The sequence below is a fragment of the Mus musculus genome, chromosome 10, assembly GCF_000001635.26.
Source record: "Mus musculus strain C57BL/6J chromosome 10, GRCm38.p6 C57BL/6J".
Taxonomy (NCBI): Eukaryota; Metazoa; Chordata; class Mammalia; order Rodentia; family Muridae; genus Mus; species Mus musculus.
The window spans coordinates 30,202,074-30,274,162 of NC_000076.6; positions in this window are offsets into that span (position 1 = coordinate 30,202,074).

Sequence of the window (72,089 nt, forward strand, 5' to 3'; positions counted from 1 at the left end):
ACGTTGCAGACCCCTTCAGGTCCTTGGGTGCATTCTCTAGCTCCTCCATTGGGGGTCCTGTGTCCCATCTTATAGATGACTGTGAGCATCCACTTCTGTAATTGCCAGGCACTGGCACAGCCTCACAGGAGACAGCTATATCAGGGTCATGTCAGCAAAATCTTGCAGGCATATGCAATGGTGTCTGGGTTTAGTGGCTGATTATGGGATGGATCCCCAGGTGGGGTAGTCTCTGGATGGTCCATCGTTTCGTCTTAGCTCCAAATTTTGTCTCTGTAACTCCTTCCATGGGTATTTTGTTCCCTATTCTAAGGAGGTATTAAGTATCCACACGTTGGTCTTCCTTCTTGATTTTCTTGTATTTTGCAGATTGCATCTTGGGTATTCTAAGTTTCTGGGCTAATATCCACTTATCAGTGAGTGCATATCAAGTGACTTCTTTTGTGATTGGGTTACCTCACTCAGGATGACATCCTCCAAATACATCCATTTGCCCAAGAATTTCATAATTTCATTGTTTTTAATAGCTGAGTAGTACTCCATTGTGAAAATGTACCACATTTTCTGTACCCATTGCTCTGTTGAGGGACATCTGGGCTCTTTCCAGCTTCTGGCTATTATAAATAAGGCTGCTATGAACATAGTGGAGCATGTGTCCTTATTACAAGTTGGAACATCTTCTGGGTATATGCCCAGGAGAGGTACTGCTGGATCCTCTGGTAGTACTATGTCCAATTTTTTGAGGAACTGCCAGACTGATTTCCAGAGTGGTTGTACAAGCTTGCAATCCCACCAACAATGGAGGAGTGTTCCTCTTTCTCCACATCCTTGCCAGCATCTGCTGTCACCTGAACTTTTGATCTTAGACATTCTGACTGGAGTGAGGTGGAATATCAAGGTTGTTTTGATTTGCATTTCCCTGATGGTTAAAAATGTTGAACATTCTATTTCATGTGCTTCTCAACCCTTTGGTTTTCCTCACTTGAAAATTCTTTGTTTAGCTCTGTACCCCATTTTTTAATTGGGTAATTTGAATTTCTGGAGTCCAGCTTCTTGAGCTCTTTGTATATATTGGATATTAGTCCCCTGTCAGATTTAGGATAGGTAAAAATCCTTTCCCAATCTGTTGGTGGCCTTTTTGTCTTATTGACGGTGTCTTTTTTGCCTTTCAGAAACTTTGCAATTTCATGAGGTCCCATTTGTCAATTCTTGGTCTTACAGCACAAGCCATTGGTATTCTGTTTAGGAATGTTTCCTCAGTGCCCATACCTTTGAGGCATTTTCCCACTTTCTCCTCTATAAATTCCAGTGTCTCTGGTTTTATGTGGAGTTCTTTGATCCACTTAGACTTGAAATTTGTACGAGGAGATAAGAATTGGATCAATTCACATTCTTCTACATGATAACCACCAGTTGTGCCAGCACCATTTGTTGAAAATGCTGTCATTTTCCACTGGATGGATTTAGCTACCTTGTCAAAGATCAAGTGACATTGTGGGTTCATTTCTGGGTCTTCAATTCTATTCCATTGATCTACCTGTCTCTTGATGTATCAGTACTATGCAGTTTTTATCACAATTGCTTTGTACTATAGCTTAAGGTCAAGCATGGTGTTTCCAACAGAGGTTCTTCTATTGTTGAGAATAGTTTTTTGCTATCCTAGGTTTTTATTACTCCAGATGAATTTGCAAATTGCCCTTTCTAACTCAGTAAAGAATTGAGTTGGAATTTTGATGGGGATTGCATTGATATAGCCATTTTTACTATATTAATCCTGCCAATCTATGAGAGTGGGAGATCTTTCCATCTTCTGAGTCTTCTTCAATTTCTTTCTTCAGAGACTTGAAGTTCTTTTTTTTTTTCTTGTAAAAAACAACATTTAATTGGGGCTGACTTACAGGTTCAGAGGTTCAGTCCATTATCATCAAGGTGGGAGCATGGCAGTATCCAGGCAGGCATGGCACAGGAGGAGCTGAGAGTTCTATGTCTTCATCCAAAGGCTGCTAGTGGAAGACTGACTTCCAGGCAACTAGGGTGAGGATCTTATACCCACACCCACAATGACACACCCATTCCAACCAGGTCACACCTATTTCAACAAGGCCACACCTTCAGATGGTGCCACTCCCTGGTCCAAGGATATACAAACCATCACAATCCACTCCCTGGTCCCCATAGACTTGTTCAAAAACATGAGTCTATGGGGGCCATACTTCAACATAGCATAATGCAAAATGCATTTAGTCCAACTTTCAAAGTCCTCATAGTCTATAGCAGTCACAACAATGTTAAAAGTCAAAAGTTCAAGGTTTCTTCTGAGATTCATTCAACTTAATTAACTGTAATCCCCAAAGCAAGGCAGGAAACCAGCTGGGCAAACTCCAAACTCTGCATCTCCATGGCTGATGGTAAAGCAGTCTTCATATCTCCACTCCTTTTTCATCTTTGTTGACTGCAACAAACTGCTTTCTCCTGGGCTGGTTCCACTCCCTGTTAGCAGCTTTCCTTAGCATGTATCCCATGGCTCTGGCATCTTTAACATCTTTGAGTCTCCAAGGCAATTTCAGTGTTACAGCTTCTCCTTTCAGTGTCTGGGATTCCACTTGATCTTTTGGATTCCTCCTAAGGGTTGGCATCACTTTCCCATCTCTATCCTCTGTAGCACTCTATGCTCAGGTTGATCCACTCCACTACGGCTGCTGTTCTTGGTGATCATCCCATGGTACTGACATCTCCAATACACTGGGGTGTTCCACTCCAACTAGGCTTCACCAATAGCCTCTCGTAGGCTCTCTTCAGGGTGCCAAGCCTCAAATCCTTTGCCTGGCCTCTCACAGTGCTAAGCCTCAGTTTCTCTCCATGTTCCCTTCATTCCTTCACAAGCCGTACCACCTGAGTGACTCTTATACATTACCAAGTCCAGCTGCAGCATGAGGTACAACCTTGGGTATCTCTGGAACACAGCTTCTTTGTGCTCCCAGAAAACAATTTCCAGAAGATTTCACCTCAGTGATGCTGGTCTCTTCTTAATCACTGCTAATTCCTTAGCTCCAGCTAACCAGCATCAATTTTCCCAGTAGTTCCTTCCATTCTTAACTCTAGAGCCAGAGCCACATGGCTGAAGCTGCTGAGTTCTGCTGCTTACAGGAACTAGAACATGATTTTCTTGTCCTATTACATTATCACTAGCTTTATGTTTTCTAAATCCTTCACTGCCTAAGCTTGGCTATCCTGGTTCTTGCTCTGTAGATTGACCTTGAATGCAGAGATCAGCATGCCTGTCTCATGGGATTAAAGGTGTGTACCACCATGCCTGGATCTAATTAAGCGGGGTAGAATCTTGCCCCAAGGTCCCTCTCCCTTAATCTGTTATCTCCTAGAACACAAGATTTTGCTCCATTTCACTTCCTGGTACTCCTTTAATACTCGAACCATATATTTTATATTTTTCCTTTCTAAGCTTGCTATGCTTGTTCAAACTTCTCTTCACAAGACTTAACCAGAGAACAAAGTCTCTGCTGGGCTTTTTTGAAACTTCCATTGTCAATGCAATTAATCTGAGTCTCTTCACCTTAGTCTCAGGCAGACTTTTCAGGCAAGGACAAAAAGTAGCCACATTCTTCACCAAAATACCACAAAAACAGTCTTTATGCCACATTCTGAAATTTTTCTCCTTTGAAATCTCTTGGGCCAGGTCAACACAGTTCAAATTACTCCCAGCAACAAAGACTTCCATATTCCTACTAGGATGACCCATTAAGCCCCATTTAAAGCATTCCACTGCTTTCCAAATCCAAAGTCCCAAAATCCACATTCTTTCAAATAAAAGCATGGTCAGGCCTATCACAGCAATACCCCACTCCCAGTACCAATTTCTGTCTTAGTTAGGGTTTTACTGCTGTGAACAGACACCATGACCAAGGCAAGTCTTATAAAAAACAACATTTAATTGGGGCTGGCTTACAGCTTCAGAGGTTCAGTCCATTATCATCAAGGTGGGAGCATGGCAGTATCCAGGCAGGCATGGCGTAGGAGGAGCTGAGAGTTCTATGTCTTCATCCAAAGGCTGCTAGTGGAAGACTCAAGACGAAGTTCTTATCATACAGATCTTTCACTTCCTTAGTTAGAGTCACACCAAGTTATTTTATATTATTTTTGACTATTGTGAAGGGTGTTGTTTTCCTAATTTCTTTCTCAGCCTGATAATCCTGTGTGTAGAGAAAAGCAAATGATTTGTTTGAGTTAACTATATATCCAGCTACTGCACTGAAGTTGTTTATCAAGTTTAGGAGTTCTCTGGTGGAATTTTTGGGGTCACTTATATATACTATCATATCATCTGCAAATAGTAATATTTTGACTTCTTCCTTTACAATTTGAATTTCTTTGATCTCCTTTTGTTGTCTAATTGCTCTGGCCAGGACTTCAAGTACTATATTGAATAGGTAGGGAGAAAGTGGGCAGCCTTGTCTAGTCCCTTATTTTAGTGGGATTGCTTTGAGTTTCTCTCCATTTAGTTTGATGTTGGCTACCGGTTTACTGTATATTGCTTTTATTATGTTTAGTTATAGGTCTTGAATTCCTGATCTTTCCAAGACTTTTATCATGAAGGTGTGTTGGATTTTGTCAAATGCTTTCTCAGCATCTAATGAGATGACCATGTGGTTTTTCTCTTTGAGTTTGTTTATATACTGGATTACGTTGATGGATTTCCGTATATTAAACCATCCCTGAATCCCTGGGATGAAGCCTACTTGGTCATGATGAATGATCGTTTTGATGTATTCTTGGATTCGGTTAGCAAGGATTTTATTGAGTATTTTTCATTGATATTCATAAAGCAAATTGGTCCGAAGTACTCTTCCTTTGTTGGATCTTTGTGTGGTTTAGATATCAGGGTAATTATGGCTTCATAGAATGAATTGTGTAGAGTACCTGCTGTTTCTATTTTGTAGAATAGTTTGAAGAGAATTGGAATTAGGTCTTCTTTGAAAGTGTGATAGAGCTCTGCATTAAACCCATCTGGTCCTCGGGTTTTTTTTTGGTTGGGCGACTATTGATGACGGCTTCTACTCCTTTAGATAAAATGGGACTGTTTAGATCATTAATCTGATCCTGATTTAACTTTGGTACCTGGTATCTGTCTAGGAAGTTGTACATTTCATTCAGATTTTCTAGTTTTGTTGAGTATGGCCTTTTATATTAGGATCTGATGATGTTTTAGATGTCCTCTGATTGTATTAATTAGGATACTCTTCCTGTGCCCACTAATTAGTCTGGCTAAGGCTTTATATAAATTGTTGATTCTCTCAAAGAACCAGCTCCTGGTTTGGTTGATTCTTTGAATATTTCTTTTTGTTTCCACTTGGTTGATTTCAGCCCTAAGTTTCAGTATTTCTTGATGCCTACTCCTCTTGGGTGAGTTTGCTTCCTTCTGTTCTAGAGCTTCTAGGCGTGTTGTCAGACTGCTAGTGTATGCTCTCTCTAGTTTCTTTTTGGAGGCACACGGAGCTATGCGTTTTCCTCTTAGGACTGCCTTCATTATGTCCTATAAGTTTGGGTATGTTGTGGTTTCATTTTCATTAAACTCTAAAAAGTCTTTAATTTCTTTCTTTATTCCTTCCTTGACCAAGTTATCATCGAGTAGAGCATTGTTCAGTTTCCATGTGAATGTTGGCTTTCTATTATTTATGCTGTTGTTGAAGATCCACCTTAGTCCGTGGAGTCAGATAGGATGCATGGGATAATTTCAATATTTTTGTATCTGTGGAAGCCTGTTTTGTGACCAATTATATGGTCAATTTTGGAGGAGGTACCATGTGGTGCTGAGAAGAAGGTATATTCTTTTGTTTTAGAATAAAATGTTCTGTAGATACCTATTAAATCCATTTGTTTCATAACTTCTATTAGTGTCCATGTGTCTCTATTTAGTTTCTGTTTCCAGGATTTGTCCATTGGTGAGAGTGGAGTGTTGAAGTCTCCCACTATTATTGTGTGAGGTGCCATGTGTGCTTTGAGCTTTACTAAAGTTTCTTTAATGAATGTGGCTGCCCTTGCATTTGGAGCATAGATATTCAGAATTAAGAATTCATATTGGTAGATTTTACCTTTGATGATTATCAAGTGTCCCTCCTTGTCTTTTTTGATAACTTTGGTTTGGAAGTCAATTTTATTCTATATTAGAATGGCTACCCCAGCTTATTTCTTCAGACCATTTGCTTAAAAATTGTTTTCCAGCCTTTCACTCTGAGTTAGTGTCTGTCTTTTTCCCTGAGGTGGGTTTCCTATAAGCAGCAAAATGTTGGGTCCTCTTTGTGTAGCCAGTCTATTATTCTATGTCTTTTTATTGGGGAATTGAGTCCATTGATATTCAGAGCAATTAAAGAAAAGTAAATGTTGCTTCCTGTTATTTTTGTTAAAGTTGGTATTCTTTTCTTGTGGCTTCTTCTTTTAGGTTTGTTGAAGGATTACTTTCTTGCTTTTTCTAGAGTGTAGTTTCCATCCTTGTGTTGGTGTTTTCCAGTTATTATCCTTTGAAGGGCTGGATTTTTGGAAAAATATTGTGTGAATTTGGTTTTATCATGGAATACTTTGGTTTCTCCATCTATGGTAATTGAGAGTTTTGCTAAGTACAGTAGCCTGGGCTGGCATTTGTGTTCTCTTAGGGTCAGTATAACATCTGTCCAGGATCTTATGGCTTTCATAGTCTCTGGTGAGAAGTCTGATGTAATTCTAAAAGGCCTGCCTTTATATGTTACTTGACCCTCTTCCCTTACTGCTTTTAATATTCTGTCTTTATTTAGTTCATTTGTTGTTCTGATTACTATGTATCGGGAGGAATTTCTTTTCTTGTCCAGTCTATTTGGAGTTCTGTAGGCTTCTTGTATGTTCATGGGCATCTCTTTCTTTAGGTTTGAGAAGTTTTCTTCTACAATTTTGTTGAAGATATTTCCTGGCCTTTTAAGTTGAAAATCTTCATTCTCATCTTCTCCCATTATCCGTAGGTTTGGTCTTCTCATTGTGTCCTGTATTTCCCGTATGTTTTGAGTTAGGATCGTTTTGCACTTTGCATATTCTTTGATTGTTGTGCCCATGTTCTCTATGGAATCTTCTGCACCTGAGATTGTCTCTTCCATTTCTTGTATTCTGTTGCTGATTCTCGAATCTATGGTTCATGATTTCTTTCCTAAGGTTTCTATCTCCAGTGTTGTCTCACTTTGGGTTTTCTTTATTGTTTCTACTTCCCTTTTTAGGTCTTGGATGATTTTGTTCAATTCCATCACCTGTTTGGTTGTGTTTTCCTGTAATTCTTTAAGGGATTTTTGTGTTTCCTCTTTAAGGACTTCTACTGTTTAGCAGTGTTTTCCTGTAATTCTTTAAAGACTTCTACCTGTTTAGCAGTTGGGTAGAAGGTACTCTACCCAACTCATTTTATGAAGCCACTATTACTCTGATACCTAAACCACAGAAAGATCCAACAAAGATAGAGAACTTCAGACCAATTTCTCTTATGAATATCGATGCAAAAATCCTCAATAAAATTCTCGCTAACCGAATCCAAGAACACATTAAAGCAATCATCCATCCTGACCAAGTAGGTTTTATTCCAGGAATGCAGGGATGGTTTAATATACGAAAATCCATCAATGTATTCCACTATATAAACAAACTCAAAGACAAAAACCACATGATCATCTCGTTGGATGCAGAAAAAGCATTTGACAAGATCCAACACCCATTCATGATAAAAGTTCTGGAAAGATCAGGAATTCAAGGCCCATACCTAAACATGATAAAAGCAATCTACAGCAAACCAGTAGCCAACATCAAAGTAAATGGAGAGAAGCTGGAAGCAATCCCACTAAAATCAGGGACTAGACAAGGCTGCCCACTTTCTCCCTACCTTTTCAACATAGTACTTGAAGTATTAGCCAGAGCAATTCGACAACAAAAGGAGATCAAGGGGATACAAATTGGAAAGGAGGAAGTCAAAATATCACTTTTTGCAGATGATATGATAGTATATATAAGTGACCCTAAAAATTCCACCAGAGAACTCCTAAACCTGATAAACAGCTTCGGTGAAGTAGCTGGATATAAAATTAACTCAAACAAGTCAATGGCCTTTCTCTACACAAAGAATAAACAGGCTGAGAAAGAAATTAGGGAAACAACACCCTTCTCAATAGTCACAAATAATATAAAATATCTCGGCGTGACTCTAACTAAGGAAGTGAAAGATCTGTATGATAAAAACTTCAAGTCTCTGAAGAAAGAAATTAAAGAAGATCTCAGAAGATGGAAAGATCTCCCATGCTCATGGATTGGCAGGATCAATATTGTAAAAATGGCTATCTTGCCAAAAGCAATCTACAGATTCAATGCAATCCCCATCAAAATTCCAACTCAATTCTTCAACGAATTAGAAGGAGCAATTTGCAAATTCATCTGGAATAACAAAAAACCTAGGATAGCAAAAACTCTTCTCAAGGATAAAAGAACCTCTGGTGGAATCACCATGCCTGACCTAAAGCTTTACTACAGAGCAATTGTGGTAAAAACTGCATGGTACTGGTATAGAGACAGACAAGTAGACCAATGGAATAGAATTGAAGACCCAGAAATGAACCCACACACCTATGGTCACTTGATCTTCGACAAGGGAGCTAAAACCATCCAGTGGAAGAAAGACAGCATTTTCAACAAATGGTGCTGGCACAACTGGTTGTTATCATGTAGAAGAATGCGAATCGATCCATACTTATCTCCTTGTACTAAGGTCAAATCTAAATGGATCAAAGAACTTCACATAAAACCAGAGACACTGAAACTTATAGAGGAGAAAGTGGGGAAGAGCCTTGAAGATATGGGCACAGGGGAAAAATTCCTGAACAGAACAGCAATGGCTTGTGCTGTAAGATGGAGAATTGACAAATGGGACCTAATGAAACTCCAAAGTTTCTGCAAGGCAAAAGACACCGTCAATAAGACAAAGAGACCACCAACAGATTGGGAAAGGATCTTTACCTATCCTAAATCAGATAGGGGACTAATATCCAACATATATAAAGAACTCAAGAAGGTGGACTTCAGAAAATCAAACAACCCCATTAAAAAATGGGGCTCAGAACTGAACAAAGAATTCTCACCTGAGGAATACCGAATGGCAGAGAAGCACCTGAAAAAATGTTCAACATCCTTAATCATCAGGGAAATGCAAATCAAAACAACCCTGAGATTCCACCTCACACCAGTCAGAATGTCTAAGATCAAAAATTCAGGTGACAGCAGATGCTGGCGAGGATGTGGAGAAAGAGGAACACTCCTCCATTGTTGGTGGGATTGCAGGCTTGTACAACCACTCTGGAAATCCGTCTGGCGGTTCCTCAGAAAATTGGACATAGTACTACCGGAGGATCCAGCAATACCTCTCCTGGGCATATATCCAGAAGATGCCCCAACTGGTAAGAAGGACACATGCTCCACTATGTTCATAGCAGCCTTATTTATAATAGCCAGAAGCTGGAAAGAACCCAGATGCCCCTCAACAGAGGAATGGATACAGAAAATGTGGTACATCTACACAATGGAGTACTACTCAGCTATTAAAAAGAATGAATTTATGAAATTCCTAGCCAAATGGATGGACCTGGAGGGCATCATCCTGAGTGAGGTAACATATTCACAAAGGAACTCACACAATATGTACTCACTGATAAGTGGATATTAGCCCAAAACCTAGGATACCCAAGATATAAGATACAATTTCCTAAACACATGAAACTCAAGAAAAATGAAGACTGAAGTGTGGACACTATGCCCCTCCTTAGAAGTGGGAACAAAACACCCTTGGAAGGAGTTACAGAGACAAAGTTTGGAACTGAGATGAAAGGATGGACCATGTAGAGACTGCCTTATCCAGGGATCCACCCCATAATCAGCATCCAAACGCTGACACCATTGCATACACTAGCAAGATTTTATTGAAAGGACCCAGATGTAGCTGTCTCTTGTGAGACTATGCCGGGGCCTAGCAAACACAGAAGTGGATGCCCACAGTCAGCTAATGGATGGATCACAGGGCTCCCAATGGAGGAGCTAGAGAAAGTACCCAAGGAGCTAAAGGGATCTGCAACCCTATAGGTGGATCAACATTATGAACTAACCAGTACCCCGGAGCTCTTGACTCTAGCTGCATATGTATCAAAAGATGGCCTAGTCGGCCATCACTGGAAAGAGAGGCCCATTGGACACACAAACTTTATATGCCCCAGAACAGGGGAACGCCAGGGCCAAAAAGGGGGAGTGGGCGGGTAGGGGAGTGGGGGTGGGTGGGTATGGGGGACTTTTGGTATAGCATTGGAAATGTAAATGAGCTAAATACCTAATAAAAATGGAAAAAAAATAAAATAAAATATTAAAATATTAAAAAAAAAAAGAAAGAAATCTCAATTCTGAACATCTATGCTCCAAATGCAAGGGCATCCACATTCATTAAAGAAACTTTAGTAAAGCTCAAAGCACACAGTGCACCACACATAATAATAGTGGGAGACTTCAACATACCATTCTCAACAATGGACATATCCTGGAAACAGAAACTAAACAGAAACATAGTGAAACTAACAGAAGTTATGAACCAAATGGATCTAACATATTTATAGAACATTTTACCCTAAAACAAAAGGATATACCTTCTTCTCAGCACTTCATGGTAACTTCTCCAAAACTGACTATATAATTGGTCATGAAACAAGCCTCAACAGATACAAAAATACTGAAATTATCCCATGCATCCTATCAGATCACCAGGGACTAATGCTGATCTTCAATAACAACATAAATAATAGAAAGCCCATTTACTTGTGGAAACAGAATAACACTCTACTTGTGGGCCTGGGTACCAGAGGTTTTCCACGGAGATCTCTGTCCAGGTCTGGTGCAAGGGTTCCAGCAAAGGGAAGTGAGTGCAGGCATGGAGATGAAATCTCTGCTGTGCCTTACAAGTCACTGTGTTACTCTGAGACTCTCTGAACTGAGTCAGGTCTGGCTGGGCAGACAAGAAGCTGACTACCCAGTGAGGAGTGTGGCAGAAATTCAGGTGGCTTATGGGGAGAGAAGATCTCTTCCCAAGTGTTATATATAGCTCATGGAACAAAAGACTTAGACGAAGGAGTAGTTCTCGTGCACCTTTAATTCCCTGGATGGATTTATTTTAGTTTTGGTGGTTGTTCATGGTTTGACAGCAGGTACCTCTCATTAGCCTGGAATGACAGTTTGAGGAAAACTTTATTTGCATGTGGGAAGGCTTGGTGCTACTCCTATGTGACTGATAGCCACAAACCTCTCCAGTGGGGGTTGTGGGGACATTAACTTCAACAGGAACCAGGGGTCCAGGAGGTATGACCAAACACATTCCTTCCCATGTAGGTGGAAATTACCACCCAAAGGGCCCCACCAGGGTTCAAGATTTATGCTCCACTGGAGACCAGGCTGTCTGTGTGCAGCCCATTGCCCCACATCAACTCAATGATAACTTGGTCAGGGAAGAAATAAATAAATTAAAGACATTTTAGAGTTTAATGAAAATGAAGCCAGAACATACCCAAATGTATGAGGAACAATGAAATCAGTCCTAAGAGGAAAACTCTCAGCTCTGAGTGCTTCCAAAAGGAAACTGGAGAGAGCATACACTAACAGCTTGACAGCACACCTAAAAGCTCTAGAACAAAAGAAAACAAATTCACAAAAGAGGAGTAGAAGTCAGAAAATAATCAAACTCAGGGCTGAAATCAACCAAGTGGAAACAGAAATCTACAAGGAATCAACCAAACCAAGAGCTGGTTCTTTGAGAAAATTAACAAGATAGATAAACATTATCCAGACTAACTAGAGGGCACAGGGACAGTATCCTAATTAACAAAATCAGAAAGGAAAAGGGATACATAACATCAGAATCTGTGGAAATTCAAAAAATCATCAGATCCTACTACAAAAGCCTATACTCAACAAAAGTGGAAAACCTGGATGAAATGGACAATTTTCTAGACAGATACCAGGTACCAAAGTTAAATCAGGATCAGATTAATGATCTTAACAGTCCCATTTCCCCTAAAGAAAAAGAAACAATCATTAATAGTCTCCCAAAAACAACAACAAAAAAGTCTAGGACTAGAAAGGTTTAGTGCAGAGTTCTATCAGACCTTCAAAGAAAACCTAATACCAATTCTCCTCAAACTATTCCACAAAATAGAAACAGCAGGTACTCTACACAATTCGTTCTATGAAGCCACGATTACTCTTATACCTAAACCACACAAAGACCCAACAAAGAGAGAGAACTTCAGAATAATTTCCCTTATGAATATCTATGCAAAAATACTCAATAAAATTTCAAAAACCAAATCCAAGAACACATCAAACAATCATCCATCGTGATCAAGCAGGCATCATCCCAGGCATGCAAGAATTGTTCAATATATGGAAATCCATCAATATAATCCACAATATAAACAAACTCAAAGACGAAAACCACATGATCATCTCATTAGATGCTGGGAAAGCATTTGACAAAATTCAACACCCCTTCATTATAAAAGTCTTGGAAAGATCAGGAATTCAATGCCCATACCTAAAAATAATAAAATCAACATACAGCAAACCAGTAGCCAACATCAAACTAAATGGAGAGAAACTCGAAGCAATCCCACTAAAATCAGGGACTAAACAAGGCTGGCCACTTTCTCCCTACCTATTCAATATAGTACTTGAAGTCCTAGCCAGAGCAATTAGACAACAAAAGGAGATCAAAGAGATACAAATTGGAAAGGAAGAAGTCAAAATATCATTATTTGCAGATGATATGATATTATATATAAGTGACACCAAAAATTCCACCATAGAACTCCTAAACCTGTCTCCTAAAACTTCAATGAAGTAGCTGGATTAAAATTAATTCAAACAAATTCAGTGGCCTTTCTCTACACAAAGAATAAACAGGCTGAGAAAGAAATTAGGGAAACAAGACGTTTCAAAAAAGTCAAAAATAATATAAAATACCTTGGTGTGACTCTCACTAAGGAAGTGAATGATCTGTATGATAAGAACTTCAAGTCTCCGAAGAAAGAAATCGAAGTAGAGCTCAGAAGATGGAAAGATCTCCCATGCTCATGGATTGGCAAGATAAATATAGTAAAAATGGCTATCCTGCCGAAAGCAATCTACAGATTCAATGCAATCCCCAACAAAATTCCAACTCAATTCTTCATAGAGTTAGAAAGGGCAATTTGCAAATTCATCTGCAATAACAAAAAAACCTAGGACAGCAAAAAACTCTTCTCAACAATAAAAGAACCTCTGGTGGAATCACCATGCCTGACCTCAAGCTGTTCTACAGAGCAATTGTGATAATAACTGCATGGTACTGGTACAGCAAGAGTCAGGTAGATCAATGGAATAGAATTAAAGACCAGAAATGAACCCACACAACCATGATCACTTGATCTTTGACAAAGGAGCTAAAAACATCCAGTGTAAAAAAAGACAGCATCTTCAACAAATGGTGCTGGCTCAACTGGCGGTTATCATGTAGAAGAAGAATGTGAATTGATCCATTCTTATCTCCTTGTACAAAGCTGAAGTCTATGTGGATCATGGAACTCCATATAAAACCAGAGACACTGAAACGTTAAGAGGAGAACGTGGGGAAGAGCCTGGAAGATATGGGTGCAGAGGACAAATTCCCGAACAGAACACCAATGGCTTGTGCTGTAAGATCAAGAATTGTCAAATGGGACCTTATAAAACATTTTCTGTAAGACAAAGTTCACTGTCAAAAGAGCAAAATGGCAACAAACAGATTGGGAAAAGATCTTTTCAAATCCTAAATCCAATAGGGACTACAATCCAATATATACAAAGAACTCAAGAAGCCGAACCCCAGGCCTAAGCCACAGCAGCAGCGGTCGCCATCTTGGTCCGGGACCTGCCAAACTTAGGAAATTAGTCTGAACAGGTGAGAGGGTGCGCCAGAGAACCTGACAGCTTCTGGAACAGGCGGAAGCACAGAGGCGCTGAGGCAGCACCCTGTGTGGGCCGGGGACAGCCGGCCACCTTCCGGACCAGAGGACAGGTGCCCGCCCGGCTGGGGAGGCGACCTAAGCCACAGCAGCAGCGGTCGCCATCTTGGTCCGGGACCCGCCGAACTTAGGAAATTAGTCTGAACAGGTGAGAGGGTGCGCCAGAGAACCTGACAGCTTCTGGAACAGGCGGAAGCACAGAGGCGCTGAGGCAGCACCCTGTGTGGGCCGGGGACAGCCGGCCACCTTCCGGACCAGAGGACAGGTGCCCGCCCGGCTGGGGAGGCGACCTAAGCCACAGCAGCAGCGGTCGCCATCTTGGTCCGGGACCCGCCGAACTTAGGAAATTAGTCTGAACAGGTGAGAGGGTGCGCCAGAGAACCTGACAGCCTCTGGAACAGGCGGAAGCACAGAGGGGCTGAGGCAGCACCCTGTGTGGGCCGGGGACAGCCGGCCACCTTCCGGACCGGAGGACAGGTGCCCGCCCGGCTGGGGAGGCGACCTAAGCCACAGCAGCAGCGGTCGCCATCTTGGTCCGGGACCTGCCGAACTTAGGAAATTAGTCTGAACAGGTGAGAGGGTGCGCCAGAGAACCTGACAGCCTCTGGAACAGGCAGAAGCACAGAGGGGCTGAGGCAGCACCCTGTGTGGGCCGGGGACAGCCGGCCACCTTCCGGACCGGAGGACAGGTGCCCGCCCGGCTGGGGAGGCGACCTAAGCCACAGCAGCAGCGGTCGCCATCTTGGTCCGGGACCCGCCGAACTTAGGAAATTAGTCTGAACAGGTGAGAGGGTGCGCCAGAGAACCTGACAGCTTCTGGAACAGGCGGAAGCACAGAGGCGCTGAGGCAGCACCCTGTGTGGGCCGGGGACAGCCGGCCACCTTCCGGACCAGAGGACAGGTGCCCGCCCGGCTGGGGAGGCGACCTAAGCCACAGCAGCAGCGGTCGCCATCTTGGTCCCGGGACTCCAAGGAACTTAGGAATTTAGTCTGCTTAGGTGAGAGTCTGTACCACCTGGGAACTGCCAAAGCAACACAGTGTCTGAGAAAGGTCCTGTTTTGGGCCTTCTTCTTCGGCCAGGAGGAGGTCCAAATACAAGATATCTGCGCACCTTCCCTGTAAGAGAGCTTGCCAGCAGAGAGTGCTCTGAGCACTGAAACTCAGAGGAGAGAATCTGTCTCCCAGGTCTGCTGATAGACGGTAACAGAATCACCAGAAGAACAATCTCTAAACAGAGTCAACTATAACTACTAACTCCAGAGATTACCAGATGGCGAAAGGTAAACGGAGGAATCTTACTAACAGGAACCAAGACCACTCACCATCACCAGAACCCAGCACACCCACTTCGCCCAGTCCAGGGAACCCCAACACACCTGAGAACCTAGACCTAGATTTAAAAGCATATCTCATGATGATGGTAGAGGACATCAAGAAGGACTTTAATAAATCACTTAAAGAAATACAGGAGAACACTGCTAAAGAGTTACAAGTCCTTAAAGAAAAACAGGAAAACACAATCAAACAGGTAGAAGTCCTTACAGAAAAAGAGGAAAAAACATACAAACAGGTGATGGAAATGAACAAAACCATACTAGACCTAAAAAGGGAAGTAGACACAATAAAGAAAACTCAAAGCGAGGCAACACTAGAGATAGAAACCCTAGGAAAGAAATCTGGAACCATAGATTTGAGCATCAGCAACAGAATACAAGAGATGGAAGAGAGAATCTCAGGTGCAGAAGATTCCATAGAGAACATCGGCACAACAATCAAAGAAAATGGAAAATGCAAAAAGATCCTAACTCAAAATATCCAGGAAATCCAGGACACAATAAGAAGACCAAACGTACGGATAATAGGAGTGGATGAGAATGAAGATTTTCAACTCAAAGGTCCAGCAAACATCTTCAACAAAATTATTGAAGAAAACTTCCCAAATCTAAAGAATGAGATGCATATGAACATACAAGAAGCCTACAGAACTCCAAATAGACTGGACCAGAAAAGAAATTCCTCCCGACACATAATAATCAGAACATCAAATGCACTAAATAAAGATAGAATACTAAAAGCAGTAAGGGAAAAAGGTCAAGTAACATATAAAGGCAAGCCTATCAGAATTACACCAGATTTTTCACCAGAGACTATGAAAGCCAGAAGAGCCTGGACAGATGTTATACAGACACTAAGAGAACACAAACTGCAGCCCAGGCTACTATACCCAGCCAAACTCTCAATTATCATAGAGGGAGAAACCAAAGTATTCCACGACAAAACCAAATTCACGCATTATCTCTCCACGAATCCAGCCCTTCAAAGGATAATAACAGAAAAAAACCAATACAAGAACGGGAACAACGCCCTAGAAAAAACAAGAAGGTAATCCCTCAACAAACCTAAAAGAAGACAGCCACAAGAACAGAATGCCACCTTTAACAACTAAAATAACAGGAAGCAACAATTACTTTTCCTTAATATCTCTTAACATCAATGGTCTCAACTCGCCAATAAAAAGACATAGACTAACAAACTGGCTACACAAACAAGACCCAACATTTTGCTGCTTACAGGAAACTCATCTCAGAGAAAAAGATAGACACTACCTCAGAATGAAAGGCTGGAAAACAATTTTCCAAGCAAATGGTATGAAGAAACAAGCAGGAGTAGCCATCCTAATATCTGATAAGATTGACTTCCAACCCAAAGTCATCAAAAAAGACAAGGAGGGACACTTCATTCTCATCAAAGGTAAAATCCTCCAAGAGGAACTCTCAATTCTGAATATCTATGCTCCAAATACAAGAGCAGCCACATTCACTAAAGAAACTTTAGTAAAGCTCAAAGCACACATTGCGCCTCACACAATAATAGTGGGAGACTTCAACACACCACTTTCACCAATGGACAGATCATGGAAACAGAAACTAAACAGGGACACACTGAAACTAACAGAAGTGATGAAACAAATGGATCTGACAGATATCTACAGAACATTTTACCCTAAAACAAAAGGATATACCTTCTTCTCAGCACCTCATGGTACCTTCTCCAAAATTGACCACATAATAGGTCACAAATCAGGCCTCAACAGATTCAAAAATATTGAAATTGTCCCATGTATCCTATCAGATCACCATGCACTAAGGCTGATCTTCAATAACAAAATAAATAACAGAAAGCCAACATTCACATGGAAACTGAACAACACTCTTCTCAATGATACCTTGGTCAAGGAAGGAATAAAGAAAGAAATTAAAGACTTTTTAGAGTTTAATGAAAATGAAGCCACAACGTACCCAAACCTTTGGGACACAATGAAAGCATTTCTAAGAGGGAAACTCATAGCTATGAGTGCCTTCAAGAAAAAACGGGAGAGAGCACATACTAGCAGCTTGACAACACATCTAAAAGCTCTAGAAAAAAAGGAAGCAAATTCACCCAAGAGGAGTAGACGGCAGGAAATAATCAAACTCAGGGGTGAAATCAACCAAGTGGAAACAAGAAGAACTATTCAAAGAATTAACCAAACGAGGAGTTGGTTCTTTGAGAAAATCAACAAGATAGATAAACCCTTAGCTAGACTCACTAAAGGGCACAGGGACAAAATCCTAATTAACAAAATCAGAAATGAAAAGGGAGACATAACAACAGATCCTGAAGAAATCCAAAACACAATCAGATCCTTCTACAAAAGGCTATACTCAACAAAACTGGAAAACCTGGACGAAATGGACAAATTTCTGGACAGATACCAGGTACCAAAGTTGAATCAGGATCAAGTTGACCTTCTAAACAGTCCCATATCCCCTAAAGAAATAGAAGCAGTTATTAATAGTCTCCCAGCCAAAAAAAGCCCAGGACCAGACGGGTTTAGTGCAGAGTTCTATCAGACCTTCAAAGAAGATCTAACTCCAGTTCTGCACAAACTTTTTCACAAGATAGAAGTAGAAGGTATTCTACCCAACTCATTTTGTGAAGCCACTATTACTCTGATACCTAAACCACAGAAAGATCCAACAAAGATAGAGAACTTCAGACCAATTTCTCTTATGAACATCGATGCAAAAATTCTTAATAAAATTCTCGCTAACCGAATCCAAGAACACATTAAAGCAATCATCCATCCTGACCAAGTAGGTTTTATTCCAGGGATGCAGGGATGGTTTAATATACGAAAATCCATCAATGTAATCCATTATATAAACAAACTCAAAGACAAAAACCACATGATCATCTCGTTAGATGCAGAAAAAGCATTTGACAAGATCCAACACCCATTCATGATAAAAGTTCTGGAAAGATCAGGAATTCAAGGCCAATACCTAAACATGATAAAAGCAATCTACAGCAAACCAGTAGCCAACATCAAAGTAAATGGAGAGAAGCTGGAAGCAATCCCACTAAAATCAGGGACTAGACAAGGCTGCCCACTTTCTCCCTACCTTTTCAACATAGTAGTTGAAGTATTAGCCAGAGCAATTCGACAACAAAAGGAGATCAAGGGGATACAAATTGGAAAAGAGGAAGTCAAAATATCACTTTTTGCAGATGATATGATAGTATATATAAGTGACCCTAAAAATTCCAACAGAGAACTCCTAAACCTGATAAACAGCTTCGGTGAAGTAGCTGGATATAAAATTAACTCAAACAAGTCAATGGCCTTTCTCTACACAAAGAATAAACAGGCTGAGAAAGAAATTAGGGAAACAACACCCTTCTCAATAGCCACAAATAATATAAAATATCTCGGCGTGACTCTAACGAAGGAAGTGAAAGATCTGTATGATAAAAACTTCAAGTCCCTGAAGAAAGAAATTAAAGAAGATCTCAGAAGATGGAAAGATCTCCCATGCTCATGGATTGGCAGGACCAACATTGTAAAAATGGCTATCTTGCCAAAAGCAATCTACAGATTCAATGCAATCCCCATTAAAATTCCAACTCAATTCTTCAACGAATTAGGAGCAATTTGCAAATTCATCTGGAATAACAAAAAACCGAGGATATCAAAAACTCTTCTCAAGGATAAAAGAACCTCTGGTGGAATCACCATGCCTGACCTAAAGCTTTACTACAGAGCAATTGTGATAAAAACTGCATGGTACTGGTATAGAGACAGACAAGTGGACCAATGGAATAGAATTGAAGACCCAGAAATGAACCCACACACCTATGGTCACTTGATCTTTGACAAGGGAGCCAAAACCATCCAGTGGAAGAAAGACAGCATTTTCAACAATTGGTGCTGGCACAACTGGTTGTTATCATGTAGAAGAATGCGAATCAATCCATACTTATCTCCTTGTACTAAGGTCAAATCTAAGTGGATCAAGGAACTTCACATAAAACCAGAGACACTGAAACTTATAGAGGAGAAAGTGGGGAAAAGCCTTGAAGATATGGGCACAGGGGAAAAATTCCTGAACAGAACAGCAATGGCTTGTGCTGTAAGATCGAGAATTGACAAATGGGACCTAATGAAACTCCAAAGTTTCTGCAAGGCAAAAGACACTGTCTATAAGACAAAAAGACCACCAACAGACTGGGAAAGGATCTTTACCTATCCTAAATCAGATAGGGGACTAATATCCAACATATATAAAGAACTCAAGAAGGTGGACCTCAGAAAATCAAATAACCCCCTTAAAAAATGGGGCTCAGAACTGAACAAAGAATTCTCACCTGAGGAATACCGAATGGCAGAGAAGCACCTGAAAAAATGTTCAACATCCTTAATCATCAGGGAAATGCAAATCAAAACAACCCTGAGATTCCACCTCACACCAGTGAGAATGGCTAAGATCAAAAATTCAGGTGACAGCAGATGCTGGCGAGGATGTGGAGAAAGAGGAACACTCCTCCATTGTTGGTGGGATTGCAGGCTTGTACAACCACTCTGGAAATCAGTCTGGCGGTTCCTCAGAAAATTGGACATAGTACTACCGGAGGATCCAGCAATACCTCTCCTGGGCATATATCCAGAAGAAGCCCCAACTGGTAAGAAGGACACATGCTCCACTATGTTCATAGCAGCCTTATTTATAATAGCCAGAAACTGGAAAGAACCCAGATGCCCCTCAACAGAGGAATGGATACAGAAAATGTGGTACATCTACACAATGGAGTACTACTCAGCTATTAAAAAGAATGAATTTATGAAATTCCTAGCCAAATGGATGGACCTGGAGAGCATCATCCTGAGTGAGGTAACACAATCACAAAGGAACTCACACAATATGTACTCACTGATAAGTGGATACTAGCCCAAAACCTAGGATACCCACGATATAAGATACAATTTCCTAAACACATGAAACTCAAGAAAAATGAAGACTGAAGTGTGGACACTATGCCCCTCCTTAGAAGTGGGAACAAAACACCCATGGAAGGAGTTACAGAAACAAAGTTTGGAGCTGAGATGAAAGGATGGACCATGTAGAGACTGCCATATCCAGGGATCCACCCCATAATCAGCATCCAAACGCTGACACCATTGCATATACTAGCAAGATTTTATCGAAAGGACCCAGATGTAGCTGTCTCTTGTGAGACTATGCCGGGGCCTAGCAAACACAGAAGTGGATGCTCACAGTCAGCTAATGGATGGATCACAGGGCTCCCAATGGAGGAGCTAGAGAAAGTACCCAAGGAGCTAAAGGGATCTTCAACCCTATAGGTGGAACAACATTATGAACTAACCAGTACCCCTGAGCTCTTGACTCTAGCTGCATATGTATCAAAAGATGGCCTAGTCGGCCATCACTGGAAAGAGAGGCCCATTGGACACGCAGACTTTGTGTGCCCCGGTACAGGGGAACGCCAGGGCCAAAGGGGGGGAGTGGGTGGGTAGGGGAGTGGGGGTGGGTGGGTAAGGGGGACTTTTGGTATAGCATTGGAAATGTAAAGGAGCTAAATACCTAATAAAAAATGGAAAAAAAAAAAAAAAAAAAGAAGCCGAACCCCAGAAAATCAAATAACCCTATTAAAAATGGGGTACAGAGCTAAACAAAGAATTCTCAACTGAGGAATATTGAATGGCTGAGAAGCACCTGAAAAAAATGTCCATTGGATGGAGTACAGGATTCCCAATGAATGAGCTAGAGAAAGTACCTAAGGAGCTGAAGCGGTTTGCAGCCCGATAGGAGGAACAACAATATGAACTAACTAATACCCCCAGAGCTACCTGGGACTAAACCAGTAATCAAAGAAAACATATGGTGAGACTCATGTCTCTAGCTGCATATGTAGCAGAGGATGGCCTAGTCAATTATAAGTGTGAGAAGAGGCACTTGATCCTGTGAAGGTTCTTTGCCCCCGTATAGGGGAATGCCAGGGCTAGGATGTGGAAGTGGGTAGGTCAGGGAGCAGGGGGAGGGGATAGGGGATTTTCGGAGTGGAAACTAGGAAAGGGCATAACATTTGAAATGTAAATTTTAAAAAATATAATAAAAAAGAATGTTAACAAAAAAACAACAACAAAAAAACAACAACAAAACAAAACAGTGAACAGCAGCAGAATTACTCATCTCTGCCTGAAGCTCTAGGTTATTTTAATTTTCACCTTGAGCAAGTGTATGTAATATATCAAATTTACCAAGATGTTGTAACTCTCACCATATCCAATTTTACATTGGGTGCAACTTTTCCAAATCTGTAGAGCTTCCTTTTCAGTTACATTTCTTTTGAATTCATGAGCAGCTTTCACTTTAATATTATTGGTAACGTATAGTTCCTGGATATCAAGTGGGCTCCTAGTAGGTCTTGCCAGGTCACCAAATACGTGTTAATCAAGGAAGGAGCAAAGAGAAGGAACAGTAAGTAGCTAAGGAGAATGATAAGTAGTAAGAAGAGTTGCAAAAATAACATCACATGGTGCTTCTGCCAAAGGAGCAGGCCTTGGGGCCTCTCAGTAATCATACTCAGGCCCACAAAAGGACATAGCCTTGAGCTCTGAAACACCACGGTAACCCTACCAGGTTTTTTTTCCTTGTCATCAGGGGTCCCAGGCATCTCGAGCCTAATGTGGGGTGTCTCCAACATACTGGGATTTGTTCTGGCTTATGCTTGCATAGGTCATGGGCATGCTGTCAGAACTTATATGAGTTCATATGTGCAACTGACTGCCTTGTTATACATAGAAAGCACTACTTCATGTTGGTCGTCCACTGCCTCGAGATCTTACAGCTTTTCTGCCCCTTTCCATAAGGGCTCTTGAAGCTTGGGGAGTAGGTGGGTTATAGTTGCCCCCATTCAGAGTTGAGCACTCTGTAATCTCCTATTCTCTGGATTTGAGTAGTGTAAATATCTGTATTTAACCAACTTTCAATGAACTCCTACATTAATTAGTGTCCCTTTTGTCCCTCATCCGAGAAGTTTCATTCTGCATCATGTGGTGAAAAATTTTTTACAGACTCTCCTTTTCATTGTCTAAAAGTAAAACACTGAAAATATCCCATGGCAATTAAATGTTTCAAATGGTCTCCTTTGATTAATAAAAATATGAAGTGTAAAAAAATAATGGATTAATAAAAACACATTTTTAAAAAAAGTTCAAAAATCACAAGGCAGGTACTGAAACACTAGCCCCACACAAATATAAACTGGAAATACCTTCAAAACTGGACAATCCTCAACTTCCAGTCAGGGAAAGTAAAGGAAATCTAGATTGGAAAGACAGAATCTGGATGGGGTGGAAGGAGGCCAGGTGACTAGCAATAAACCTATTCATTTTTTAGGATCTATTCTAAATATGTTATATATGATATATTTAATATATCTAAGTATAAGATATATTTTTATGGAATTTAAAAATAGTAAAACACTTGACAAAGAAAATGTATTCAATGAACTAAACTATTGTGACTATATGAAAAAAATGATTTTTCTGCAAGTTGATAGTCTAGATGGGAAAGCACATTACTACAAAGAGAGAACAACAACATTATACAAACTAAATTAAATGTGTTCCTTATAATATGCGAACGAGTGATGTGCATGCAAAAACTGTTGTACACCTACAACTCTGGGGGAGGGGGGGAATATAAAAATATCCATTCTTTTTTTAAGTAATAGAAATGTGAATAACATTTAAAATTATTTTCAGTACTGTTCTCACTTTCTGTGATAAACATAGTTTTAAAAATTATAAAGTATTTTTATTTTGGCTAATTGATGTGACATGTCCATAATTTTAAATGTTTACTAGTGACTATACTTACCTAAATGTTTTTAGGAAAATTATTTGCATCAAGAAATAAAAAGAATATTCTTTAATATTTGTCTACTGTTTCATCTAGTCCAAGAAAGTTATTTGATTTTGCTTTATATAAATTGTTGTAACCATGTCGGCAAGTGGTTGAATATGCTACCAAGAAACACAGTACTATAAATTAAAATTTTGAATCATTTTCATAAAACGAATGATGTAGCCAACTGTTCCTGACTTGCTGCTCTTTATATTATCAGACTATTATATAAATAGTTAATAAAAATCAAGAACATTTAGTTCTTTAGATAGCAAAAGTTTGGGAGCACATTGTTTTCATTAGAGAATTACAAATTATGTTGATTAGAATCTGCCAAAGTTGGTGTGATAGCCAAGATTTTAAGAATTGTATCTGTTTTGGCTTGACTCATCGTAAGTACAGAATTGAAAGACAGATTTCACAACAAGCTGGACTCTGCACCTTCTTCACTTTTTAGCAGCCTATTTGTTTGTAAGACAAATTACTCCAGAAGCTTCAAAAATTCCACCTTATTTTTGTGGCTGCTTTTGTTAGTATTCATAATTCAAAGTTATCACCACTGCCAAATGCAGTTCCTCTTATCTTCCTCTACTTGGATATTCCATTTTTAGAGTAGAAGTGAAAAGCTTACATGAGGACACGAGTCTGTTTTCCAATGTTGATGGAAGACACTAAGTTTGACACAAATCTCTCCCTCTCTTTTTAAAATTTTATTTTTAATTAATTTTTCGCACTCCATACTCCATTTCCTGCCGCCCCCATCCACCCTCTGACTGCTCCACATCCCACACCTCCTCCCCACCCACACTGTCTCCATGTGGATGCCAACACTCCACAACCCCACCGGATCTCTAAACACCCTGGGGCCTTCAGTTTCTTAAGGGCTAGGTGCATCATGGAAATGGAGAGACGCCTGAGGAAAACAAGGTCCAGAGACAGTCCACAAACTGGGATCCAGCTCAAGGGGAGGTCCCAAGGCCTGACACTATTACTGAGGCTGTGGAGCACACACAAAAAGGAACTGCCCTCCCAAAGACCCAACAAGCAGTTGAAAGAATCAGATGCAGATATTTGCACCCAACCAATGGACAGAAGCAGTTGAGCCCTGCTGTTAAATTGGGGAAGGCTGAAAGAAGCTGAGGAGAAGGGTGATTCTGTAGGAGGACCAGTAGTCTCAATTAATTTGGACCCCTGAGATCTCTCAGACACTGAGCCACCAAACAGGCAGCATACACCAGCTGATATTAGGCTCCCAACACACATGCAGCAGAGGACTTCTGGGTCTGTGTTCATTCAGAGATGATGCACCTGCCACAAATCTCTCTTAAGATTGCCAGAAAACTCGATTTTTTTTTTAATGTATTTCCCTCGATGAGCAGATGCCTTTGAAATAGAACAGAGTAATCCAAAAGGAGTTGGCAGTGATAAGAAATATTAGGTACAGATTTTCAAGGATCTCTGAGTCAAAGACTCTGTCAAATGTTTTTCTGTTCCTTTCTCCTACCACTATGTCCACTTGAAGGTGGATTGTTCCTAAGACTGTATTTGAAATGGAGGAAGGTAAGAAAAACCAAAAGTGCAGGTTTACAGTTTTGCTGACAATAATGGGTTCATAATAAAACCCCACAAATTATTTAAACAACCAATAAACTGGTACATTTTCTTACTTAGACAGTCTTCAAATTGCTGCTTCCTTCTATAAATATGCTTTTCACCATTCCATGTGGAAACTGAATGGCATTAGTTGGATAATTATCAGGAAAGACGAAACTAAATGTTTCTTGTGGGATACTTTTTCCCCCTTGTTTATACCTAAAATAGTCATAATAATTTTCAGAGGCATGGAGGCAAAGAATTTTTAAAAGAATGGAAGTAAAAAATAAAATAAGTTATTATTCAATGACTTTGATGAGAAGGAAAGAGAGGAAGCAAAGTTTAGATAGAGTGACTGGAAACCCTCCCTCCTGTACCATCCTTCTTTGCCTCTGTAGGGCACAGGGAGAGGAACAGAGAGAAGCATTGGACAGGAAGCTTGCAGACCATTTTCTCTCTAAACCAAGATAAATGACTAAAGGAGGACAAAGAGCCAGTCCATATAATGCATTTGAGAAAAGAAAAAAAAAAGCTAGATGGTCCTGACAAAGGATCATATCTGGCTCATTGAATAAACTTATCCATTGTCACATATTCTAATATCTATAAATGTTTATCATGTGTCAGAAACTGTTCTACAGACAAATACCAAATAAATGGCACATATCCATGCCCAAGAGTGTGTTAACAAATGAAGACACACACACACACACACACACACACACACACATCTTTTATCTTCTGTACAACTGCAGTGATAGAATTATTTCTGTTTTACAGAAAAGGAAGGAGACATCCAGAAATAAATTTTTCAAGTCACACAATAAGTATGCAAGCCACATGAATTTTTATGACTCAAAATTGGGAACTTCAAAAGAAATCCAATCAAGTAATTATAATCTTTTTATGGAACACAGTATGCTCACTTATAAATACTAACTCATTCCCTAGGTAGAAATGAAAAAAAAAACATAGTAAGTAGAAAATACAATTAGTTGCATTAAAGTCACATTTTGAATAAAGGGGTGTTCCTGTTAAGAGTGATTTTCACTAATTTGCTACTTACCTAATGTACTCATATTATTTCCCAATTGAGCAATACATTTACAATAAAATGGAGGAAAGAAGTCTAGTTTTAGAACTGGATAAGTGGCTTACATTTAATAATTGACTTTAAATAGTTATATTCAATGTTAAGAATGAAGCAGTGTCAATAACAAAATTTCCTTCCTTTATTGAAGAGTATTTCTCTTTCATGTGAGTGACCCTTGAATTTGGTCATCTGTAAGCACACCTGAGGAAGCACATACACAGGAGGAAGTTTCAGTGAAGTGCATGGCTCCTTTCCACAAAGTTGACATCTACAGGTGGCAGACCTCACAGCACATTTTTTCCATTGGCTAGATTTTGATAGATCCACACTAAGATGTTAACTTTGGTAGCAAATGCTGTGTAAATTTGATGATTTATATATTAGGTTAAAAATGAAGAAATATACAAAAATGGACAGTCTGTGTCACATGAGGCTTCACAAGAAACCTGTATTAATAAGAGATTTAAATGGGTTGAAGTCTAATTATTACTCTCTAAACTATGAACTTTAGGCAAATGGCTTAATCTCTGAACATGATTTATAGGGTCTAAAGAAAAGATAACCCCCAAGATTGTAACCATAATGTATACTATCCATATTTTATGGCCCCAAATGTAAGTCCTCCTTCCATTTTGATGAGAAATAATCACCCTATGGACTTTAGATATATAGTGTTATATATTACACATGGGCAACTGTGTATATCAAATATGCAATCATGATTTTAGAATTATATTCTCTGAAGTAGTATCTAATAGAATTTATCATTAAATGTTATGATTAATTAGTTAATCATTGTTATATGTCTCAACATAAAGACTTGTTTCAAAAGAAAGCTGCTCCAAGTTTCAGAGCTGATGGTGACAGCAGTTGCCCATACTGATCTCCCAGAGCCAAGCTGTCACTGCCTGTCCATAAACTGACAGTACAAAGTTAGAAAAACTATGAAGAGATTAAATGTCAACAGAGAGTCAGAGAAATAACAGACATTTAAAACATGTTAAAAGTCTTATAAAGATCAGGAATTCAAGGCCCATACCTAAGCATAGTAAAAGCAATATACAGTAAACCAATAACCAAATTCAAACTAAATGGAGAGAGACTTGAAGCAATCCCATTAAAATCAGGGACTAGATAAGGCTTCCCACTCTCTCCCTATCTATGCAATATAGGACTCAAAGTCCTAGCCAAGACAATTAGACAAAAAAAAATTGGAAAGGAAGAAGCCAAGATATCAGTATTTGCAGATAATATGATAGTATACTTAAATGAGCCCTAAACTAGACCAGAGAACTCCTAAAACTGATAAACAACTTCACGAAAGTGGCTGGATATAAAATCAACTCAAACTAATCAGTAGCCTTCCTCTACTCAGAGGAAAAATGGGCTAAGAAAAACATTAGGGAAATGACAGCCTTCACAATAGTCACAAATAATATAAAATATCTTGGTGTGGCTCTAACAAAGCAAGTGAAAGATCTGTATGACAAGAACATCAAGCCTCTGAAGAAAGAAATCCAAGAAACCTCAGAAGATGGAAAGATCTCCCATGCTCATGGATTGGCAGGATTAACATAGTAAAAATGCCCACACTATCAAAAGCAATCTACAGATTCAATACAATCCCTATCAACATTCCAACTCAATTTTTCACGGAAATAGAAAGAGCAATTCTCAAATTCATCTGAAATAACAATAAAATCCTCAATAGTGAAAACTCTTCTCAACAATAAGAGAACTTCTAGGGGAATCAACATCCCTGACCTCAAGCTGTACTACAAAGCAATCGTGATTAAAAACTGCATGGTATTGGTACAGAGACAGACAGACAGATCAGTGGAATAGAATTTAAGATCCAGAATTAAACCCATACACCTATAGTCACCTTATCACTGACAAAGAATCCAAAACCATCCAGTGGAAAAGAGACAGCATATTCAACAATATTCAAATGGAAGCCTGCATGTAGAAAAATGCAAATTGATCCATTCTTATCTCCTGGTACAAAGCTCAAGTCCAAGATGATCAAGGACCTCCACCTAAAACCAGATACACTGAATCTAATAGAAAAGAAAGGTGAAAGAGCTTCAAACACACCAGCACAGGGGGTTTGATCATCTATAGACAAATGGAATCTCATAAAATTGAAAAGCTTCTGTAAAGCAAAGGACACTGTCAACAGGACAAAACAGCAACCTACATATTGGGAAAAGATCTTTACCAACTCTACAACTGAGAGAGGGCTAATATCCAATATATACAAAGAACTCAAGAAGATAGACTACAGATAACCAAATAACCCTATTAAAAAATCGAGTAGAGCTAAGCAAAGCTTAGGTAGCTTGAATTGATGAGAAGCACCTAAAGAAGTGTTCAACATCCTTAGTTATTAGGGAAATGCAAATCAAAATGACCCTGAGTTCCACCTCATACTAGTCAGAATTTCTAAGATCAAAACCTCAGGTGACAGCAGATGTTGGTGAGGATGTGGAGAAAGGAACACTTCTCCATTGCTGGTGCAATTGCAAGCTGGTACAATTCTGGAAATCAGTCTGATGGTTCCTCAGAAATTTGGACAGAGGACCCAGCTATACCACTCCTGGCCCTATACCCAAGAGATGCTCCAACATATAAAAGGACACATGCTCCACTATGTTCATAGAAACCTTATTTATAATAGTCAGAAACTGGAAACAACCCAGAGGAAACAACCCTCAACAGAGGAATGGGTACAGAAAATGGGGTACATTTACACAATCTAGTACTACTCAGCTATTAGAAACAATAACTTCATAAAATTTGCAGGCAAATGGATGGAACTAGAGAATATCATCCTGAGTGAGGTAACCCATCACAAAGAAACACACATGGTATATATTCAGTGATAAGTGGATATTAGGGAAAAGGCTCGGAACACCCACAATACAACTCACAGACAATATGAATCTCAAGATGAAGGAAGACCAAAGTGTGGATGCTTCCGGTCTATTTAGAAGGGGGAAGAAAATAATCACAGGAGGTATAGGGAGGGAGGAACTTGGGAGGGAAAGAGGTGAGGGAGGAAAAAAAGAGGACCAGGATCAGATTGGGAGGAGACAGGGCTGGGGAGAAGTCCAGAGGTTCAGGAAATTGAATGGAGGTGTGTAGCAGTGGGGGATGGGGAACTGGGAATAGCCACTAAAAAGTCCCAGATGCCAGAAAAGCAAGAGGCTCCCAGAAGGCAACAGGGATGACATTAGCTGAAATACCCAACAAAGGGAAGAGAGAACCTGTAGAGAGCAGATCCAGAGGTAAGGCACAGCCCCTGGTTGTGGGATGGGGCCACCAAACCATCTCAAAAATATTAGCCCAGAATTGCTCCTGTCTAACAGAAATGCAGGGACAAAGACTGCTTTTGGGAAAGAATCTGAAGGAAAGGCCATCTAGAGACTGCCTAACCTAAGGATCCATCCCATCTGAATACACCAAACCCAAACACTATTGATGCCAACAAGCACTTGCTGACAGAAGCCTGGTATAGTTGTCCCCTGAAAGGCTCTGTCAGAGCCTAAGCAATACAGAGGCACACAGCCAACCATGAGACTGAGTGTGGTGACTCCAGTGGAAGAATTAGGGGAAGGACTGAAGGAGCTGAAGGGGTTTGCAACCCCATAAGAAGAACCACAGTATCAACCAACCAGACTCCACCCCCGACCCCAGAGCTCCCAGGGACTAAATCACCAACCAAAGACTAAACATGGAGGGACCCATGGCTCCAGCTGCATATGTAGCAGACGATGGCCTTATCTGGCATCAGTGGAAGGGGATGCCCTTGGTCCTGTGGAGGCTTGATGCTCCAGCGTAGGAAAATACTAGGACAGTGAGTCAGGATTCGGTGGGTAGATGGGAGAGCTCCCTCATAGAAGCATGGAGGAGGGGGCATGGGATAGGGGGTTTGAGGAGGGGAAACCGGAAAGGGGAGTAACATTTGAAATGTAAATAATTAAAATAACCAATAGAAAATAAAGTAGGTGAAAAAAATTAAACAATTCCTCAAGAACATAGGATAAAGTCATGATAAAATATAAAATACAAGACAGATGCATCTGCATTCTTCAAATCAAAAGACAACAAAATATCACAAAGTGTGAAAACAGCTGTATATTTCAAAAACCAAACAAAACAGCCATAAAATTCAAGACTATTTGAAAGAAGCAACTAGCAAACGAAGACCATAAAATAAGAAGAATAATGAATTAAAAATTTAAGAAATAATATTAAAGATGAAAGAATATTTGGGCAGAACTTATTTCACTATGTCAAGTAACTTAATTTTTAACACTCACTCAAAAGTTATTGAGTTGTTAAGTTTATGCTTTACACAAAAATATGTTGTTAAATCAGATGAAGAATTAATAAAAACCAATTGTGTACACAGAAAATTTCCCCAGAGAACAATTACTTAGTTATATTAACAGTCATAACTTGAATAGTATTTTCAAATGCTGATCAATAATTAGATTATTTTTAGTTAATTTCAATGAAATATTTCTGTATTTTGATCTTAACAACTATAAGAAATCTCACATGTTTTTTTAATTTCCTGTTCTCCTTTAGAAAGTAAACTGTTTTTTGCTATTCCTCCTTATTTAATTCTTTTTATTAAATAAATGTTTTAATTAGCATACAAAATACTAGATTTCACTCTAACATTTTAAATTAAATTTGTTTTCACTGATTCTCTTCTGCTCCCTCTCTGCTCTTCATTCGTACCCTTCCAGTCCCCAGTAGCCTCTTTCCCACCTTCAGTTCACATAACATTGCTGTCTCCCCTTCCCCAGCTCCTTCTACCCAAATGGTCCTTCTCTACTTTGACGGGATGTAGCTTCACTCATACCCACATACATACATACATACATACATACATACATACATACATACATACATACATGAAAAGTGAGCCATCTACATAAGAAATAACATGTGATGTTTGTCTTCCTAACTCTAGATCATTTTATTTAATGTAATACTTTCCAAGTCCACCATTTTTCTGCATGCTCTCATGATCTCTCTGTCTGCTGATGGACAGCCAGCCCAAATGATTCCATTTCTTGCTACAGTGAGTAGTGCAGCAATACACATGAACATGTAGATAGAGCTACAGTAGAATATGGAGAACTTTGGGTATCTTGGTCCAGAAATGATATTGCTGGGTCACATAGTTCTATTTTAAAGCTTTTTAGAAATCTCCAGAGTGGATACCATAATGGTGACAGTTTTCGAGTCCTATTCAGAAATTCTCATCTACATCCCCATCCTAAGGCAGTTTTCTATGCTTTTATCTAATACTTTCAGCATTTCAGCTTTAGATTAAGGTCTTTGATGTATTTAATTGGCTTTGTGTGGGATGACAGGTAATATGAAAATACACAGAGCATTCTTCTTCAGGTATATACCCAGTTTTCCCAGGACCATTTGTTGAAAGATTACCTTCTTTTCTCAGTTTAGATTTTCCAGTGCTTATATGAAACATTTACTGAATATTAAGTAGCTGTACCTGTGTGGGTCTGATTCTAACTCCTCTATTCTGTTCCATTAGTCTGCATGTCTGGTTTTGTCCCAGAATCATACTCTCTTTGTCACTATCTGTCTGTAGGTATTATGACAGCTTTCGGTTTTGTTTGTGTGTTTTGTTTTGTTTCTTGGTTTTGGGATGTGTTTGCTGTTGATTGATTTGGATATTAATGATCTTTCATGTTTCTGTGTAAATTTTAATTGTTTTTCTAACCCTATGATACATTGTTTTTTTTTCCAATCCATAAGCAAGGAAGTTCTTGCTAACATCTAGTGTCTTCTTTAATTTCTTTTGCAAGGATCTTAAAGTTCTTACTGTGAACATCTTTTGCTTCTTTATGGGATGGGATGCGTATCTTCTGTTATTTCTCTCCAAGTATATTGTCAGTGTGTATGATAGCCAGAGCTTTTCTAGGTTTACTTTGCATTCTGCAACTGAAGTGTTTATCACCTCTAAGAGTTTTACTGTAGACTCTATATAATCGCTTAAGTATAAAAATATGTACAAATGTAGCAAAATGAACTTTACTACTTTTATCCATTTTTGTATCTGTTTCTTAATGCTCCGTTCAAGCCTTTAAGCACTATATTGAATAAGATTGGGGAGAGTAGGAACATGTATGTGGTTTTAGAGGAGACAGTCTACTTTGCCCCACTCAGTAGGCTGTTGACTATATGCTTGGTTTATAGAGTGTCTTGCTTTCATTTACTTTTAATTCCTTCAGTGCTGTTATCTCACAGGTATGTTCAACATTATCAAACTCCTTTCATCTACTGAAACTGTTCTCTCAAGTTTATTTATGCGGTGTATTACATGATATTTTGTGTATGATGAGCCAACCTTCTTATTTGTTCATAATGAATGAACTTTTAAATGTGCTCTTGAATTTTATTTTCATTCTATTTAGACTTTTTAGATCTATATTTATCAGGGAAATTGATCTATAGTTTAGTTGATGTTATTGCACTTTACCCAGTTTTTTTTTCATTAGAGTAATACCCTGACTTCAGAGAAGAAACTTGTTAATGTCTCTTCTGTTTTTCAATTTTTCTAGAATACTTTGGGAAATGTTGATGTTAGATCTGCCTAAATATTTGGTAGAATCTATCAGAGTCTATCTATTCCAAGAATTCTCTTTTTGAGGATACATTTAATTACTGACTTAAATCTCATTCATTTTGTGAAACTGTTTAAATTATTTTTATGTTCCAGATTTAATAGGTTATTCACATTTAGAAATGTATCCATTTCATCTAGGCTTTCCAGCATTTGTGAATATAAATTTTCAAAGTACTCCCTCATGATTTTCTAAATTTTGTTGGAGTCAGATGTATTTAGTCACTCCCTTTTGTTGTGAACTTTGTAGTTTAGTGTTCTCTTTTTATTTGTTGCCTATGTCCAATTTTACTGATTGTTCAAAGAAGCAACGGCTTTGTTGATTCTGTATATTGTGTTTTTAGTGTCTCTGTCATTATTCTTTTAATCTTTATTATTTATTGCCATCAACTGGATTTGAGGCTAGCCTACTATTTTTCTAAAGGTACATCATCAGATCATTTATTTGATATATCTTATTTTGTGATGCACTGATAGCTTCTACCTTTCCTCCAGGGACTGCTTTGGTTTCATCGTAGATGACCTGTTGTGCTCTCATTTTCAGTTGACTCTAGGAATTATTTTTCTTTTCTTCATTATTTCCTCAATGACATGCTGTTTATTCAAAAATACATTTTTCATATTTTCATGAGTTATTTTTGTAGTTTCTGAGCTTTCACTTGCTGTGCTACTGTTATCTGTTAATATATAAGAAATTATCTTGGTTGTATCTATTGAGGCCTGCTCTGGGTCATAAGCTATGTTAAATTTGGTGAACCTTACAATCGCTGCTAAAAAGAATGTGTTTTCTGTATATGTTACATGGAATATTCTGTAGGTATTTGTTAAATCTAATTGGTCTAGGGTATAATTTAGCCCTGAAATTTCTTGGTTGGTTGCTAATTTAGAAGATCTATCTGAATATGACATTAGGTTTTGGCATCACCCACTATTCTTGTGTCAGGAACTATGTTGCCTTTTATGACTCTTGGTGTTATTTTATGAAATAGGGATCGTCAATATTTGGTTTATAAGTGTGTATGATTGTATGCATCAGATGCATCGTTCCATTTATTAATATGCTGTGACCCTCTATCTTTTCAGAATGGTTTTCCTTGATGTTTCTTTTTACCACAAATAAAAATATTTATGCCTGCATATATATGGTGTTCATTTGTTTGGTAGGTTGATTTCCATCCTTTGACACTCAGTTTTTGCATGTTGTTACTAATTAAGCATATTTGAGAATGACAAAATATTTGTCTCTTGTTTTGGTTTTGTGATGGTGGTTTTTAAATTAAAATTTTCTAAGTTTAATATTTCGATCATATTCTTCCCCCTCACCCAATTGCTCTTCTCTCTCTCTCTCTCTCTCTCTCTCTCTCTCTCTCTCTCTCTCTCTCTCTCCCCCTCTCCCCTCTCTCTGTCTCTCCCTTTCTCTTTCAAAAGACAACAAAAATGAACATCAAAACAATCTACCAAAAAAGATGAATAAGAAGGTGGGGGAAAAGTAAAAGGAGGAGAAGGGGGAGGAGGAGAAAAAGAAAAAGAAAATAGATAATACAAAACAAAAATAAAAAGCACACACAAACACACAAAAATCCATGATATCCATTTTTTGTCAGCCAACTACTCCTAGGCAATGGACCTGCCCTAAGTTGTGGCTGAAACACCCATTGATGCTCCAATGCTGATTGTCCATTTCTTTTTTTTTTAATATTTTTATTAGGTATTTTTCTCATTTACATTTCCAATGCTATCCCAAAAGTCCCCCATACCCTCTCCCCCACTCCCCTACCCACCCACTCCTACTTCTTGGTCCCGGTATTCCCCTGTACTGGGGCATATAAAGTTTGCAAGTCCAATGGGCCTCTCTTTGCAGTGATGACCGACTAGGCCATCTTTTGATACATATGCAGCTAGAGTCAAGAGCTCCGGGGTACTGGTTAGTTCATAATGTTCTACCAATAGGGTTGCAGATCCCTTTAGCTCCTTGGGTACTTTCTCTAGCTCCTCCATTGGGGGCCCTGTGATCCATCCAATAGCTGACTGTGAGCATCCACTTCTGTGTTTGCTAGGCCCCGGCATAGTCTCACAAGAGACAGCTATATCTGGGTACTTTCAGTAAAATCTTGCTAGTGTGTGCAATGGTGTCAGCGTTTGGAAGCTGATTATAGAATGAATCCTTGGATATGGCAGTCTCTAGATGGTCCATCCTTTTGTCACAGCTCCAAACATAGTCTCTGTAACTCCTTCCATGGGTGTTTTGTTCCCAATTCTAAGAAGGGGCAAAGTGTCCACACTTTGGTCTTCGTTCTTCTTGAGTTTCATGCGTTTAGCAAATTGTATCTTATATCTTGGGTATCCTAAGTTTCTGGGCTAATATCCACTTATCAGTGAGTACATATTGTGTGAGTTCCTTTGTGATTGGGTTACCTCACTCAGGATGATGCCCTCCAGGTCCATCCATTTGCCTAGGAATTTCATAAATTCATTCTTTTTAATAGCTGAGTAGTACTCCATCGTGTAGATGTACCACATTTTCTGTATCCATTCCTCTGTTGAGGGGCATCTGTCCATTTCTTAGTAGAGCTTCTAAGACTTTCAGTCTTGGCTCATTGTCCAGTTGTGTATTGTCCAGAAGTGTTACTTCTCGTCTACTGTAAGAAGCTTCTCTGATAAGGCTAAGGAAGGCACTGATATGGGGCTATAGAAGTATCTCATTAAGAAAAATCGTATTGCTATGTTCCTTTAACAGTAGCAGTAGGTTTTCCATAAACTACTACCTTAGCAGGGTCATATAAAGCTTCCATCTCATGGGGTCGATCTTAAATCTAATAAAAAATATTGTTGATTATTTTCATAGCAGCCATTTAGTATGCTTCAGTATACTACTGATTAGGAGTGGCTTATTCTTAAGATTATTATTGAACATTATTTTCTGTTTTCAGTAATTTTGCAAGGTGATGTTATAGTTGGCTTAGCTATTGATATTTATTTTCTTCTTAGTCTGTAACTTCTAGGAACTTTTTTGCCTGTCTGTAATAGCTCCAGCTGATTATTTACTTTGTTTATCTCATCATTTCTAGTGTGTATTCCTTCCTGTGTTCTCATGCTAAGAATGTCCTTCTTATTACTCTCTGTAAAATCTTCCTTTAAGAACATTTTGACTTGGTTGTAATTACTTCTCTGGATTTATTTTTGACCTGAAATACCCTCATATCTTCACTAAAAGAAAACGTTGCTCTATATATCAACATTGGATGGAAGTTATTTAATTTTATAGCTTGAAATATTATTTTCATCCTCTTTTGTATTGTAGCTCCTGATGAAAGAGCTGACACCTTTTTGATATCCTTACCTAATTCAAAGGCACAAGAGTCATTCTTGGAGGTAATGAGTCCTTCAGACAAAGAAAGCTAAACAAAGAAATTTCCTGGTCTGGAGAGCTAGCACGGTCAGTAAAGCTCTTCATGTGAGATCTAAGTCTAATTCTTAGAATATATGTAAAAAAAGTCAGGTGTGGTAGTGCACATCTGTAACCCCAGGGTTAGGGATTCAGAAAGCAGACACTTGTTGAGCAGGCACCTTAGCTTACTGGGTATGCTATAAACCAGTATAAGACCCTGTGCCAAAACAACAAGTGGAAACCTCCGAAGAAGTGATATTAAAGGTTATTCTCTGGTCTCCACTTGCATATGCACACACATGCACTTACATATGCACACACACATATGCACATTGTAAAGTTGCATGTGCCTACAATATCAAAACTCACAAATGCTACCACATTTTATCATATAATAAAATGTTTTCTAAAAGAATATAAAATCTTATATATAATATCATAGCATGTTTATGAATAATAATCATGAATATTGTGGATATGATATTGTCCCATAATTAATTTTGCAAATCAATGCAATTTCAATCTGTATGATATAGTCAGAACTTAACTTGTCATCAAACAATTACATGTATATATGGACTAATAAGACAAGAAAGTAGATTGTGATGTAAATATGAAAATATGCTTAAAATTGTGCTCAAAATTGTAATAATATTTAAGTACCATCAAGCTACAAATTCAGAGCCATCAGAATACTATCAGGTATTAGGTCAAACAGTAACTTTATTTTTTCTGAAATGTGAAGTAAAAGGAACCATGCGTACATTCCTAAGAAAGTTATTATGATAAATAACACAAAGTTAAATATAGATATACCGAATGAACTTCTTGCCTTGATAAGATTTTATATTCATGCTCAAGGAACCTGAAAACATTAACATTGAGGAATCATAGAAGTAGCTAAGCTTTAGAAGTTTCCATCTTCCTCTCATTAACTGGTTTATCTGAACAACAGAATATTCCTAGGTGATTGTGGGAATGATTAAATATATCTATTAACACGATTCATTCTCAAAAATATAATGTTTGATAAAATGAAATCTGCAGAAATTTAGGTGCAATGTGATAACACAAAAGGAACTTGCAGGCTGTTTTTGCTAAGATCATCACCTGCTTAGCAGCTCTGCCTTCATCTTATGCCTGGCTCCTTTTCTATCTCAATCATTAGATTATAATCCTGGCAAACTACATGTTAACAAAGTTAGGATAATTTGACTAAAGCTAACTCACTTCTTCTTTTCAAGGCTGACATTGTAATCAAATTATCACACATTTTTTTCAGTATCCTGTTCAATAAAACTCTGATCATTGTATAGATTCTCAAAGGAGGCCCAGTCAATATTCTAATCAATGTTGTCGTGCCTTTGTCCACTCTCTGAGTCATCCTCTCCTGAGGTCCCTTTGAATTCAAGGAACAGTAGATGTGATCAATATACATCCCATAGAAAGTCAAAATTATCCCTGAAACAACAGCAATATTTCACAACCTACAAATCTCTTCATAACCCACTCTTGAGATAATGATCAACTACACATGATCAACACTACCATCTGTGGGAGCCCTAAATTTCTACCATCATTCTATAGCTTCAGGATCATGGTTAGTGTCATGGAGAGGCAAACCTGCAGCCACTAGGATTCTGGTTTTTCTCCTTAGGGTGGCTTTGCTGAGAATGAATTCCTTCCCTCCTTCATTTTTTGTGCATTTGATCTTTAGGAGCAGGAAGAAGTCCTGAATTTTCCAGTCTTCCAAGTCAGGTCTCTGGCCCGGACACATACCAGTATTGGAGTAGTGGGTATCACTGAAAAGGAGGAAATAGTAAGCATGTGAAGGGCAATTGCTGTTCCTGTTTCTTATGGCCAATAAGCAACATCTTCAAAAATGCTAACATGAATATAACGAAATATGAAGAATCCTGTGACCTTAGTATGAGGATACATTTTTGTACACCTAAAATCTTTCATACTTAATTTAAGTCACAGCCAATTATTATTGATTCTCAGTAACTTCATGAAAGTATGAATCTGTGAGTTTTCATTACAGCAATGCTTGTGACTGCAAAAAGAAAAAGAATTATTAATTAACAAATAAATACACAGATAATATAGTACAATACACATACCCAGGAATGCTATAAGTGAACAGGAAAAAGTATGCAAATGAATGTCACTGATTTCATGAGTGGCCCCTGTTATTAACCCACCCCATCAAGGTTAGAACACTTCGACTTTTCTTTTGACTTTGGAATTGACTGTATGATTGCCATTGCTCAGTGGAATGTTATCAGATATGTCCCAAGCAGGACCTATGACGTTCCTGTGCTTGCTCTCTCCTGCTCTTTCTCTCTCACCATAAGCATGAGAATATACCCGCTGGAGCTTACCAAACATGTGAAAATAAGCCTGAGATCTGATCTCATCCTACCTTGCTTCATGCTTCAAGGCTACCCTGCTGCAATGACACACCCTCTCAGAGTCTACCACTAACTTCGGAAAGCATAGGAGAGGTCTCATCTAGCATCAGTTCAGCTGAGCCCTTAGCAAAAAACCCTTTACAGTCAGAATTAGGAAATCTGTGATTTATTCAGGAGAATTCAGGATTATACAGGAGAACTGTAAAATAACTGATAGAATATTCAAAATGTAATTTTTCCAGTCATTTTTTTATAATTTGTCTTTTGGATAAAAGATATATAATAAAATTAATTTCCTACTGTTATTTCTCCTTACTTATTTCTTTTTTGTGCATTAAATAAATACAAACTTTATTAAAAACACTCACATGGCAATATCAGGAATGATATAATAAACAGCTTTAAATTAAACAACATTCATAACATTACAATGCTTACAACATTTATAACCACCCTCAAATTGGATAAACGAAGCCAAAATTTCATTAAGGAAACTACATTGAAAAAAAAATAAAGCATAGAAAAATATGCATAGAAGTTCATTATCTTAGTATCAAACTGCAAAATATTTCCTAACAAGTTAACCACACTACCTTGTAGAGTGAACTATACATCACTGTGAATCGATCAAGATGAAAAATTCATTCAAGTAATGTTGACACCAAGCAGAAGCACTTGTATCGAGTATGGCTATGTAGTCAAGCTGTTCCTATAGAAGCAAATCACAGATCTGTCTCCCACTTGATCTAATGGACAAAGGTGGGATGTCACTGCCTTCCTCCCTACATGACCTTTCCTCTCAAACCACACTTACTGCTCCTGTTGTTCAGCAGTTTGACAAATGAAAGTGGGTGACATGTAAAGAAATATTCCTTAGAAATGACTGGCTCAAAATTGCTACACACACCTGCAGGAACCCAGTGGTGTGTAAGCCATTAACCTTGTGGTTTTGTGTGCAAGGCAGACATTCTGGAAGTTTTTAGTGATGGAACGTGACCGATAAGTTACAAAAGTCTCCTTTGACACAAAGCTATTTGAAAAGCTAGTAAGCAACACTATATTTAGGTGGCAATATAACAAGAGTCCTATTGCACATCACACCACCAGCTTCTAGGACTATTGAGCTGCAGTTCAAAGCTGTCCTCATCACTCGATCAGAAGCCATGACTGGTGATTTGTCTGAGAATCACAGAAATGGTTTTTACCTCTCAGTTTTCCATTTACCAGCTTAGTGCTTCCTATTTTAAACTTTTTACTTTCCTGAACTCCAGGTCTCCAAAACTTAAAATTGAAAGTTGACAAATTTGTAAAATTAATTTTAGTTATCAGTTCATGTACAAGTAAAATAGGAGGGGTTCAAAATAAAAGAGTTAAATCCCTGAAAGAGAATATATTAACTGAGAACTTTACATAAACAGATGACATGTTGGTATAAGGAGAATGAGCTTAGTTTACTTCTAGAAGAAAAGAATTGCTTATAAAACAACATTTCATCCAGCAGCTTAAAGAGATCAAGAAACTGAAGTATAAATATAAAAACCATTTCTTCACTTTTAAAGTATAAATAAAATTTACTATGATAGACACATAAAATTGGACAAACCCAGAGAGACTACTTGGTTCTAACACCTAGCAGAGAAGTATGACTACGACATTAACATCATTTTGTGATTTAGCTTAATATGTATAGCTTTTATTTACACGATTTTATTAAAGTAGTATACTTTCTAGAATATGCAAAGTTGTGTGTTTTTTCTTTTCTTTTATTTTTTCCCAAGCAGGTACTCTGAGCAAACAAATAGGAGACATGTTGTTCTGTTTAGGTAAATGTTAGCAATCACAGCTGCCTTGGTAATTCAGTTATGCAGCATAGACATTGTAAACTACTTGAAAAGAAACCATCTGGTTTGTACTTGTAAAACTGAAACCAATTAAAACATTTAAATGACATTTTGTTTTTCATTTCAATCTGTAAAAATATATTTTGCAAGTCCCAATTAGTGGTTAGCTTTTCTGTATTGCTTTTATAATATGAGTCTGACTAAAACACATTTTAATTTCAACAAAGCTGTACCTGCAATTGATATTATATTGCTATACCATGCCAATTAAAGAATAAATTATGGTTAGATATAAATAGGATACTACATATGATTTATGTGAGTAGGGATGATAAAATACAAAAAGATGTTGATTGCTTTGTAAACATTGATTAGTTAGGGATATCTGTAAACTTTGATAAGTGACTATACACTGAGAGAAATCTAAAACATTGTGATCAGTTAGAACCTGTATTATTCACATTCCCTTCAAAGTTCCTCAGACAGTGTGAACTCTTTCCTTGACACTCAGTACAGAACAGATATCTTCATGAAGAGTATCTCACTTACAGATGCTAGAAGACATGAAGATCATTGTGGATTTGAATAATTTCGAGAGTAGATGCACACAACAGCTTGTGCATCTCTCTCCAAAATTAGACTCTTTCCTCACTTTCAGTCTGGAGATAAGAAGACAGTGGAGGGAAGCAGAAATTAGGTTTTTTTTTCTCCTACTCTTGGGATTCCTGTCTTAACTCTATGACTCTAGACCTCAGAAATACATGTTAGTCAAGAAGAGAGATCAACAGGCAGGGAAATTCTATTCAACTGCCCTGATTTAAGTTGTTCTCTCTCTCTCTCTCTCTCTCTCTCTCTCTCTCTCTCTCTCTCTCTCTCTCTCTCTCTCTCTCTCTCTCTGTGCCTGGCAGATGTTGAGAGACAACTCTTCCTTTTCTAAGGAAAGGTCATGTTGTTTTAAGGCTCCATGCCACCTTCCTCTCATTGCACCTGGCATTCTCTTAATCATCCCAAACATCTGTCACAGTGATCTGGTCACCCATCTCTAACTTCTCACCAAAGGCTTGATAACTGGCCATAGATGAATCTTGTTGCTTAGTATTTTTTTAAATGCCCATGCCAATTTTTTTTCTTAACCACATATATCCAGGACATATTTGTGCATCTTTGAATGCATCACAGGTAGGCCAGAAAATAGGTCTCCATGAATCCTTCATGCTCTGCTTATCTCTACCATCTGCTCCCTCATCACCTATGTGCTATGTTTTCTCTGTAGGCTGTAGCTCAGCCTTCCTACACAATCTAGAGCACGAAAAAACAAAAGCAAAAATAAAATGAAAAAAAAAAGGAAAACTCATAACTTTGTTTTTAAAAAATGTTCTTTACAAATTTCCTGTTGCTCTTCCTTCTCTTTACAAATTCCCTCTTGCCCTTCCCTTTTCTATTTCTACTCCCAGGGAGAGTGTGGATTTTATTTTATTTATATTCTACAAGTTGCTCCCTTTCCTGGTCCCCCCTTCCTGAGTTCATTATCCCTCCTCCTCCATCCCCCCACTTCTGAGAGGGTGCTCTACCACCCACCTCACTTTCCCCAGCTTTCCCCCTTCCCTGGGGGAATCCAGTTTCCACGGGATTAAGTGCTTCCTCTGCCACTGAGGCCAGATCATATAGTCCTCTTCTACATATGTGCCTGGAGCCACAGACCATCCCATAATCTTCTGTTGGTGGATTAGTCTCTGGGAGCACCCAGAGGTCTGGCTTCCTTGATACTGTTGCTCTTCCTATGAGGTTGCCATCCCCTTCAGCTCCTTCAGTCCATAGGGGTTTCTTACCGCAACCTAATGATGGGTTCTGTCTGCATTTGTCTGTCAGGTACTGGTAGAGCCTCTCAGAGGACAGCCATGTTAGGCTCCTATTTACAAGCACAACATGGCATCAGCAATAGTGTCGGGATTTGGTGCCTGTGCATGGGATGGATCCCAAGTTGGGTCAGTTATTGGGTGGCCTTTTTTTCAGTTTCTGCTCCGTTTTTGTCCCTGCATTTTCTTTGGAGTGGAACAATTCTGGGTCAAAAATTTTGCAGATGGGTAGGTGGTTCTTTGCCTCATCTGGGGACCATGTCTATCTATTAGAGATGATCTCTTTAGGTTCCATCTTCCCACTGTTGGGCATTTTGATGACATAATGGCTAATGTGGTCACCACTGAGTCCTGGTAGCCTCTCACATCCCAGCTCGCTAAGATTTTTCTAGAGATTCCCCCACCCCCTAGTCCACACTGCTGCATATTTCCCTCTGTGTTTCTCTCCTGTCTCTCCCCATACCTGATTCTTCCCCTCCCTTTCCTCTCTCCCACTGTTTCCTCCCTCCCTCTGCCTCCCATAATCACTTTGTTCCCCCTTCTAGGCTCAGTCTCTAAGATCAACATTAAACAAAGTGTCAATTTTTTAAACCACGAAACCCATTAAAAGACATTTACTTTGAAAGTTATCACATTGCTTTAGAATCTCTGTCATTTCATAACCCATTACATTAAAATAGTTCAATAAACGTTTCCATTACTAGCTGGCCTTCACAGTGCTTGGGTTTTTCCAAAGTAATCCATAGCTTGCCTTAGTTCTGCCTCCATGGATGAACACAGAAAGGAGTATATGCCTAAAGTGAATTGGAGAGCTTCCTCATGAGTTTTCTTCTTCATAGACTTTCTTTCATTGAGAGAAAAGATGCTGAAGCTTCTAGCACTTACATCTCTGACACTCAAAAAGAAACAAAAAGAAATATAGGGCCTCACTCCCCTGTGCACATACACCTCCTGATAACTTCCTCCATGTGGTCACCCTAGCGTCTAGCCCATAATCTTTTTTTTTTTAAATAGAATTAGGTGGGAAAGAATTTTATATCACTTTAATCCAAATATTAATTCTTAATAAAGTAGGTAAAAACTAAGCTCTTGCTTAATTCTCAAAATAAATATAGTGTTTGGGAATCTTAAAATGTCAAAATCCAATTAAACAAAAAGGAAAATCAACCTTAATGGAAAGTATAATATTTCCAATACTCAATGTAGCCATAAAGACAAGAAGATATTCCATGATTTGACATTTAAGGAAATGAACTGACAGAAATACCAACAACAAATTAACATATATTTTCAATTTGTGATTTTTGTCATATCTAAGTAATTTATGCTCTTGGGTCTTTTAGGTCTTCTGAAAAGAATTAACAGTAATATAGTAAGTTCAATTTAGAATAATTAATGCTTAATGAGAGCATTGTTTCAGTTATAAAATGTACATAATGGGAATCTAAAAGTAAAATAAATTTTCTTAACAAAAGAAAACACAAGAAGATATAAAGAGAATTAATTTTAGAACATAAAGTTAAAACTTCACAGTAGAAAGAAAATTTATTCACTATAAAAGGTTTACTTAAATCCATTTGTATGTAGACATATATATGTATACGTACTTTAATTTCTTTATTTCTCATTTTTTTTAAATGAGCTAAAGTCCCACCTCCAGCAAGAAGACAGGGTGTCAAGTGAGGGATGGGGTTGCCATCCCACAGTCACATCCCTGACATATAATTGTTCCTGTCTGAAAGAATTACAGGGATGGAAATGGAGAAGAGCCTGAGAAAAAGAAGGTCCAGCAACAGACCCAAAGTGGGATCCAGCTCAAGGGGAGGTCCCAAGGCCTGACACTGTTACTGAGGCTATGGAGTACTCACAGAAAGGGGCCTATCATGACTGCCCTTCCAAAGACCCAATAAGCAGCTGAAAGAATCAGAAGCAGATATTTGCACCCAACCAATGGACAGAAGCAGGTGATTCCTGTTGTTGAATTAGTGAAGGCTGAAAGAATCTTAGGAGAAAGGCAATCCTGTAGGAGGACCAGCAGTCTTAATTAATCTGGACCCCTGAGATCTCTCAGACACTGAACCACCAAACCGACAGCACATACCAGCTGATATGAGGCCCCCAACACATATACAGCAGAGGACTTCTGGGTCTGTGTTCATCCAGAGATGATGCACCTAACTCTCAAGAGACTGGAGGCCTCAGGAAGTTTAGAGGTCAGGTGGGGTGGTTGGTGGGGACATCCATGTAGAGATGGGGGAAGGGTGAAGAGGAGGTGTGGAATGTGGAACATTTGGAAGGTGGATGTGGATGTGGAATGGAATATGGAGTGTAAAAACAATAATTTATTAATAAAAATATTTAAAAATGAGCTAAAGCAACAAGAGTATATGTGAATGCAAATGCAACACTTCGAATACTGCATCCAAATCATCTCCAGAATATTTAGGACATATATGTTCACAGAGTTGTCTCATGAGTACTTTCTCCATTGTTATATTCTAACAGTTTTGATGTTTCTATTAGAAAGAATTTAGATAAAATCCCTTTGAACATCAGAATTCAGAGACATAAAAACACGAAGGTTCATATTTAAATAACAGTATACAATGCTCAACACAAAGAACAACAGACTGTGAGGCATCTATCCCCAGCTGATACATCTACAAGGAAATCCCAAAGACTCGAGCATCAAGGAAGAAAGAACATAAAGATTCCAGATGACATCTGCTATGAGACAGTGTCTTCTATATGTCAGAGGAAGCTGAACCTATGCATAATATGGTTGCCTAAATAAAACCTGCATGATGCCAACACAAGCGAAAACACTAACATGGATGAGGGAATCTCCAAAGGCCCCATCCTTGGATGAAGAGTTAGAGACAGTTAATGGACCTAGCAAAGGGAGACTCCATCTTCTACATGGATAAGCATTGCTGATGGTTTTCTGAGTGGTCATCCCTAAAAACATGTGCATATGAAGAATGCTGAATAAACTCAATAAATTCATATATATGCATATATTTAATAATAGTAAAAGTATTAAATATATATATACTTAAAAGGAGCCTGAGAGGGAGTAAGGAGGTATGAGAGCGTGTAGAAAAGAGGAGGGGGAACTGATGTAATTATATTTGAAAAAGGTCATGAAATTGAACACAAGATGTGGGTATACAGGAAGAATTGGAGAGAGGGGAGTACAAATTATATATATATATAAATACCACTTGTGTATAAAATTATCAAAACTAATAGTAATTAAAACTAATTTTTTAAAAAAAGAAAATTTCTGACCAATATATATTAAAAATAGGATATTAACTTACAATATGTCTTTATTTTGCTACTTAAACATCTTAGATTTTGTGTTGAGAAAAGGGTTGCGTAGAGTAATGAAGGAGTCTATACAATAAATATCTTAGATCCAAGTTTTCAAAATAAATTTGCTTAGTTCAGTAGCTCCCTTACTTATCACATATTAATTGAGATTTAAGTTAATGAGAGTAAAGTAGAAGTTATTCTTCCTGTCTTGAGTGACTATTAAGATCAAATAAAAGAAACTATCAGGCAAGCTTAGAACATGGATGAAAATGTGATAATGGAGATGAGGAGAGGAGAGGGGAAGCAAGAGTAGGGGAGAGGGAGGGGAGGAGAAATCAAAGACGGAAGACCTAAAATCTACCTGGACAAAGATAACGATAAAATTAATGAAAGATGCATGCTTCATGAAAGAGGTAGACATCAGCCATAGTTAGGATATCTGTTGCTGTGAACATACATCATGATCACAAAAATTCTTATAAAGGAAAACGTCTAATTAAATATTTAAGTGGGACTGGCTTACAGTCCATAGGTTTAATGTGTTATCATCACTGAAAGCATTGCACCATGCAGGCAGACATGGTGGAGAAGTACAGAGTTCTACATCTGGATTGACAGGCAGTGGGGAGAGAGAGGGGGAAAGAAAGGGGGAGGAGAAAAATGGACAGAGGGACAAGCAGACAGAGACTAGGCCTAGTTCAAAGCCCAGTGACACACTCTCTCCAAGGAGGCCGAACCTCCTAATAGTGTCACTCTCTATGAACCTAAGGAGGACATTTTCATTCAAACCAAAACATCTTTAAAGTGCAGTTAAACAGTGAGCTAGAATTTCCTAGGTAGTTGTAGTAATATAAGACATTCTAAGGACAGATATGAGAAAAAAGAGTGCAATCGATAAGCAGAGGAATTAGCTTTAGCTTATTGATTGCTGAGTGGATATAGATAAGGATGAGCCACACTAGGAAGGACAAAGCATTTGGATATCGAGCCTACACCTGATGGTTGGACAAGTAAAATCTTCTAAGAAGAAATAAAACATAACCGTATTTTCAGATTATGCATGAAAATCTGTACTGCTGCATGCTTAGGTTTTTTTTTTTTAAAGAGTAAACTAATTTGCATCTTATCATTATAAAATAGTTTTTTTTTTCTGTAAGAGAAAGCCATAATCATATTTTAATTTATATTTTCTTTTTGTAGAGTAAAATATTCCAAACAGAAGTAATTCTAAATGCTTCTGTCAAACAAGCATGAATTCTGTGACCTTTCAAATTGTTTCATATTTCTTCTCACTGCCCCATACACTATTTTGTTTATGAACAAATTTATATCAATGTTATTTTCCATGTGAACAGAATTAATTTACTTGTAGCTGAAATTTTTCATCAATTTAATCTAGAAATTAAAGTTTGTGTTCACAATTCAGTCCAGAATAATCCTTGGTCATTATTGTCAATTATGGTGTCTCCTCGCCAAAGTGAGATGATATTTTCATTCAAAATATCTGTCTAAAATATTTAAATGGTAAATGTAATGCCATAGCAATGAAAATAATAGCTAGCATGTTCCCTTATGAAATTTTTCTATTTCTACAGTCCCATAAGTATGAAGTTTTCCATGTAAAAAAATTTAAGTCTATTTTATAAAAAGGTATATTCTTAAATGTAGATACTGCTTATGTAAATGTCAGCATGTAATGTACCATTTGATCATAATGAATACTAAAATACACACACACACACACACACACACACACACACACACACACACACACATCTGGAAGGCAGTGGGAGACCAGAAAGGAGGTGAGTTGAACATACCCTCCAGGGCTTTAAAACACATTTTTGGCATTTAAAACAAAGACAAAGTTATCTGTTCCTGCAGTACTTCGGTTCAAATGTGTGTTACACACAAGAGTAAGATATTTGTTTTTTTGCTCTATTGTAATGGATTAATGCTAAGTCCCACAGCACTGTAATATTTGTATTGACAAATAGAAACCATATTTATTCTGAATGCATTTGTAACTAAGTGTACAATTCACAACTTTATCGCTTGTTTTATGAGACCATTTGGCTTGGCACAGAAAAAAATTAATCAAGGCTGTAGAAGGCTTTGGCATTATGTATGTTGAAACTGCTTATTTATTAACATTAAGCATCTCCCATTTGGTCTCCAAGAGACATATAGTTACACGAAAACACCCCTTTTTAGTAGATGATTGCAAAACTACAGATGCCTTTTCCCAACACCGTCACAGCTGAGGAGGTCTGACCAAATGAAAACCAGTTCTGATGAAGTGAGAGACAGAAAAGCAGCACCATGCAGACGCCCTTACATAATAAAGTGCAGACCCACACACACTTAAAAAAAAAACACTTTTATTAAATTTATGTGAATCAAGAGGAAAGGGTGAAAAGTATTTGCTGCTGATGAAAATATATATCTTGTCTGAGATAATTCCAGTTATAGCACTTAAACATACGTTATGAGATTTTATTTTTCCTTGCATCCCTTTTAGCTAGCTGTCATCAAGTCTCAAGTCAAACTTTTAAAATGTTTAATAAGGAAATCAAATTTACAGGTGATATTTCCCCAAACAGGCAGCGTAATGCCGGGTGACATAACCAAACACTTAAATGAAATTTGGTAGGGTGTCCCCACTAGTCTTTCCCTGACAATGTTTTTGATGACTCATCTTAACCGATTTCAATAGTCATTGTAATATGGGAGTCTAGCATGCTCACCCAAAATGATGCCAGCTATGAGTGCATGAAATCATGGAATATGCTATCATTGAGAATGTTCCACACAAAACTCTACTCACAGCATTGCACTACTGGGAGATCAGCACACTGATGGATTCTTAAATACAAGCAGATCCATTTCCCTGAAGGAGCAGTGCTAGAAGTAGTGCTTATCCTTCTGATGGAATGGACCAGTGCAGAAATTCAGTATCACTCATTTTTAAAACAGCTTTATAATTAAGGGGTAAGAGAGATGGTCCTGTGGGTCAGAGCATGTACTGGTATTCCAGAGGACATAAACTCAGTTCTGCTACCCAAATCCTACACTTCATAACTTCCTTCAAATCCAATGCCTGGGGTACTGATCCCTTCTTCTGGGGTCTATTAGCACCTATATAGATGTACACACACAGACTTACACACACAGAAACAAATGCACACACATATGCAGAGACATACACACGCACACACACATACACATACAGACACACAGAGACATGCACACAGACACACAAATAAACACAGAAACATACACACAGACTCAAACGCGCACACCCATACACATATATACACACAGACATACACACAGAGACAGACACAGAACTGAACACACACACACTGACACACAGAGAAACACAGAGACACACGGTTATAAACACACAGACACACACAGAAAGACACACACACAGAGACACACACATGCACACACACTCACACTATAGACAGAGCTAAATATTTCTGTGTATGAATAAGTGGCATGAGTATGGGTGTCCCTAGAGGCCAGAGATCAGATCTCCTGGATCTGGATTGCAGGCATTTGTGAGGCACCCCAGCACTTGGGTGTAGGAAAATACACTTGGCTCCTCTCCAAGAGCAATATGTGCTCTTAATCAACATGCCAACTCACCACTCAAAATAAAAATATATGGTTTTTACTTGGATATGTTTGTTGGTCTTGAGGTGAAATATGTGCAGTTTTTCTTTAGCCTTGACTTTGTGAACTAAAAGCATTTCCCAGAAGTGATTGCATTAAAATTTGTAAATTTAGAGAGGTGTCAAATGTCACTGAAGAACACAACTATGACTTTCTGTCCATTGGCAACTCAGATAGCTAGATTAAAAAAAACCCACAGAACATACAACTTATTTTCAAGGGAGAAAATAACATATCTAGCTTGATAATTCTTGTTTATAAAATTTTAGCAGTCAAGAAAAGCCTAATTAAAATCTATATGTGAATTACTAGAACAAGCGGTGATATTGTGTCACATTTATTGTAGATCTGATAAGAAATGTCAAGTTTAAAAGAAAGTAATCACCTTTTTAGAGAAAAATTTCCCCCTAATATGTGTGTGTATGTAAATGTGAATATATGGATGTTAGAAGATTTTCCATATGTGCAGATGATTCAGTAGAAGTAACTAATCATCTCTAAGTGCATGTTCTCACATCTAACCCTCTCATGGAAGGTAGAATAACTTCTGCTCTTTTCCTTCTCCATCAGCCTTTAAACATATTAAACCCACTGCTTACTATACTCATGCTTTAGTCCCCCTCACCATAGCTCCATGGGGTACATACTGTCGCATACATCTAGGAGACAATTGCATTTCTGAGAAGTTAGGTCATACCTGAGAAAACCAGTTAGTAAGTGGGTTAGTCAAAATTCAAGTTCAACAGTAACTCCAAAGTCAGTTTTCTTAACCAATATTGCTTCAAGTCATTCAACAAATTAACTCAATATATTAGGACAAAAGAAATATTAAATGATTTCAATTAAGTCTGTTTAATTAAAAAGTCATAATAAAACCCTTGTGCAAACCCAAGGTAACAGAGGACATCTACAGCTCTACTAAGTCTCCAGCCCTAAATGTCCTCCTGTTTTCTTGCACCACATCCAAGAGCACCACAGAGAAACATAAACCTCTCACACATGCTGAGGTGTGACACATTACATTTATAAAACTATGCTATAAATTTTACACACGCACACGCACGCGCGCGCGCGCACACACACACACACACACACACGCACGCACTTTACATGTACATTTATATGCTATAAATTTTGCTGTGGTTTACATTTCTACACTATTGACATTAGTCCAAGTTAAAGTCACAATGATGGCCATGCAACACTTGATTTAAAACACTTGTGTGTTTGTTTTTTTGTTTTTACTTTTTATTGGTTACTTTATTTTATTTACATTTCAAATGTTATCCCCCTTCCCAGTTTCCCCTTTACAAACACCTCTCTCCCCTCCTTCCTCCTGTTGCTCTCCCACCCACCCATTCACTCCTCCCTCAGAGCCCTAGCATTCCCTTGTGCTGGGCCATTGAGCCTCCACAGGACCAAAGGACTCCCCTCCCATTTATGTCAGACAGGGCCATCCTCTGCTACATATGAAGCTGGAGCCATGGGTAACAGTACTCTTTGATTGGTGGTTTATTCCCTGGAAGCTTTGGTCTGGTTGGTTGATACTGTTGTTCGTCCTATGGGGTTGCAAACCCCTTAAGCTCCTTCAGTCCTTCCCTAACAACTCCATTGGTGTCCTTGCGCTCAGTCCAATGGTTGACTGTGTGCATCCGCATCTGTATTGGTCAGACTCTGGCAGAGCCTAGTTTCTATGTAAGTGTTATTCTTCTAGCATATAACTTCTCTTTGGTATACTCATCCATATTGTGCCATAATTTTTGAGCTCTCAATCTACTAAACTTGTAAAAAGTTATTATTACCTTCTCTTAGTTGAATCTAGACTTTTAGACTTTTTATTTGTGTGTGTGTGTGTATGTGTTTGTACCTACATATACGTATGCTTGTACCTATACGCATGTACCATAAATTGCTGCACTTGTGCAGAGGTCATAGAACAACTTGGGGTGATCTGTTTTCTCCATTACCGTGTGGCTCATGGGGCTTCAGACTAGACTCACAGGGCTAAAACGAGCAGCTTTTCTAGGTAAACCAACTCTCTGGCCCTTTGGAGTTTAAAAAATATAACAACTGAAAATTCTGCACAAAAATGCAATTGTGCAGAAATACGCATATCATAACGCTGAGAGAAATAGGAAAAATGCTGTGTTGAACAAATTTAAGATGTTTGTTATATGTACTCAGATTCTAAACATGTCTGAATGTCTTCAATGTAGTAAAATTGATATAGTCTCATTGGTACACTAACCACACTTGCAGGAAGTCCCATGCCGAGCAGTAGATGGACAATACAGAATGAATGCAATGGTATTTTTGTAGATTTTTTATTTTGTCGCATTGTTTTGTTTGAGCATTTTTATTTTACAGTCTTTTGCTTGTTTATTATGGTTTCGAATTTTGTGTTTTTATGGTGTGTTTGTGGGGGGGATGTGCTTTTTCCTCTGTTTTCCTTTGTTTTTTAATTCTGTTTTGTTTTGTTTTTGTTTTTTTACTTGCTTGTTTTCTGAAAGAAGGTGTAGAGGGTAGAGGTGGGAAAGATCTGAGAGGGGTTGGAGAAATATGTTCAGAATATATTGTGTGAAATTTTTTTTCTAGGACTTCCAAAGATATGTGAATTTTGATGAGTCTCATGAAACAACGAACTGTGCCATTGAATTAAGAGAAATAAGTGGAATTTGGCACAATAGCAACAAGAAGAAACCTAAACATATATGGATAGCTCCAGTGACCTCCAGTCCTTTATCAGAATCATAGCTTTGTAATAAATTACAAACACACTGGAATATCGATTTTATATTTCAACTTTCCTTGTAGCAATCCTGTGTTCTAGCACTACTTCTTTACAAATACTAAGTATAACAATAAGAAGATTTTGTAAGTTAGTGTGATGGCTCAGCAGTTAAGAGCCTTGATGGTCTTGTAGAACACTAGATTCAGTTCCCAGCACCCACATGGTGACTTCTAACCATATATAACTCCGGTTCTAGCCTCTGAAGCTCCAGGGACATACCTCTTACATTTACATACATGCAGGCAAAGCATAGTAGATATATAATAAAAATAAATAAATATTCAAAATTAAGAATTTGAATATGAGCTTCATAAATAATTTGACAAAATAAAAGCTGATATTTGTCATATCTTTGCCATTTAAAGATTATATCCCTTGAATTTGAAAATTCCAAGCTTGGGGCTGGAGAAATAGTTCAGTAGTTAAGAGCTCTAGCTGTTCTTCCAGAGATCCTGAGTTCAATTTCCAGCAATTACATGGTGGCTCACAACCATCTATAATGGGGTCTTATGATTTCTTCTGGCATGCAGGTGGACATGCAGATAGGGCACTCATACATAAAATAAAAATTTCTAAGCTTTTATTTCTTCATAAATAAATGTGGTATGTGACTAAAATAATCTTGTAAGAATAAAATCATTCAACATCACCATATTAATCAAAGTACAAAACTATAACCAGTTCTGAACATACCACCTCTTTGCTTTGACTATAGTCTCAGATCTAAATATTAATCTCAATAAATAAAGGAGTGGTTGATAATACTAAACATATTAAAGCTGGTGTCCACCCACTTACCCTGTTGGGGCTTCGTTCAACTAATATTCTCATCATTGAAACAAATGCTGCATTTACCAGGTGCTCCTCAATTTATGAAGAAACTAAACCTGGAAAAAAAAGCAGCTGAACACCAAGCCTCAGAAGGTGTCTATCTACTAGCAGTAAGAAGATGCTTGGCAGGGTCATTAAGTGCTGGCAGCACAACACATCCATCTGTCAATGACAAAATTGAAACCATCTTTTCCTGGAGTGCAAACATTGATCGCTATATGCTCTTATAAGCAGAGAACTACAAATCGTACTGCAGCATTCTCTGATCTGCCTCCACTAGTATGTAAAGTACAAAATGGACCAATGAAGAGAGCCTTCTGAATGCAACTCGAAAGGAAACGTGGCAGTGAGGGGGGCAGGGCAAACTCTACCTAACACCAAAAACAAACAAAACTGCACTTAGGCTCAACTAGAAGGTATGAGTCACTAATGAGACAAATTAATGCAGAAATGAACTATAAAGTTCACTGGACCTGTGCACTTTCTTCTTTCATCTGGCCTTCAATTGTGGTCAAACCTGTCCATTCAGCCCAAAGCAGCCAGAATGCTTCTTAATCCTTCTCAACTTGAGTTCCTTCAGTTGCCTTGTTATTACCCACAGAGTGATGGAGTATTAGCTCTCTGCCCTTTAAAGCTCTGTCTCTCAACTTCTTTCCTTATTTACTTAGTATGCTGCAGTCATACTGAATGTCTTTTCGTTCCTCGAATGCTCACTGGGACTGTTTATCTATGACACTTTGCCTGCCTGAAAAGTGCTCTTTCTATTTACCTTCTTTGCATAGAAGTCCTGCTCCATCACAGAAGCTGCATCATGGAGTATCTACTTCAGTTTATCCTTCACAGTTGTAGCAAATGCAGGGCCAGAGAGAGTTGATGCTTCAATCCAGACAACCCTGCCTCCCTCCTTCTACCAAAAAGCAGAATTCCATTACTGTTACACAGACCTAGCTACATCTTCCTTGTTTGTTTTAGTTAGGTGCCATTGCTACCTGACCAAGGTACTCTGTATTTGAAGATTATAATTAGAATACTTTTATAGTGGAAAAAATCATGCTACCACATGGGATAAGGCCCCCTCCACTTTAGTCCTCTTTAATAGTAAGCTAGAAAAACTGCACAGTATGCCTTAAATGGTCTCAACAAAGTCATCACATTGCACTCCTTCCCTGTAGGTATGGTATGGATTTATGATCTGGAGCAGGTGATGGATTAGTGAAAATTTACCGCTCTGTGAATGTTTGGGGGGGTTATTTTCCAAACCTTTAGAAGCCAAAGTAAGTAAAAATGTATCCTTTTCTCTAAGTTTGACAACACATCTTTCCAAAATATATAGGAAACAAATATAACTAATTTCCATTTTAATTAAAGTCAATAAAACTGTATTTAATCATGATAAGTTAGTATTGTTTGAATAAATAATAAAGAGAAAATGTGATTGTTGAGATAAGGGCATTTTTGTTCTAAATGACTCTACCTTTTGTAAAACAGCAGCATTATCATACTGTGCCTTGCCTTAAGAAACCCAACTGAACAAGCAGCTTTGGCTTCCAGCCTGTTTGAGTTGGGGTTTTATTGCTGTGAAGAGACATCATGACCAAGGCAACTCTCATAAAGGGTAACATTTAATTACAACTGGCTTACAGTTTCAGAGGTTCGGTCCATTATCATTATGGCAGAAAGAATGGCCGCATCCAGGCAAACATGGAGAAAGAGCTGAGAGTTCTACATTTTAGCAGTCAGGAGGAGACTGTCTTCCTCAAGCAGCCCAGAAGAAGCTCTTATTTCACACTGGCAAAAATTAGGAGACCTCAAAGTCCACCCCCACAGTGACACACTTCCTCCAACAAGGCCACAACTATTAGAACAAGGCCACATTTCCTAATAGTGCCATTCACTGTGGACCAAGCATTCAAACACATCAGTCTGTGAGGGCCAAAACCTTTCAAATCACCACACAGCCTCTACCAACCTGTTATCTAGGCATTCATCTCTCTTTTACTCATTTTTCTGTCTGTCTCCCTCTGTCTCTAGCTCTCTGTCTCTATCTTTTTATCTCTCTGTCTCTCTATCTCTCTGTCTCTGTCTCTCTCTGTGTATGTGTGTTCGTGTAGTGTGTGTGTGTGTGTGTGTGTGTGTGTGTGTGTGTAAGGCTAACAGGCATAAAATTCCCAAAAGTGCTAGAGACTTCAGCTCAGTTCACTCCCTACCGTTGATATTGTCTACTTTCACTTATAAGCCTTCCTTCCAGTTCACCCATCTGGACCTGAACCTACCACCCATTTGCCTGTCTATTCTTGCATCTGTACCCAGTCCTGCCCTCTTGATTTGTCCCTCCAGAAGGACTCCACTGCAGGACTTCACTGTCAGATCTGTGATACTCAGAGCTGGCGCTGTTTCTGTAGCTCCTTGTTTGAGCCTTTGTGGGGTTTACTGGAGTTAGCAGTAGAGATATTTGGATCGCTTTTGTTTTCCCAGCTGGGGTATCTCGAGCTCTTTGAAACCCCTTGCCTAATTAACACTATGTGGTACGCTCATAAATCAGAGAAAAAGCTATACTTCTTAGGTATATACTCTTAAGCATTTCTCCAAAACGTAAATGTGTTTTACTCTTTAGAGCTCAGAACAACACAACCAGTGAAAGCTCTGGGCATTGAACTCATTTCTAAGCTAATTGGCCATTGTTCACTCAGTTGTCAAAACATTATCTATTTCATTTTAATCATCTTATTCATTGAAATAACGAGTCATTATCTATTGTAATACCATTCTAATATGTACTGAGGATGATGACTGGAATTCTCAGTCAAATTTCTTAGTTGGTGATAACTTATAGTAACAAAATGAGTGTGTTCTGAGCTTCACTCCCACTGGAAAAGTAATCTCTGGCATTCAATACCATACAGGAGAATTAGCCTCAACACTGAATACAACTTTATGATCTGTAAATTTTAATTGGTTGAGTTTTCCAATTGCTCCTAAAATGAGGCTAAATTTTCAAATAAAGAAATCAAATCACGGAGGAAGGAATTGCTGTCAAAAGCCTAATTTTAAAAAGGAAAAACATGTTGTATCTGGAGTGATTGCAGTGTTAGCAGCAGGCAGCACAGAAGTTGCAACGTATTTGTAAACTCTACAGTTCAGCTCATGACAGACAGATTTTGTTTGTATAAGAAGAAAGCAAAGAGGATTGGAGTTTAGTTAGGGCTCGCCTATTCATCACCACTGAGCAGTGACAAGCTGTACAAATGATCAAGCAAGATTATCTTCACATTTCCCATGTGAAATATGTAACTTTGTGTGGGCTCACAGGAGTGCTTGCACACATTCACACATGGAAACACACACATATGCACACATTATTCACATTTAAAATTCATAGAAAACATTTAAAAAGTAATAAAATGTACGTCTCAATCCCAGGAAGACAAAGGCAAGCTTGAAGTGGAATTTGCTCTACACAGACTCCACAGACATGGTCCCTTTTTATTGCAGTTTTGCTTGATTTTGGGGGGATTTTTAGGTGCCCCTCTAATTATTGCCTCCTTTTATTCTAATTACAAAAATAAAATTAAACTTCTCAATTGTACTCATTGACACCTTCATTTGTTTTCCCAACTAATCAATTAGGAAATAAAGTATCTTTCATTTACTCAAAAAAAAAAATCACAATACATTTTCTTTCTATCTATCCCTACTATTTCATCCAAATTGCTTTGTAAAATGTCATTACTGTCTTCTGCTTGGGAATTCAATGCATTTTGTCTTTTAGCTGAGTTCTTTGTCCTATAGCATTTGAACCAACTGCCTTCTAAATCACTGGATTTCCACTCAGCTCTCTACCCATATCTCCATGTTTTCTGTTGACCACACCTCCAGCATCTGCTAAAACAATTTGAAATCAACAGATTCTAACCTCTGCTTTAGAAACTAACTTCACTGATACCCCAGATCTTTGTACCTCATATCCTAGATCTCTAACCCAACAGCCAGATGAATGTATCTCCTTTCACTTTTCTAAAAATTCTCAAACTTAGATAATAGTCAAGGAGGATTTATCACCTCCATCACAGCCTCCTCACCCTGAATTTCTTCCTGTGTGAATGATGCTGTGTACACACAGTTGTGTAGTAGAACAACCTCCTTGCCATCTCCATTGTTACACAGGTTCTATCTTGGCTTCTTATTGTATCTCTCTTATAAATACACCCCGGTGTGTTCCATCCTCTTATCCCAGTGGACACTACATTCAATTGTTATAATCCTCTGCATTCCATCTATATTAAATCACTACATATGTACTGCATATTTATTTTTGGCTACTACCCTGGTCTTTCTCCTATTGAATTTATCCATTCCTTCTAAATTCCCATATCTCAGAAAGTAGGTCCAATCATTTTTCTATAATTTAAAACCTTATAATATTTAAACATTGTCTTGAAAAGTCAATGATTGAATATATAAAATTCAAACATTGAATATTCAAATATTTCAGAAGATTATTGCTAACTTAAGGAATACAATGGGGTTAAACTTTACACGAAGTTCATGAAAAATTCTCATGTTTTACATTACATATTTTATCAAGTGAGTTATATCCCCAAACCCATTTTTATTTCATTCTATTCATGCCCCTGGCCTGTGTGTATGTAGCCACATTCAAGGCAGTTCTAACCCGCTTAGAGATTTCTCTCTGTAAATGCTATTGTATTGCTATTTTAAACCAATGCTATTGGTATACTTCAAAGCATTAAAGCTGCAAAGAGATTACAATTGTTCTGAAATCAGAAGAAAATAAAATATTAAGATTAAGTAGCTTACTGGTAAGGGACAAAAGATGGAGACCTGAGTGAACAGAAGTGGGCCTGGCTCAGCAAAGGACCAAAGGGAGAGAGAGCATCGCCTAAGTACTTACAAACTGTGTGGAAGTCATCATCCAACGAGTGTCTTAAACAATGTATACTCAATTGCTATTTATCCCTTATGCCCAGAAGTTACGTAAGAGGTCTTTTCCTCACTGATGACTAATAAAGGCATCTCTTTAGTCATCTTTGGCATCCTTCCCAGGCACTGCTCAGCAAGAGTGACACCTGTTGGTGTTTTAGATTTTGCTTGGCACTTCTTTGACTTATCTGATACAGACAAATAGAGAAATTGTTTTGTAATGTCTCAGGGGCTCATAAAACTGAAGAAAGCCCTATCCACTCACTGAATTATAATGACCTGGAAGTGGAAAGTTCCATACATGTTATGGGAGAAGTTAAGTCTCCAAATGAGACCATATTTTGACACTTCCTAAACTGAAGTAGTGATGAAATACATTCCAATAGGTAGTCAGATAGAAGTTGGAAGCACCAGGGAGTCATTACATTAAAGAAAAATGTAGAACCTTGGAAATGGATGAAATCACATGAGGAAAGAGTTTATCCAAAGAATCAGAGGATCCAAGTTCTGAAAATAGTAAAATAATGAGGCAAGACATAGAGACCATGAGTGTGAACCCAGGTCCTTGAATAGATGAGGTAGGGGAATCTCAGAGAGCTTGAGACTCAGACATAGGAAGACCCTGTCTAACAAAATGAGTTTAAAAAATACAGTAAAAAGTAAAATGATAACTTATAAACAGATGCAGAAGCCAAGAACAAATAAAGTTGAAAAATCTGAATGAAGTACTTGTTGCTTGGGAGTTCTAATAAAGTAAGGAAAGGTCAATGAGTTCAATAATTCAAGGACTATTTTATAAAGGTCCATATCAGTGAGTAATTCAATGGATGAAGCCAGCTTAAAAGATTAAAAAATAAAGATGTTCATAAACTCCTACAGTAAAATTTTGTTTAATATTTGAAATTACAGAGGTAGAAATGATTTTAAAAGGGGTTGAGAAGATTAAAAAATAAAGTTAAGGAATGGAGATGAAGTATTCTACCACCAGAATTGCTGAGAGAACAATTTTAAAAAATAATTTTTATTTAACCCTGTAATTTCAAAGCCCTATGTGCTTTTGTAGACTGTCATGACAGTAATGGTACATGGCAGAGTAGCTGTCTACATCATGGCAGATAGAGAACAAAAAAGGGGAGGCAGAAAGGAAGGAAAAGGGACAGAATAGCTCTACATTCTTCTGCTAGGTCCCACTACATGAAGTGTCTATAATTTTACAAATAGCATTGCCAATTGACTGAGGACCTAGGCTTCATTTCATGAGTTCGTGGAGGTTTCATATTCAAATAATAGCAAATATGTACAGGTGTTTTTTTAATCTTTTAAAGGTTTTATGAATCTATATCTATGTTTGTGTGTGTGTGTGTGTGTGTGTACACAATGGATTTATGACCTTTTTATACACATATATACACATACTGTACTTGGATCATATTCATATCCCCTTCTGTGTCCTTTCCCCAGCCTTGAGTAGGCTAAACAAACCTTGGAGTTGCCTGCCCTTGCCGCATTTGCAATTTCCTACCTGAGCTTTGAGGAACTGACCACCTACTGAGCTTGCTTTGCAACCCAATCCAGCTGAAACAAAGGAGGGGTCTATGGTTTTTCCCTATGTAAATGCAGAGCTGAAAATTAAACTTTGAGTCTTGATCAGAAGCCTTCGTCTGGCTTCATCCTTCTCCTGCCCCCTTGTCCTTTTTCATTTCCAGCCTCCCTTTCAGGTACCCAGTTGATCCATAGCTGCCTTCCCCATCCCCCTCCCATTCCAAAAAGTTACTTTTCCCATAGTTTCTCTTCTTTCATGTCTTTTTTGTGTATATGGCCCAATGAGTTTCATTAGGGCTATTTCTGGGAGAGTGGGCACCTTACCAAAAGAAAATGTCTTTCTGTCCCATCAGCATCAATTGTACAATTTATCAGGGAATGAAAGGATCCTCATCACCCCTACCTGCTCTGTTACACCATGGGAGCACCTTTAAGTGTGTGTGAGCAAGTGTAAATATAACAAGGTCAATCACTTCACAAAATCTTATGATACAATTAAGAGACGTAAATATGAGACCTAAGGTTCCTTTAGCTAACATGAGATAGACCTCACTTTAGTCCAGGCTTGCTTTCTGCCTCAACATCAAGTGTGTTAATATTTACAGGTACACACAACATTATCCATAGCAACAGCTAGATTTAATTGAGCATTTACTGTAACGCTAAGCACCTTGTTTATTACATTAGATCTTTCACTTGAGTACTTATGGTTTCCTTTCTTCCAAGTAAGATATAAAAATGACATAAAACATTGACTTGTTTAGATTAACAAAAACCAACAGAAGGTACATAGACAACAAGGATTACAATAGTCTTTACTAGTAAGAGCTCTGCTGTGAGCATCACAAACATGGTGTTCCTCCCATCATAATTACTCAGCTCTTGCAGGAACATGATTTGGGAGTTTTGTCTGTTACAAATAATATGACTATAAGCCTTTTGTGCAAACATTGGTGCACATTCGCTACTTGTCTTTAGCACAGGTACCTCGGGATTGAGTTGCTGATCTGCAGTAGCCATTGTATGTCTTTAGTTTCCATTTGCAATGCCAGACCAGCCTCTAGTTGTACCAAGGTGTTACTGTACAAATATATATATATATATATATATATATATATATATATATATATATATATATGATTCATTATTTTAAATATGTGAGTACATTGTTACAGTCTTCAGACACACCAGAAGAGGGCATCAAATCTGACAGCTCTTTCTCTTTAAAAAAATGTTTGCTGTAGGAGTTTATGGATAGAAGAATAGTAGTTCTACCAACTCTGGATATGTAAGTAAGAGAAAAAGAAAATGTCTAGAAAAAAAGATCAAAGATGAAATTTTGCATGACAAGAGCCACACATTTTGTGAAGCAGACCCTGGGAAGCTACCAATCATTTTTGTTTTATATCATCTGCTTTTTAATCTGTACACGGAGAGGAAGATCACATGAGAAACTCTAATAACTCTAAAAGCACAACTCTTAGTTGTGTCTAGTTGACAACTAAGATTGGCCATTAAAATTCTATTCTGTATGAACTTAACAAACTTTTCATTTTTATTTGTCCCCAAGACATTCCTACACTACTTCATTAGTAGAATACTAATAAAGAAACAACCACTGATTGATTAAGCAAAACTGATTGATAGGCTTATTAAGAAAACACTATAATTAATGTTAAATTAAATATAATTACCTTTCTGAGAGAGTGGATTGGGAGGGGAGTGGGGGGGAATCAGGTGTAGGGAGAGCAGGCGAGTGAGAACAGAAATGATCTGGGGACCAAGGCATCTTTAGGACATGCTAGAGATCTGAGATGGAAGGAGGCCCCAGGGTTTCTAGGGTTTGATTCTAGCTGAAACTTCTAGCAATGGAGGATATGGATCCTGAAGTTGTCCATTCCTGTAGCCAGGTAGGACCCCCAGTAGAGGAATACTGACAGCAATCCACCCACAAAACCTTCAACCTAAAATATGTCCTGCCTACAAGATTTGCATGGACAAAGATAGAGCAGAGCTGGAGGGAATGGCCAACCAATGATTGTCCCAAATTGAAACCCATCCCATGGGCAAGAACCAATCCCTGACACTATTAAGGATACTGTCATGCCTGCAGACAGGATCCTAGTATAACTGTCCTCTGAGAGACTCCACCCAACAACTGATCCAAACAGATATAGATATCCACAGTCAAATATTAATTAGATGGAGCTCAGAGAGTCTTGTGGAAGAGTTGGGAGAAGGATTGATGGACCCGAAGAGGATGGGGACTCCACAGGTAGACCAACAGAATCAACTAACCTGGAACACTGGGAGTTCATGGAGACTGAACCACCAAACAAAGAGCATGCATAGTCTGGACAATGTCCCCGGCACAAATGAAGCATATGTGCAGTTTGGTCTTCATGTGGGTGACCAACAACTGGAGCAGGGCTATCCCTGAATTTGTTGCCTGCCTATGGATCCTGTTACCCTGGCTGGGATGCCTTGTCTGGCTTCAGTGAGAGAGGATGCGCCTAGTCCTGCAGTAACTGATGTGCTTGGGTGGAGGTAGGGATGGTGATACCTGAGGGCTCTCCTTTCTCAAAGGAGTTGGGAAGGATGAATAGGGGAAGGAGCTGCAAAAGGAAGGATTTAGAGAAGGGGAACTGATATTGGGATGTAAAAATTACACCTTCGAAGGATTGAACAGTACATACCAAGTACTATGATATTGTAACTAAGTGTATAAATGCAAGAAAATAATACAGATATGATTTTAAAAATACTAGAAGAGGAACAGAAAAAATGGAGGAGATAAAGTAAATTGGAAGGAGGAACTATTGGGTTATTGTCAGAGTGAATGAGGTTTAAAGGTATTTAAAGCTTTGAAAATTATACTAAAAAATATAGAGGATAAAATGGAAAAGAGTAGCTGAGAAATAAAGTATGACTGAGAGAAGGTATATGAATATAACATAGGATAACGGTTAGAGAGAACATGATGGGTACAGAAACAACAATAAAGTATAATAGAGCAATATAAAGGCAAGAGTTCATTGAAGTGTTTGTGCAATAGTGATCTAAAGATGACAAAGTACAGTGAAAGGAAAATAAAAATATTTTAACACTAACTGTGGTGGTTAAGATAGTTAGTCAAACCTGAGCCTAAGAAAAAGCTAGAACAGCATGCCTCCATGCTGTCTGCTCCCATTCCTGCCTCCAGAAATGCACAATAAACACAGCAGACTTAATTCAGCCATAAAGAAAAGCAAACTTATACTGCTTACAGGAATTCAGAATTATTTAGAAATCTTTGTATTAAACAAAATGAGCCATACTCAAAAAATAAATATTGTGAAATATATATAATTGCATGAAATATATGCAATATGTTTGATATATGATTTATATATATATGTGTGTGTATGTGCATATATATACATACATATATATATATATATATATATATATATATATATATATATACACACATATGATCACCTGAAAGTAAAAGTGATTCTGGGTAAATAAAGTGGAAGAGTGGAAGGGATGAGGAGAAAGAGAAAAGATATTTCATGCTCAAAATATTGTACCAATGTATCTTCATGATATCCATCTCTATATGCAATAAGCATGTCTAATTAAACATCATATACGTAGAAGAAAACAGGTAGTGGATTTTTAAATAACAAAATGTGAAGTGGACTTGAGCATCCATGTTCCCAAGAAAATAGGAATCACAGATGTCCCTTCTAAGAACCAAATTCTAAGAACGACAACGCATCACCCAAAACGTGCCTGCACTTGTATGGTCCGGAGAGATGAGTGGGCCCTGGAGGCGAATGTGTTCTTCAACATAGACAGAGGTTATGTAACATTGAGAAAACAATTCTCTAAATGTTAATGGCTACAGGGTCGGCTTCAGTATGCTAGAATTTCACACTAGGCAGTGTTTTACAACCAGGAATGAAGTTCTTGCTGTAACCCAATAAGTTATAATATGCCAAGCAGAGTTTCAGTTGCAGGTGGTCATCATAAACTTGGCTTCCTCTCTGATAGTCTTATAGGAGATTGGCTGTTGAGTGCTGAGGGGTGGAAAGAGTAAAGGTTTATATATTACAATGAGTTCACTCCCAAAGATAATTTATTAAGTACCTACTATGTTCCAGAAAGTAGATTCAGTTGTAAACCTTCAATAAACAGGTGATATCAATATCACCTGTTCCACTTAACCACAAGCAGAGTTTTCTGCCATTGTGTAGAAGTGTACCTCTTATGTGCACTACATTATGTTTCCTTATATTGCATGTCAACATTTCTGAAGAGTGTTCCTTAGAGTACTAGGGCCTGCATGAGACATGATTCACCATCATAAAGAAATCATTCACAAACACAAATCACTATGGGACACACCACAATAAACAGAGGTAATATGTTTCTTATGACAGGAATTCTAATTCCACAAGGCTTGTATGTGTTAGGGTTTTCTAAGAAAAATAAAATAATAACTCAACCTTGAAAATGTTGTACACTCCTTACCCTGAAACCATTTTAACACTTTTGAACATCATTTTTTGTTGCTTAAAACTCTGAATTTTTTCCTGTTTCTCCTTGCATATGGACAGTGTGTGTTGTAGTACACATGTACACTCAACTGTATTAGTTCCTATTCTCATTTCTAACCCTGAGTTTAACTCAGTGATGGAGATGTATTCATTTTTAAAAGATTAGTTTCTATCTTAATTAAATGGGGATTCACTAATTGACAGAAAGTGGCTAAAAGTATAATTACAGATACAGATATTTGTAGAAGAAGAAGAAGAAGAAGAAGAAGAAGAAGAAGAAGAAGAAGAAGAAGAAGAAGAAGAAGAAGAAGAAAGAAAGAAAGAAAGAAGGAAGGAAGGAAGGAAGGAAGGAAGGAAGGAAGGAAGGAAGGAAGGAAGGAAGGAAGGAAGGAAAGGAAGGAAGGAAAGGAAGGAAGGAAGGAAGGAAGGAAGGAAGGAAGGAAGGAAGGAAGGAAGGAAGGAAGGAAAGGAAGGAAGGAAGGAAGGAAGAAAAGGACAGTGGAATAAGAAAGAAAATATGAAGATTTAACTCAAATCTAGTCACAAGTAGCTTTCTCAAGTTGCAATATATGTACATCTTAAGATGTCAATTAATTCACGTAATTTATAAATCACAGTAAGTTATAGTATTCTAAGAATTTCATTTTGAGACCCCATAAATAAGCCTTGATATCTAACCAAGAGACTTTTACCTCAAAATGTCATAATGTTCTACAAAATTCATTTTCACGAATATGACCACAGAAGTTCAATTTAGACACAATTGGATCTTTTCAGACTTACTAAATTTAAGATTTGACCCAAATCAACTGGTTATCTATAATTGTATAGAACAAGCAAAGGTAGGAGACCCTGTTTTGGGATGCTCACCTCCAGTCTTACCTTACTAGCTCAGGATGTTTTACAGTATAGTTCCATCTAACACCTTCATGTGCATTGAGCATCTCTGAAAAGTTTAAGACATTTTAGGTAATTGTCTAAAATATGTATTCTAACAAGGACATAATTTGAGAGTCTAAGATTCAATTTTGGATGACAGGAAAGTGCTGACAGAGGGAGTGATATCTCTGGCTTTGAATTACTGTGGAAAGCCAGTACCCTCAGCTATGACACTACGCCAATTTTATAAACCACTTTCATATAATCCAATGAGTTCTACTGAGTCTGGCACATCCTATGAATAATAACCAGAAAAATGATGCTGATGGAAAGGATTATAGTCGTCAATGAAAAAGACAAAATATCTATAATAGAGTTGTATGTATGATGATTTTTCTGTAGGGAGCATTTTCTAGATCATTGCATTACTTAGAGTTCCACAGGTTTATACTTAAGTGGGAAATAATTATTTGTGGAGAACCTTTGAAGTCCAAAGTTCGTATTGAAGAATTTTGAGGGATAAATTAAAAATATTTCCTAGTTGTTACTATGGAAATGAATTGATTGTATAAGTATTGGGTACTTCAAATTTATTTTCATAAATTTGATTATGTGTACTCATGTATGTCTCTGTAGGGGCATTTACATGTGAGCGTAGGTGCCCATGAAAGTTGGCAGTGTTTAATCCCTCCAGAGCTAGAGTTGTAGATACTTGCAATCCACCTATTGTGAATGTTGGGAACTGAAGTGGGGTTCCCTTTTAGAACAGTAGACCCTCTTAACCATTGAGCTACCAGTCCAGCCTCCATGAGTGTACTATCAAATAAAGTAGATGAGAAAGCATGCTGTATTGAGAAGAATCCTGCTAAGGTATTTTTCATACCAGTTCTGTGCTCACTTTGCACCAAATTTTGTTTGACTGAAGTATGTGGTTCAGGATGAAATAAAAATTATATGTAAGCTCAGAGAAAAAAAAGCCAACTTATTTATTTCTCTACGGTGTGATTCCACCAGATTCTCCATTAGAAATAACATGGAGGAGTCTGTAAAGTAAATATGTTAGGCATTTTAGCTTTTGGAAAGCTTGAGTAATAATAACAATAAAATAACAATATACATTGTAAAGATGTGGTTGTAATAATTTACACAGAAAAGATGTGTCTCTGAACATAAATTGTGAATCCTGTGAAAATAAATTACTAAAACTACAGTTGTCAGACTGCAAGTACAAGTATAGAAATATTCTTTTTCATGGGGGCACATTTTTTTTTAAATTAAAGAAAGATATAACCTTAAAGAGAATGAGGTAAACTGGAAAGGCAGGCAGCATTTGGAGACTTTAGCCTTGTATATACGTTATTTCCCCAGGCTAAAGATACATGTTTAAGTCTTTGTTTTTCAAGATTTAATTTTTTAATGTCTATGTGTGTGCCTACATGTATGCTATGCACCATATTCATGCAGATATATGAAGATCCATAAGAGGGCATCAGATACCCTGGAGCTGAAGTTATAGGTGTTTGTAAGCAAATTGATGTGGGTGCACAATTGCTCATAATGGCTGAGCCATATCTCTAGCCCCAAAGAAACATTTTAAAGGTTAAATAATACATAGACCAAAATGAAAATAATTGCAGGAAACTGCCTTGGTAAGAATCACTAATGAGGACAGAACACAAACGTCCAAGTGGCCAAAACTACACAGGCCTCAAGTTCTGAGCTGTGCAGCCAAGAAAGTAATTAAAGTAGGTTTATTTGCCATTTTGAAAAACATGGAACACAAAAAGATCAAATTTCTTTTTTCTTTCTTTCTTTTGTTATTTTGCTTTCTTGTTTTGTTGTTGTTTTATCTTTTGAAACAGGGTTTTCCTGTGTAACACTGGCTATCTGACTTTGCATGTCAGGCTGACCTCAAGCTTGAAGAAATAGCTACTTCTGCTTCTGAGGTGCTAGGACTAAAGGTATGTGCCACTGCTGTCCAGAAAGGTCAGATTTCTGTAGCAGACATATTTGAAAGCACAGATTATGGTGTGTCTCTTCCAAGGATGGCTTAATAAATGTTTATCTAAAAGTATAGAAATCTATTGCTTCAGATAATTTCAATTTAAAATTCTAATAGGACACTCCACATGCATAAGGTGCTTCATGAATGAGTGTTGGTTAACATGATGGCTCCCTTCCTCCCACTCTCTCAGCTTTCCAGCCTGAGGTATGAGGACACATGTACAATGGAAAACAGTCAGTGAGAAACACACAGATATCCAGGACTGGCAGAAATAAACAGTCACCTGTTACAAGGCTGCTATGTGCTCTCTTGCTCCCTTATCTTTTTGCTTCCACTCTGTCCCTTCCTCCTCTCTCCACATACTCATGGCCAGCCTCTCTCTCTCCTCACCTCTCCTCTCCTCTCCTCTCCTCTCCTCTCCTCTCCTCTCCTCTCCTCTCCTCTCCTCTCCTCTCCTCTCCTCTCCTCTCCTCTCCTCTCGTCTCTTCTCTCTCCTCCTCCTCTTCCTCTCCTCCTCCTCCTCCTCCTCCTCCTCTCCTCCTCCTCCTCCTCCTCCTCCTCCTCCTCCTCCTCCTCCTCCTCTTCTTCTTCTTCTTCTTCTTCTTCCTTCTTCTTCTTCTTCTTCTTCTTCTTCTTCTTCTTCTTCTTCTTCTTCTTCTTCTTCTTCTTCTTCTTCCTTCTTCTTCTTCTTCTTCTTCTTCTTCTTCTTCTTCTTCTTCTTCTTCTTCTTCTTCTTCTTCTTCTTCTTCTTTTCTCTCCCTCTCTTCCTCTCTTTCTCTTTCTCTCCCTCTCTATGTCTCTGCTATCCTCTCAACTCCCCTCCCCATGTCCTGAATAAACTCTATTCTATGAAAAACAACAACAGCAACAACAACAACAACAAAAAACCCACAAAGGCTGCTATGTGATCAATGGGTTGTCATTCATAGGTGAGATGAAGTCTGGAAAGAGAACTCTTGGGAGAGATGTGGTGAGAGGCAGGCTTCTGTTGGCTACTGATGATGGACAGCAGTTTGGGAGTTTGCATGAAAATTGAATAATGGAGATTTTGTAGAAAACATTGTAGGTCATGGAATGGAACTGGCTAAGAAGACAGAAAAACCAGGGCACTGAAAAATAACAACAAACTACATTAGATCTTTGAAGATACAGCAAATCCTGGTGCTATGAAAAGGCACATCTGCTAGCACAGATTTGCATTGATAATTATTGATAAAGACACTGGCCACACTTTGGGAAATCCAAAAATAACTGATGAGGCAAAAAGCTAACTTCCATTTCTAGTGTTCTTTAAGGGTTTCCTTGTATAAGCCATTTCCCTGGGGATGCTCCTGAACATGACTTCTTTCATAGATATCAGTGTGCGACCAGGATTAGGACACTGGTGGGGAGCAGTTAGGACTAAACCCTACCTCATATTTTATATTTATCACTGTCCTCTTGACCATGTATTATAAAGCAGAATGCCAGGATGTCTCCACTTTCGTTAATATTTTTAATTTTTCAGATTCAGAAATACCTAAATAAATAATTTAAACTAATTTTTTACAGTATCCTATATAGCTTATTCTGTGGAAGAATTAATGTAATTTCCTTTGAATTATTTTATTTGTAAGTAGGAAGAATAAAAGATAACCCAAATGACTTATGGCTTTCAATTGAGTTATTACATGGAGCTAGAGGAATACACATGCCACAAACTGTCTCACTCCTATTTTTCAGCGACAAGATACTTGACAAGTGCAAATAAAGTCAGGTTTATTTAGGCTTGCAGTTCAGGGTGATGTCTGCCATAGTGTGGCAGGAAGATCATGGCAGCAGTAGTGTGAGGTAGCCAGTCATATTATATCTGTATTCAGGAAGGAGAGCAATAAGTGCCCAGATTCAGCTGGCGTTTTCCTTCTTAAACAGTCTAGGAGCCCAGCCCGTAGAATGGTGTTGCCCACATACAAGGTGGATCTCCCTGCTCGATCACTTAATCTTACCAACATAATCCCGCTCAGCCTCCTTTCAAGAAAGCACCTGATTTAAATATATGTATGTGTATGTATGTACATATATATATATATATATATATATATATATATATATATATATATTTTCTTTTTAATGTATGTGTGTACACTGTCGCTGTCTTCAGACACACTGGAAGAGGGCATCAGATCCCCATTACAGATGGTTGTGAGCCACCATGTGGCTGCTGGGAATTGAACTCAGGACCTCTGGAAGAGCAGTCAGTGCTCTTAACTACTGACCCTTCTCTCCAGTCCACATCTGATCTTTAAAATCACCTTAAACTTGATGCTCCGAATGTGCCCTCTTTTCTCCTGCAGCTGCAGGATGGAGCAAGAGGGGTGATAAGTGGTACTTTTGTGACCAAAGTGAAGTACAAGAAGAGAGAGTGAGCAACTTACATGAGAAAGGAGCTGTTAGAATAAATGAATCACTCTTGAGTGGGCATTAAGAAATGCTATGTATAACACTATATAATTTTGTTTTTGTCACCTTCTCAAAATATCTGCAATAAATAACATTGATATTTTTATGAAGTTACAGGAATGTTTCTTTTGGCCTCCGCACTAAAACTATCTTGAAGACAATCCATTTTTCTTCCAGTTTTTGTGAGTGAGTCAGAAAACTTGGCCAAATGTTATATCCAATTTTAGCATGTCATATATTGACTACTGGGATAATCTGCTCTAAAAACTCAAGTATATCACATAATTATTTGCTTTTTAAAGAAAAAACACTATAAATTGAGATGACATAGTTGTTCCTCTTAGCAATAGGGAGGTATGGTTTTCTACAAATTACATTTAAATTCTTTCCATGTCACATTTATAAATACTTAGAAAAGCAGTTAGCAATGTGACTACATTCTAAACTTACCTAAAAGTTGCACTTGTTTATAATATATTTGCACCAATTTCTTATTAATCATCATTGGAAATAAGAAAAAAAGCCTGAGTGACTGCTCAGTTCATACACACCTTGCCTTGCAGGTATGCAGATCTGAATTCAATAGTAAGACAACACATGCATACAAAGAAGGAAAGAAGGGAGGAAGGAAGAAAAGGAAGGAAAGGAGGGAAGGAAGGGAAGAAAGAAGGAAAGAAGGAAAAAAGAAGGGAGGGAGGGAAGGAAGGAGGGGTGGAGGGAGGCAGAAAGGCAGGGAGGGAGGGGAGGAGGGAGGGAAGGAAAGATGAACAAATGAACTACCAGGGGACATGTGCTTATACTCTCAACACTGGAGAGGAAGAGACAAGGGTATCCTTAGGTCTCACTGGCCAGTCAGCCTAGCCTAATTGTGAACTCCATGCTGATGAGAGATCCTATTTCAAAAAGCTAGTTGTACATGTGCTAAGTAACAACCCTGAGCTTGACTTCGGGCTTCCACCTGAACATGCATATACCTATACACCTGTGTACACATATGAACACACAAGAGGATAAAAAGAAATCCAACCCCCCCAACAAAAGCTGAGAACCAAAACCTGCCCTCTCTAACACTCTTTATGGTTACCATGAAGAATTGCATGCATAGACTAATCAGTAGAAAATGACCTCAAGGGTTCTAAACCCTGTGCACCTACAAGATTTCTACTTAGGAAATATGCTGTTGTCAAATGACTTTATTTCTTTTAAATCTGGACAGTGACTGAAATGTCACACAAGCCTAAAGACCTGAATTTTACTCCCTCCCACTCATATAAAGATCCAGGTGCTGTGGCACACATTGAAAATACAGTGCTGGAGAAAAGAACTTGAGTTTGCTAGCAAACTATCCTAGCTTTAGGCGGAGTGAGAAACTATACCTCAAACTAAGGCTTTCAAACCAAACATGGCAGTACATACTTTTAATATCAGAACTTAAGAGGCAGAGACAGGTAAATCTCTGATTTTTGAAGCTAGCCTGGCCTGTATCTATAGTAAGTTCAGGAAGAACCAGGTCTACATAGTGAAACTCTCATCTCAGTAAAAGAAAAAGAAAAGAGAAAAGACACAGAGATGATTGAGAAAGACACCTGAACTTGACTGCTGAACACTACATACACAAATCCCATAAACACACACACAAACACACATGCCAGAAAACAAAGAAAGATTCTGAAATCTCAATTTGCTGAATGAAGCCTTAATAAATGGTAATTAAGTATTTTTTGAGGACCTTCCCTGTGCCAGCTGCAGATCTGTGTATTGTATACATTGCATCCATTTAATTCCCTAACCAGGCTGACTCACTTCTATTTTGTGAATGAAGGAAATGATGTCTATGGCTGATGATATACCTTGCCTAAGGTTGCAGCTAGTAAAAAGGCTGAGCCAGAAAAGTGCATTGCTTCACCTACATGAAGGTCATATTTTTAACTGATCTGGCATGAATATTAATTTTTTAAAAATCCCCTCCAAGAAGGTCCATGGGATTGTGTAATAATGTCCATATCAAAACAACCCCATAGGAAGAACATCCAGACCCATCCCCCCCCCCCCAAAGCTCCCAGGGGCTAAACCACCAACTAAGGAGTATACATAGAGAGACCCATGGATCCAGCCACTTATATAGCAGAGGATGGCCTTGTCGCCCATCAATGGGAGGAGAAGCCCTTTGTCCTGTGAAGGCACGATACCTCATTGTAGGGAAATTCGAGGGTGGGGAGGCAGAAGAGGGTGGGTGGGTGGGTGTTGGAACACCCTCATAGAAGCAGGGGGAGAGGGGATGGGATAGGGGATGTGGGGGGCAGACTGGGAAAGGGGATAACATTTGAAATGTAATTAAAGAAAATATCCAGTTTATAAAAATAATATTTGACAAGGCTACAACTAATATCAAAATCTAATATATTCAGTCATTGTTTAATCTGATGCCATGTTGGTTACTGATTGGCCTCTTTGCTCACTTCATTCTTTTAGCCTGTTCTTTGAAAGTGGATCTGGACACCCTGGTTTTCCTTTGCTCTATTGTTATGGTTCTTCTTGGTAGAGGGCACAAAGGAGACAAAGCAGGAAAAGGAATATCCCCCCAACCCCCCAGTTTCAATCTCTCTCTCTCTCTCTCTCTCTCTCTCTCTCTCTCTCTCTCTCTTTTCCTCCCTCCCCCTCTCTCCCCCTCTCTCTTACTATTAAAAAGTTTTAATAGTTACATGCTCTCACGTTTGAATCTTTGAGACTATACATGATATGATTATTATTTCATTAGTTTGCACAGGCATTTAGTTGTCACATCACTGGCTATTGAAAGGACTATTTGTTTCCTAATTCAATAGTCTTGGCATTTTTGTTGACAAACAAGAAGAGTTCATCATATACATATGGGCTAATTTCCAGACTCAATTCCCTCCAGTTTGGGCAGAGAATAGTATTTGAAGATCGGC